The 72089-nt window shown below is 44.2% G+C and overlaps 1 protein-coding gene across 3 annotated transcripts; it reads right to left on the bottom strand.

The window, feature by feature from the left end:
• Positions 1–25448: 25448 nt before the first annotated feature.
• esrrb (estrogen-related receptor beta) lies at positions 25449–70416 on the bottom strand. Of its 3 annotated transcripts, XM_080480955.1 has the most exons (8): positions 67183–67543; positions 63883–63951; positions 54186–54595; positions 48488–48604; positions 41148–41258; positions 40537–40698; positions 31302–31571; positions 25449–26280 (listed from the first exon to the last, which is right to left on the bottom strand). In XM_080480955.1, the coding sequence occupies exons 1-8, from the start codon at positions 67230–67232 to the stop codon at positions 26036–26038; spliced, it is 1434 nt and encodes a 477-aa protein (XP_080337081.1). In that variant the 5' UTR covers positions 67233–67543; the 3' UTR covers positions 25449–26035. The 3 variants fall into 3 exon arrangements, with proteins under 3 accessions (XP_080337081.1, XP_080337083.1, XP_080337082.1); XM_080480957.1 differs by lacking the exons at positions 63883–63951; positions 67183–67543 and adding an exon at positions 70247–70416; XM_080480956.1 differs by lacking the exon at positions 63883–63951 and having other exon boundaries at positions 67183–67520.
• Positions 70417–72089: the final 1673 nt, after the last annotated feature.

Genomic DNA, 72089 nt, shown 5'->3' with positions numbered 1-72089 from the left:
GAGCGGCGCGGGGGCTGGAAGAGCAGGCCCTGGAGATGCAGCCCGGCAGGAGAAAGGCCTCCTCTCCGAGCTGCCCTACTGCCCCCATGCCCCTGCCCCTCCAGGCCTAACAGGGAGGGGGCTGACAGGGGCTCAGCACCACCTCCTCACTCGTCCTGTCCACAGAAGGCAAGCCAAGATAACTGCTGACACCTGCCAAGCTATCCAACCCCGGGGCCAGAGGCTCACCGATTCAAGCAAACTACTCAGGACAATGGACTTGAGACGCATGCAGACATGCGATCAATGTCATACTGCAGCGCTCAGTGAAAACCGAAGGTGGAGCTCTGCAGCCTTCTCTCAGAACTCTTTTTGAGCCGTGGATTCGTACACCAGCGGACGCCGCTCTGTGACTCTGTTGGCCCTGCCGCTCTCTTCTCATTACAGCTCTCATATGTTTTATTTATGCCGTTTGTAGAGTATCCAGCGCTGCCTGGGCACTGACATGGGCGGCACTGCCAAACCGAGGACAATAAGTGCAGGTGCCAGCTTGTGCTGCAGGACTTGGCAGTGGATTCGGCGCGATGGCCTCTGTCGGGGGAGCAGAGGAGCTGTTTCAGCTCCGCTTGCAGGTCTTTGGGGTGAGCCACAGACCTCAATCGCATTACCCCCTGGCTAGCAGGGCTCCCACTGAGGGGTCTCTGCCCTGCCTCCATTCCTCCTGGCTCTGTTTATTGATTGAAAGCTGACTTATAACTTAATATTTGATCTGCTTATTTCCCTCACTGAAGCTGCTTCTTGTCAGAGGGGTGACCGAGGGATCAATGGGAACCTTGTCTGAGCAGGGAAGGGTCCCGGCAGGGGTTGGCCCTGATTGACAGGAGCCCTGCATCCAGCTGGCAGCAGGACAGCTCACGGTCAATGAGAAAAGCCATGTCACTCTGACCATATTGGGTCTGCTCGCACTAAACAACATTACCGAGCACACCAGCGTGCGCTGCGGCGTCTAGTCACGGAGGGGTTAAGGTCCAGCGGCTGGGCTGAAAGCACACAAACACATATACCACCGAACCATACACAGAAATGCTAAGAACCACTGCTGACAAAGAGAGAGAGAGTAGGAAAGAAAGAGATATCAAGTGTAGTAATCAAAATGAAAAATGGGTCTCCGGCTACTTTAAACAAGAGCTAATTTATCACCAGAAAGTACGGATAAGTAGCCGAGTTGTTGCCGTTCAGTAAGTACCCGTTCTGCACCAAATTATTCCACCCCTGCCTGCGTGCAACCATAAATCATACACTTCCACACATCTTTTCCTATTAGCTGCCGTGCTAGGCATGGGCGCGTGCTCAGCTACCAAACACAGACTAATAGGCTACAACTTTTAATTTTGAGAATGCAACTACCCCCCCCATCCCCACCCCCACCCGCCGCCCCCCTTCGCTCTATCCTCCCCCAATCCTTCATTTTTAGTCGGCCGCTCCACCGACCCCCCACTAGTCCGTACAGCACAATATTATTATCACATGAAGGAACATTCCACAATCAGGTGTATCGTTGAGGAGCCGCAGTGCGACCCCCCCCCCCCCCCCCCCCCCCCCCCACCGACACACACCCATTGTGTGCTGGGAGGCTTCATGCCACATCGCCCAACACTCCAGATAGAGCTGAGTTGTAAAGTCACATGGGGAATCACATAGAGGAAGTAACAAATCACAAGTACTCACATTACTAGAATTAAGTATGAGTACTTTTCTGGGTTTCCTCCCAAAAACATGTATGTGGGGTTCATTGGTGACTTTAAATGATGGATGGATGGATGGATGGATGGATGGATGGACTTTTCTGAGCATTTTCCGTCAGCATGTAATTGCACTGATACTGAAGTACAATTACCATCATGTAATCTACTCCACTACTTTCAAAAGATTATTCCCACAATCAAACCTTTTTTATCAGCAAGATTATTATTTCATAAAATGAAAATTCCTGATTTACATCTACATAATTTCACATAGTACATTTTACATACTTTGCTGTTTAAAGAATTGTTTTGAAAGTCTATCTATCTATCTATCTATCCATCCATCCATCCATCCATCCATCCATCCATCCATCCATCCATCCATCCATCCATCCATCCATCCATCCATCCATCCATCTATCTATCTATCTAGAAATACATATTTACTACACACACACACACACACACACACACACACACACACACAAACACACACACACACACACACACACGTATAGAGCTATTTTTACTATTTATTTAAACAATCTTTTTTTGATTTTAATGCTAATAATACATGTGACAATCAGTGTCTCTTTTATTATTGGTTAGAAAGAAAGCTACTTAAAGATGAGATTTCTAATGATGATAATAGATACTTAATTTTAAATTAATCCTGAAATTAAACTGTTTCACACTAATAGTCTTAAAAGAAATATGGAAAAACGCCACGAAACACTCATGAAGTCATTCCCTTTGTTGCTTCTTGATAACAAACAGGCCTGATTTTAAGAAGCTTCCTAAACATTATAAGGAAAGAGGATTGTTACACCGGCCTCTGCAGTGATCTCCTAACACTGGGTCAAGGATTGGCAACGTCACAAGAAAGAAACGCACATATTACTGTAAATTACTTTACTTCTGTAATAAATATGATCACCGACTTATTGTGTATAGCAAGGGTGTCAAATATAAGGCCCATGGGCCAAAACTGGCACACAAGAGGCTCCAATTTGGCCCCTCAAACTCTCAATGAAATTGTAAAAATTTCAAAGAAATTATATAATATAACATATAACATAATACAACACTAAGACCCGAGCTGCGATATCGACATGAAAGCTCGCTACCCCGTTTGCGATCAAACTCAAAGAGAAGTAAATTTAACTTAATTGAATCTGTAGAACTGAGTCAAACACATTTTTTCAATATATGAGACACTGGGATGTTTTCGAAAACATGAATAAGTCAGCAAGTAACAAGTAAGTAATGTGGGCCAATCTTTTTAAATTCATCCACACAACAAAAAAAAAAACAATCTTGTTATTGTTATTTCAAAACACTAAATAGTATACCACAATAGCCATAAGCCATCAGTGTTCTCGAGCACCAAAGATGGATAGAATGAAGATATACAAAGAGGCATGAGATATCAATGTATTAGTGGAAGATAAACTACAAACAATCTTTTAAACATATAATGCCATTTATATCGAGGACAGATCCTGAGACAGGAAAAACCCATAGTCCACTTTACTTGGATTTTATTTTTCATGTAAAAAAATAAGAAAGTAGGTTAAAAAAAGAACAATGTAGCTTGATCAACATGAATACATTATGCAAAAAGTTGCCTCTTTTTTTCCAAGAAGATCTAGTTGAAATTTTTTGGGATCAGTGTGAGTGTGTATAAACACCCATAATGCAACAGCTCGAGTTTTTTTTTCAACATTTCATTGTATTTTGCACCAGCAGGTTTCATTAAAATTGGCTTTATGTTGAGATTGTAGTTATTTTCTATAGTTATTGTTCGGTCTTGTGAAAATATACACATTTTCATCATGTATGCTCAGTGCCGCCACAAAGAAAATCTTTAAAGTTTAAATTCAAAGGTTATTGTGGCACCATTTTACTGCTCCTCTCCACTTAAGATAAGGTTGGACTGTTTATGGCCACTGAACTAAAATCGGTTGTTTTCTTTTTTTTTTCCTTCTTCTTTTTTTTGCTTTGTAACATACAAGACAAAAGGCAGAAACAAACAACGATGCGATACCCAGACAGCAAACACTCGGAACAGCATTTACAAATCCTTACAGTACAGTAAACTGTGTGTGTGTGTGTGTGTGTGTGTGTGTGTGTGTGTGTGTGTGTGTGTGTGTGTGTGTGTGTGTGTGTGTGTGTGTGTGTGTGTGTGTGTGTGTGAGTGTGTGTGTGTGAGTGTGTGTGTGTGAGTGTGTGTGTGTGTGTGTGTGTGTGTGTGTGTGTGTGTGTGTGAGTGTGTGTGTGTGAGTGTGTGTGTGAAGGACAGAGACAGAAAGCACAAGGAGCAGCCTCCATATAGAGATCCTACTACTGTGGTATTGATTAGGCCCAGTCTGATCAGTCTGATCCAGACCAGAGTTCTCTTCTGGGAGTTTCTGGGAAAGACCGTTTCGTTTGAGGAAGAAGTCGAGAGCAAGAAGTAGTGAGGAAGACGCTCATTGATATCTGGTCTGGAGAATATATATCGCGGGCTACCCATTAGCCACGAGCTAATTATCTTTTAGCCACTACGTGCTAAAGCGGCGGGACTTCCGATTTCGGTCTGGACCAATCACGGAGCCATGTTTCTTCTTTACTTCCTCTCTGGTCAGTGTTTGTTTTTGGTGACCCCCAAACCAGCAGACATTTTCCAAGCAGGTCCTGGACTATCTGAATGTGAAAGGCCCCGAGCACCCCTGGTGTATAATCTTTTTTGTGGTCTGGAATAACATAAGTCCATCATGAATAAAAATCTTAACTTCAGTCAACCGGCTAGATTCCTCTGAGTCAATTATGTGAAAGATTTTTTTAATTAGTGTGTCCGTCTGTTACTGTTTCTTTAACTTACCACAAGGAGACAACGTAATATGTTGTCTTTGTGAAAATACACATTTCATCCAACCCCCCCCCCCCCCCCCCCCCCCCCCCCCCCCATCTCCTCAGTGAAATAACAAACACCAAAACAATAGGTAGTGAAATAAATTCATCACATGGACTTGCCAGTTAGACTAGGGAGTCCCATGGAGGACGGCGGCTCCGGGCCCAGTCAGATGCTAAGAGGACGTTACACGTGATGGATGGAGTCTTTGACTTCCAGCAGAAGTGGCATGATGGCCTGGCATCTCTCTGAAGTGCTCCGCTCGCATTGTGACCAAATCCTGTTATGTCCCTGTTTCATTGTGGTGACAGCATGAGGAATGCTTGGTTTTGTTCTCCCCACTGTTGCTATCCATCATCTGTGGAGAAAGAGAAAGAGAGCGCAGTGGCACTTTGCTTTCCTCCTCCATCCCTCCCCCATCCCTCGCTCTCTCACACACACACACACATGCACACCTTTCCCTGCACATTGCTTCCTCCTCCTCTCTGTTGAGACATCCTGTCTTAACCCCCCCCCCCCCCCCCTTCGTCCACACGTGTGTTGTTAAATTATCTCTGCTGTTTTTCACATACTGCGCACTCCATACCGGGGGAGCTCCTTCCCTTTATGGGGCATGCGAGAGGACAGGAGAGGAGGTATGCGCTGCAGCTCTATTCACAGACACTTAGCTCGTAAAGGCAGCCCACCCTTCTCCAATCAATCCACTACTTAAAGGCGGATGTAATTTGAGCTCGGTCAATGTGCTTGGTGTTGAAAGCTTCCTGCTTGGTTTTCTGAACCTGGACAAAAAAAAAAAAAAAAAAAAGAAAAGAAAAAGAAACACTGATGTCCAAGCATCTAATTAAAGCTTGAGTCTCAGTTGATCACGTTCAGGAGCGGTCAATGGTTGGTGGTGGGGGTGTAGGGAGGGGAGGGGGTGTAATAGTTTAATTACCCCTCTCCCCCTCCTCTCAACATGGTTAAAGCTAATATTTAATTAGAAAATAAACAGAAAACGGCGGCCTCGGTATCCAATCATGATCAATGAAGCAGAGCACAGACCTATATGGTAATAGGAGGGGAAACTCCCAGCTTATATTGCCACATAAAAAAAATCATAATTAGTCAAACGTAATTAGCAGAACATTACAGAATTATTACGGCGCACAGCAATGCCTTTCATGCTCGTGTGAGGCAAAAGCAAGGAGAAAACTAATCAATGAGCTAATCATTCCTCCGATGTGAATGGTATTCATACACTGAAAGCAGAGCTTTCAGTTGCTTTAAATCAACACCACATATCACGTCTGAGGTGGTGGAGTCGATCGTTCTGTGGATGGAGGAGGATTCTTTTAGAAAGAGGACACGTGTTTTTGGTTTTTCTGTGTAAAGCAGGAGGGTCAAACACATTGCCCAACATCATCTTGAGTGGGTTGGACCAAGAAAATAGTGCCACAATAATCTTTAGATTAAACTTTTTCTTTGTTGTGATGCAGAGAAAATTGGTCGCTTGGTATATCTTTATTTTGAAAGTTTTTACAGATAAAAGACAATAAAATAAAACCCAATAATGCTAGTACTAGCAATAATGAGAAAATAATATTATTAATAACATCTGATAACAACAACAATGATACTAACAATGTAACAAAAATAATAATCAATAATAATAATTATGTATATTTGTTGTCCAAAAAACGAGAAGGGAGAAGCAACTTATCCATCACTAAACCTATTCTGTCTTAATTACCTATCTAGATTAATAAAATATTCCATTTCTACGACTAAAACTACCCCTCCACCACCCTATCAGTCACCCTTACTGTGCTTTACATTCAATTTTTAGTTTTTTATCATTTGTGATATTTTTTGATTTTTATATAGCCTTTTAGAATACTTAATATTTGTGCTGTATAATGTCTATATTTTCCCTTAAAAACAACAAATTGCTACTGGAAATGACCACAATCTCAATATAAAGCCAGTTTTAATGATACAAAATACAGTCTTAAAAAAAACAACTCTCCTCCAGATGATGCATTATAGGTATTTGTTTATAAAGAGTTAGTTTGATACCAGCTCACTTTCCTCACTGATGTCTCAGCTCGGGTCTCTGTTGTGTCCAAAAATCTTAATAAAATAGTTTTCTTTGGTGGTTTGGCCGGATTGGAGCCTCTTAAAGGCCAGTTTTTGCCGGCTGGCCTTATGTCTGACGCGCTGGTGTAAAGCATTATATATAGTCCCCTGGCAAACAATGATAACTGGACGATCTGCCACAGAAAGGATGTGAAGTAGAGAGGACGTTTGATGCCTCCATAGACGTTTGCATGTTCTCCCTGTGCAGGGGTTTTCAACAACATGAATTTGAGGCTCCTTGGTGATCCTGAATTGAAAGTGTGGATGTTTGTGATTGTGTCTTTGTGTGTTTGCTCTGTGATGAACTGGTGACCTGTTCAGGGTGTTAGTCAGCTGAGACTTCACCTGAGATAAAGCCACATGAACGATGATTGCTATCATATTCTAGTTAATTTCTCGGATTTAACTATGTCTTCTTGGAAACAGCCCTCTAAAAGGATAACTAATAATGGATATTTATTGAGGAGTAACACCGCAGGCATAGTGCAGAGAAACACTCCAGGATCTGCATGTGTGTCAGTGTGTATGACGCAAGCTCCAGTGTTGAGATCTTATCTCATAAAGAGGCTTATAAATGTACAACTATCTCATGTCACATAAAGGAAGCCACTGATTTATTCCTATTGATCAGGTGCCGGAGGCCAAGACAGACTTGTAACGGAAATCAACACTCACTCACAGCCGAGGCAGTCTGACGGCACACAGCCATATGCGCACGAGCCGTCTGCTGGACTATAAGGATTAAAATGGAAATTATGCATGATTTATCACGCTTCACTTGAAAGAAACTGCATGAGAGAAAAAAAAAAAATGGCGGACAGGTGGACATACAGAAACACATGAATATTGCAGGTGGAGAGCTACACGAGCACTCCATCCCCGAGTTCGCCGAGCTTTTAGAAAAACAAGTGGAAGTAAACTGACACCCAAGTTTACTAAGTGTTTACGCGACATCACAGCTGACCAGTGCTAGACAATGACCCTCAACCTGTCTCTGTATGGTGCCCCAGAGGTGTCATAAAACCTGGGCAGGGAGCTTTGCTCAGGATGACAGAGTGCCAGGCGCTCTCCCACCAGGACCTAATTTCCCCCCGCAAAAATGGATAGCACGTCCATAGCGTAGCTTAGTTTAAAATGCAAAATGTGGACATTATCTGGCATGGAGATTCAGCGGCATCCATCACGCTATGCTAATGCAGCCCAGTGGTTAAGATATTCTAATGTAAGCCACCCTGGAGATGTAGAGGAATTAACACAAACAGAGCAGGGCGGCGGGAACACAGAGGGGTCAGGAGATAGGACAGGGGAGCTGCCACACACACACACACACACACACACACACACACACACACACACACACACACACACACACACACACACGCGCACACACACACATTGCAATGTCATCTTTGATGGATATAAATTGTCACATTGAAATATTCAAAAAGATGTAAGCCATGGACACTGGCTGGGATAAAAAAAAAAAAAAGAAGACCAACACTCACTTTGAATTCCTATTAGATGTACTGTACAAGAATCTGACATGATCAGTAACCAACAATATTTAAAAAAAAAAGAAGAAACTCAAACTCTTATAAAGCGATAGTGAAAATATTAATATAACAAAATACATAACGAGAACCTCAGCTACACATATTTGTCCACATGTTCCAAATACGAATGACCAAACATCAAACTCAACAAAGCATCTTTTTCTTTTATTTTCTTTTATAATTATGTATCATTGGTTCCACTGAACATCATCCCATCTTGTGTACACGTTTTCCAGACATACAGTACCTATCACACCCATACTTTATACCGGTGAGTGGAGGCCTTATCTTAAACCCATTTTAACTTGAATAGAAATTGAATTTAAATAATATGGAGTACTCCTGTCACTCCCCTCATTATGTTCATTCCTTTCTTGGAGAGTCCTTCTTTTATTTATTTTTTTTCTGTTGAAGGGTAACAACCATGTGAACCATGAAGTACAGTAAATAAACAAGCAAACAAATGAAAAAGACAAAAATGAAAAAAAGAGACTAAATTTAACAAACAAATAAACAAACAAAACAAACAAATAAACAAATAAATAAATAAATAAATAAATAAATAAATGAATGAATGAATGAATGAATGAATGAATGAATGAATGAATGAATGAATGAATGAATGAATGAATGAATGAATGAATAAATAAATACACATATGTAAACAAAAATATGTCCTTGTAGCCTATACCAAGGGGAGTGTTTATAGGCCATTGTTCTAAATGGGCCAAGTCTACTCTTATGTTGATATGAAATGAATACAAAGCAGAATTTATCAACTCTATTGGACTTTACTGCTCTGCGAGATTTAGCGACACACAGAACATATTTAATGAAACTCCACAAATATAAAAGGAGTATAAATGGTGTATATCTTTATAGCTACATAAAACATCCATTACTTTAAGGCTTTAAAGCATTTTATTTTTTTTATCAAAAATATCTAAATAGTGCTGTTAGGACACATTAAGACCCCTTTCACACAAAAATGCAATGGTGTGTACGCGCACCTTTAGCTAAGCCCCGCCCCTGAATGCAAACGAACCAATGGCATTCAATTATCAACGAGCCAGAAAAATTAACTCAGACATTCTCAGCAGAAAAGTGCATGCAGAAGCGTTCGAGCTGGTGAGTTTTGTTATTTTCTGGCTATTTAAGTAATTTGAGACACAAAAACCTTCCTTAAGCTAGCCAGCTAGCTTAGCTGATGAACGCTGATGTTAGCCGCTGAGTTCAACGTTGCTAGCCCTTCAGTAAGCCACCGAACGTATTTGCTCTGAATGTTGTCCTCAGAGTTTTTCAGTGAGAATCTCCGAATTGAGCATTTTCGTGCAGATGATAGATGCTATTGGTTCATTTGCGTTCTGGGGCAAAAACATCTTGAACACCAAATCCATATCTTTTACAACACGAGACAAACGTGAAATTTGAATAAAAGAACTGCAATTTCAACAGTATTCGGCCTCAGTTCCCAATGTGCTTTAAATCTTACAGATCACAGTGGCGTTTTATCAAACATTTATGTCGTTAAAGGCATAAAAAATTCAGCTGGAACTCAGATATATAGTCTGCTAGTTCATATTCTGATCACAATAACTTGTCAAATGCTAGAAATGATCTTTGATATCGACACATTTATCTGTGTAGTAATCCTGATCACCTGAACTGAGTCACCAGATAATACAGTCTAAAATGCGCCCCTGGTGGTCAAATCAACACATTGCAGTTAATGCTGTAATTTCTCACAGCTGGAAAATGTCAGGAACTTTCCCAGAAACACGACATATTCTCTACTTTGGACTCAATTCCCTTTTTGCCGCCACATCTAAACTGTTTTCACCTAGTTTTCCTCCCCGGTCAGAGGATTGTCGTGGTTCAAATTGCAACGGGAAGCTCGTTTTTCCCATCTTTCTGTTTGGGTCTGAGCAGAGTTCCTCTCCACAGCGTAGCTGCTCTCATGAACGGCCCCCGTCCCACTCCCCTGTTCTGCCTGCCAGAGCTGTAAGGGAAGGCATTATTATCATTATATTAATGTGACATTAATTGCTTTTACTTTTTCACTCCATTAAGTGTGCTCTATCTCTTTGGGAGCCTGGCCAGATGGTTTATCACTTCCCGTGCTGTTGGTAGCACCATTAATGGGCTAAGACACTGGGCTATAAAATAATTGCGCCGCAGTGTTGGAAATGTTCATCGTGCTAATTGAAAAGTAATTGCGGAGGTATAGTGCAACTGTCACGCCATAAAAGCCTGTCACAGGAGAGGAGGAGGGCTTTCTTGTAAAAGGCTATTGTTTGCAGTCGCACTGTACAGCGAGTGGCCAAAGCAGTGGGGGAACAGCCGCTGTGCTCAATGCTAACAGGGGCAATGATCCATTGAAAATTCTTTTATTCTCTATCACCTCACATATTAATGTAATAATGATATCACAGTTGCTTTTTTTCCTCACTCTGGAATGATTTACACCGCCGTAGTGTTTTGGTATGTGCGTAAACCATGTCTACATATTGTAAAATTAACACTCGGGGAAGGAGTATATGAGTCAGTTAAATGATAATTAAGAGTTACACTGTAGAAAGTTGACATATATTCAAACCAAATATAATATAAACGTTACAGTGAACGCCACATAATGGTGTTGTGGTTAGCTCGCTCACCTTCAAAGTGAGAAAATCACCGGTTTGATCAGGAGTGTCAGACATACAGCACCATTTCTGTTTGAGTGGACCGAACCAGTAAAATAGTGTCGCAGTGACGTTTAAGATAGACATTTATTGTCATTCAAAGACATAGGCTGTACCATAGGCACATACATGAAAGGGATTGTTTTGCAAAAGGCTCAACTTAGGCTTAAAAAGTGTAAAAAACAAACAAACCTGAAAACAAATGTATAAAAACACAGTAAAAGGTATAAAAACACAACATTCAAACAGTAAGAAAGCATCATAACACTGAATATGAATGTTGCACTGAGAATGATTGTACTGGCTTTATTTTGATTATTATTGCACTGGACATTCCATCATTTTCAGGCCTGACAGCACAACTTCTTTAAAAAAATTAAAAAAAGTTCAAAAACCTTCCAAAAATTCAACATGATGATAATTGTACATTTCTATTGCAAAATACAGTGAAATATCATTTTATTTAAAAAAAAAAATCCTATTACTATTGCATTTGTTCGCCTTCTTTCATTGCAATATCACCGAAGTCTCAGCTCGGGTCTCAGTGTCGTGTTCAGTCCGCTACTCTAAAAAAAAGAAAAACATCAATGATTTCTTTGGAATTTGTAGCATTTGCTGGTTGTTGTTTCAGTCCTTTCTGCTGAGCACACTAACACACAGCCATCCTGCCTGCGGGGAGAACCGCTGACCCCAGAGAGCCGAACGCGTACTCTGACTCCCGCCTGACCTGCAGCTCCTCATGTGTAGTCGCTCATGCAAGCGAGCGGGTATGATGTGAATGTTTATACACAACCGCTGCTCTGTATGTGCGGTCTGATCGCTCGTCACCTCTGATGAAACATTTGCATCCGCATCCCTGATTATTCAGTACACCGTATATCTTAGTGTGATATAAATCAGAATTACAATTTCAATAACCACAGCGCCATCCGTAATGAAATATGATTTACTTCTAATGAACTTTGGGTATTACAATGCAGCAGCAAGAGTATTAAATCGTTAAAGTGTTAATGTAACATTATAAAATGCCATTAAGCCGGCAATTAATCAGCTTGAAAAATAAAAGGGAAAGGTTTTAACGCTCTAAACCTATAGTTTTCTATTTTTTTCTTTCAACAAGTGCAAATAAATGAAATCCTGCCACCCTGCGGGATGTGGACACTGTGAACTTTACTTCGTAAATGGTTAGAAAATAATGCGAGTCGAGGCAAAGATTCCAAGATGTTCCTATAACGTACGTTTCCAGCAGTCAGAGAAGTGGGGGGATTCTGCGAGCAGAGGGGTCCACAGTTTTTGCGTCCGTCTCTTTATTGATGAAAGCTTGTTGTTTGAGGCGACGCTGCGGGTTAACGGAAGGCCCGGTGGGCGCTCGTTTAAGCCGTCATTACTAAAACAAAGCAGCTTCTCGCTGCTTATCAGCCCCTCATCGACTCCCTTTCCAGCCCCTGTCGCCCAGCCGATCCGGCGTATTGACACTCATCGACGGGGACTTGAGGAAGAACAGGATGGTGAACTTGTCGAGCACCGATCGGGGTCAGGGCAGGAGGGACAGGGGACGGGGATGTTTGTGTGTGAGACCCCTGCAAGCTCCCTCATGGATCCAGTCGTGTTGTATGTGCTCTCGATCAATGGCACTGGGTGAAAATTAGGCCAGAAAATGGGAGTGATTGATTCCAACAGTTACAATGCCACAGTCATTGATGAATTTAGAATTATTATTTTTTTTTTCACCCAGTTTTACACTTTTGTGCCTCTTTACTTGTGAGCGGGTGTATGTGTGTTGGCGACTCTGAGGAGCGAATACGTACTCTGTAGGTCAAGCAACCGCCATGAACTGTGAGCCACCTCAACCCCCTCACCCAATTTCCCCCTCCCTCTCTCCATCGTTCTCTCCTCCTTTCCCAAGGTCAATATCCTCAACAATTAGTCCGAGGAGGAGGAGGATTTGAAGCATGGTCTCACCCTCTACCGATGCCCCCTCAAGGGCTTTAGGGGGCAGCAACGGTATGTCAGACTAAAGTGAAAAGTGTACCCATTCCCTCTTTATGTCTCCATTTGCCACCCTCATTAGGACCATTCATGAGCTCTTAAGAGGCCCCCTGCACATCCACACATCACCCTGGTCAGGTCTGCCCTCTCCGCCATGCACCTTCTCCAATCAAATAACTATCTGTAAAAGTCTGTGTGTGTGTGTGTGTGTGTGTGTGTGTGTGTGTGTGTGTGTGTGTGTGTGTGTGTGTGTGTGTGTGTGTGTGTGTGTGTGTGTGTGTGTGTGTGTGTGTGTGTGTGTGTGTGAAGGGAGAAGAGACAGACAGAAAGCACAAGAAGCAGCCTCCAAGACTTTGGCATCCATATTGTCGTCCATATATTGATCCTACTAATGTGGTATTGATGAGGCCCAGTCGGCTGAACCACAGTCCAGTCAGGATGGCCGCTGGTCACTCTCACTCTCTTCTTCTACAGGATCTACAGGACACAAGAGAACCATCCATCCATCCATCCATCCATCCATCCATCCATCCATCCATCCATCCATCCATCCATCCATCCATCCATCCATCCATACATACATACATACATACATACATACATACATACATACATACATACATACATACATACATACATACATACATACATACACACTGAGATAACCACACATGAGCAAAGGAAGACCATGTAAACTCTCCTCTGATGCACTTTGCTACAGAATCAGACTCAGGCCTTCTTGTTGAGAACCGGTGCACCAGCAGGCCGTGACAGAGTAATGTCAGAGGGCAAAAATCCAAATGTATTGATAAAATGTCTTATAGTAGCTCTAAACCTCTGGCTCGTTCTTCTCTGAACTCTTCTTCATTATCTCTTAGAAAGGAGGGGAGAAAAGGAGAGACATTCACTGGCCTGTCAAGACACAAAGAAAGAGAGAACAAGGAGTCAACAGGGAGTGAGAAGAGTGTGAAAATACACCGAGGTGAAGCAAGTACAAATGTTGAGCTGAGAGAAACTAGTCCCCAGTGAGCTCATGTGCAGAGAATCATTGCATTCAGCTCGGGATGTTTGTTCTCACACTCACTTTTTTCTGACACGGAGAAACTTTTGAAAATGTGTTTCGGTGGTGAGCTGACGTCAGTTTGAATTCCAGATCTCTGACACCGTCTCTTCAGCTGTCACCTTCCTTCCTCCGGACCACACACACACACACAGATCTCCAGCCTCGGATTTTCTTGATGTCTCAGCGGCTTGAAAACAAAGAGCACGGGACTCCATTTTTGATTCAAGTGAGTGATTTGCATAGAAAAGTTCATAAGCATGGGACATAAGGATACGGTGATAAAAGTGAGCAATAAAAATTTTAACTATGACAGAATATTAAAAGTGGCAGTAAATTGAAGGCAGGCTGCAGAATGACCCTTCCAGAGCGACTTCCTTTGGTTGGGACTGCTAATCTCAGCGTGTGAGAGGGGCACTCACTGTACACAGAGAATAAAACATCTCCCACCGACCCCTGACAGATATGGTTGTCTCTCACACTTTCATCCCGCTGGATAGTTAAGATTTAAGATAATGACACAACGACTTTCACGTTGATGCCGACATTGAATCTTTTTAAGAGGCCTCCTGCTGCCGAGCCGGGACGGCCTGTCAGCCACTGGCAGTGAAAGAGTTGAATGTCGTGCGCATACTCGTTTCCCGATGTCAGGAAGAAATTGTTCGTAACATCGGGCCCCCTCACACTTGTCTCAACTCATTTATTTCAGCCAAGGTCTGCGGATATAAATAAAAGGAAATGTTACTGGAGCATTTAAACCCGGCGCTAGCCTTGAGACCAGTAATGTAACCACATATCATCAAAAGTGCTGAATCTCCCTTTGTCACCACACATGACATGCAATCCCTCCAAACATATTCATGTTTGCTGACATTCATACAAATAAATAATCACACGGCGCCCGGACAGCCCTTTAAAGCTGACCTCTACAGTAACGCCGAGTGTCCGTCAGATTTATCCTGCGGACACTAAAAAACACTGCTTTGAGATTATTTACCACACACGGGCGTTTTCTCTTACACACTTGGAGGTATCTCCTGTCTCCTGGGCTGGATTTGAAAGGATTTCTATCATGAATGCAGTTCAACAGGTGGTCCATAGATGGAGCTCTTCTCATTAGAATATACATTACATTACATTGCAAGGCTGTCCTCGGGTAACTGCGAGCTGTCCTTCATCCTCTCACAGCATCCCAGGAGCTGAGCGGCTCTACCTCTGCCTGCCCTCTGTGGAGGCAGAAAAACCCAGGAGCAACACAAACAGCATGTTGTTTTTCTTAAAAGGTTCATAGAACATTCACTTGTTGTAGTCTTAAACAGACACAGTGTCCATTCCAGTTCAACTTCTTTCCCTTACTTAACACACCGGACCCCCTGTGAGGGAGTGAGGGAGTGTCAAACCACAAACCAGCGGCTCCCACGAGCAGGATGACTTAATTGAGCTATCCTGGGAAATCTAATTACAATAATGCACAGAGGATTGTGTAATATTCCCTCTGCTTCTGCTCCAACACCTATCCCACACACACACACACACACACACACACACGCACGCACGCACGCACGCACGCTCGCACACACACACACACACACACACACACACACACACGCACAGATAAAATGAGAGGGAGGGTGACAGAAGACAGACACGGATGTGTTAGGAGGCTGTGGACGGACACAAACTGCAACAACCGTAAAACATTTCATGGGAGATGTTTTAATCACGATTCATGGGCCAGTAAACCTGTGAATAGCAGTCAGTCAGTCAGATGTGCTGGGCAGTGAGGACAAAACAATCACACACACACACAAACACACACACACACACACACACACACACACACACACACACACACACACACACACACACACACACACACACACACACACACACAGTGGCCAGACAAAGCCCTCCGTGCGTTTTTATTTTATTTTCACAGTTTCCCAAAGTTTAAACGGAGCAGTTCAGCTGAAGGTGGGCAGGTGACACGGGAGAACAATATTAGAACGACAGCACACTCAATATGCTCGTTTGATATCACGCCGTACATCTGGCCAATGATCATAGCCACATCAGTGTGGAGAGTTATTGAGCAAATCACAGCTATTCAAATGCGGCCATATGCAGTGTATGTCAGTGCTGCTGGGGCCAGGAGACAAGCTATACAGAACACCACACACACACACACACACACACACACACACACACACACACACACACACACACACACACACACACACACACACACACACACACACACACACACACACACACACACACACGTTAACTGGTGTGTGTTCCTGGATTTTAACATGTATTCCATGACCATATTCACACGCAGTGTCAATGACAGTGGAAAGTGTCCTGAATCCGCAGCACATCCAGACAGCGCGTGGCATCTTGCTGTCTTGCAGCAGTAATTTACCGATGCCTGTCGGGCCATTTGTGTTTGGGTATCTGACAATGAGAGGCACTGATCGCGGCACTAAACTAAAACGAATGGAAGAAAAATAAGTGAATACATCTGTGTGATTGAGCCGGGTTTGAGAGCTCTCTGGCGTGTCGTTTCAACGCAGAAACACCTCGAAGCCTCGGCGACCAGATGTGATTTGTGCACGGCTTCTTATAATGTCAATATCTGTGTATTTGTGAGCGAGTGCAAGGTCAAAGGGACACCGGGGGGGGGGGGGGGGGGGGGTTTGCTGCTGCTGCTGCTGTGCCCAAGGCCATACCCACGCAGACGGACACCATATTGAAATTAGCAAATGGACTGCATAGTGTCGCTTGCTGCCCCATTTGCCGCCCCCTCTTCTCAGGGTGATATACAGACGCACCCAGCGAGGGGACAATGCAGTGGAGTGGGGTGAGGGTACGAGTGGGAGGGGGGGGGGCACGACTAACCTCCCCACTGTCCTAAAACGAAATGGGTCGAGTCTTATTTATTTACAGCATGTTTTGCACTCATCCCATAACACTGTAAATTACCTGCATGGTCAAGGCTCCTTTCTCAGGCAAGGAGAGAGGAGGGAAGAGGACATAAAACATGTGATCTATATGATATTTAATTCAGGAATCACATATGATCTGTCAATTTCCATATATCATGCTTTATGAGTCATATTTTAAATACAAAATCACGTTTATGAATATAAATGTGTGAATTACGAGCAGTCATATGTGTTATATGGTGTACAATATATGTCTATAGGCCCCAGACAGAGTGTCTTACCGATATTTATGAGATTTCTTCAGGAGATCTCATAAGAGGATAAGAGATGGGTGATTTCCTCGCTGAGGTCTTACGTGGTTGATCATGTATCTATTTCTCCCTTCAACATGCTCTCTCATTACGGTGTTGACTGTTTGACTCCCTCTTAATCTCCGTCTGCAGAGACAAGAGAATTGTAACATTATTGTTGTGACGGGAAAAAAAAAAAAAAAGGATGTTTGAAACAGAATTTAGAGTTTCTATAAAACTGGATGAATTTTTTACCAGAAAAGATTGAGACCGACTTGAACTTAATTATACAGTATGGCAGCCAGTCGACCAGTGTGTGTGTGTGTGTGTGTGTGTGTGTGTAAAGAGAAAAGAATTCCATCAGAGGGAGCTCTCCGGGGACCAGACCTGGTCTTTGGCTCAAAAAAGGCAGGGGCTCCTCCATTATGGCAAACAAGTGCATTTGCTTTAAGGCCAGTGGAGATTTCTAACCTTTGCTTGACATGCCGAAAAGGTCAGGCCCATCCGAGGCTTCCCTCTGGAGTTGGGCCTGACCATTTCCTCCCTGCTCCTTGGACCCTGGGAAATCGTAAGGTAGCGTAAATCCCAGGAACCAGGAAGTATCCAGGTGATATACAGACGGTGGAAAAATATGTCGTTTTGTCTTCAGGAGAGGTGGAGAAAGTACTCACCTACAGTTACACTGGCCTCACTGACTGACTTAACGTGCTCGTCTTTCGATGTTTGATTTCCTCGTTATTCAATTCAGATAGAAAATCTATGTTAAAGCACATTTCGAAAGAAAAAAATCCAACCATCATCAACTAATTTCCTGACATTTGGAATCGTGACAGATTTTAAGTGTGAATTGGAGCACTGTGATTAAAGCAAAGAATGCAGGTAAATCTATAAGTACATTAAATATTAACTAAACAACTATTTGATGGCATTTACGGCTATCAAACTAAGACACTGTAGTTCATAACAGTATACTGTTGAAAAGATGTAACATTTAGAAATGAAGGCTTGGGGGTAAATAAATAAAAATGTACTGAACATGTTTTAAATCTGAAAGAAAACTCCCTCCAAAGTTACTTCAGCCAATGAATGCAAGACGAAACACTAATACATGCACAAATGAAAATAAGGACTTTATTGACTTTAATTCTTTAGTAGATTCTTATTATTGCACAACATAAATATAGAACGACAACAATCAAACACTAACTGAATACCTACAATAATTAAAAGTGGAACGAAATAGGATGTGACTATCTACAGGGATGAGCATCAACATTTCCCGAAAATTTTGAAGTCAGTAAAGAAGTAAATAAAAGCATTTATCATAAAAAAAATTTGAATCAAGCATCTTTTTATGAAACAACAATTTTGTGAGGTAACGTAGCTCTGCTAGTCGAGGTGCTCGATACAGCCTATAATGTAATGAAAACTTTGGCCATTTTAAATGTAATAAAACCAACAATCAAAGATTGTTGTAATTTAGCACTCTAAATACTAATGAGAGACGTTGATCACTTTTGGGGTACTTCCTTTTTGGACGAAACCAAAACTGCCACAGATCGTGTGTGATGCAGTAAAGTCAAACGTTGGAGTTGCATCCCAAAGTCCAAATCCTCATTATCTCATCACAGTTTCTCTTTCTTCCTGAAAACACTATTCTCTGTGGCCTAAACCCATTTTTGGAATCTAAACCACCTTTTTTAAACACTGCTCATGTACTTACACACAATCCACCCCTGTTTGCTCGGTGGCACTCCAGCAGAACAACTCAAACACAAGTCCAACGCAGCTGTCATCTTCTGCAGGCAACAACTGGGGTGAGTTTCCAGTGAACTGCATGACTTTCTCCCTCAGTGCATTAGAGAGACGGCGCTGCTTCATGTAGCTCACAGAGACACGTGTTTCATGTGCTTTGTCCAGTCAAGTTTTAATTGACCAGACGGGGGATCTCATCTGAAGTCAGAATTGTTCTGTTGTTTGTTTTTTTTTGTTGCTGTTCAGTTTTTGAGTCTTGAATCTTTGAAAGCAGCTTTGAGCGGTCACACCTGTACACCCAGAAGAAACATCTTAATAGAATTCAGAACACAGGCCCGGCGCCCGGTAATAACACTGTAATTGTGTTAAACGCCTGTGAAGTGAGCACACACAGCAGCCTGTGTGAGTTTTTCTCCGTTTGATGGACGTATCCATGCTTATCAATGTTCCTTATCTCCCTTCATTATTTCCAAACCAGTGGTTAAATTGGAAAAGCCCATAAGAACGTGTGAATACATGGCAGAGGCAATAAAACAGCGGGGAGGAGACACACACACACACGCACACACACACACACACACACACACACACACACACACACACACACACACACACACACACACACACACACACACACTGGGTGGAAGGAGATACATTTGGTAGATAGTTGGAAATATTTCTGCCCCCCCCCCGAACACACACACACAAACACACACACACACCCACACGCACACACACACACACACACACACACACACACACACACACACACACACACACACACACACACACACACACACACACACACACACACACACACACACACACACACACACACACACAGCATCATATCAGTGAGAAGCACAGATAAAGATACAGTTGGGTAAATAAATCTCAAATGAAGGAACAAAAGCCTTCACGTGCAGTTATTGGTGTGAGTGTGTACAGTTTATTACCCACCTGCACTCTCACCACGGCGAAGGGGAGCAGCGGTTCTAGCTAAACGTGGCGCCGCAGGGTCAGTGCAGTCTCATCCTAACTCTTCCTGTGTGGCGTCTCCTCCCGGCGTCCTGCGGGAGCGGCTCTCGGGGGGGGGGGGGGGGGGGGATTTTTTTTTGCGGGTTCGCTCGACTTCCACGGGGCTTATCAGCTGTAACAGCGAGACCCGGGCTGCGGTTTGGCCCAGAAACAGACGGACGTCGCTCGAGAAGCCTCCACATGATATTTCACTTCCTTTCTATGTTACAGATTTTTTTTTTTGTCTGGCACCTGCAGCAGACTGAGATCAGATCAGAACGGCTGTTTATACTGTACTTACACAGGGCGTCTCTGCTTTCACTGGACGCTTGCAACCAGAGCGATTCGACAAACTGGGACAAAGGTCTGCTGATGGCCATTAGGTTTTTTAGGACAGCTCGCTCGCTCGCTGGAGCGTGCATTAAGTGGTGGGGAGAGCAGCGGCTGTAACCTGATAAATGCACTTAAAACAGTGAAGATGGACAATGAGGGGGCGAAATCTCAGATGGCCTGCTCTGTGTGCCTGCTAGGCACTTTGACAGCCTATTGATCAGCCAGAGAGAGTCTTGGGCAGGGTCAGAGGTGTGGGGATGCATGGCTCAGATACTGCTAGTGGGACAGGTACAGCACAGCAGTAACCAGGATCTATTAGGAAATAGATCTACTCTCCAGCCACTTACATCATCCTTCCGTTGAAGATCAGACACGGTGTTGACTGCTGGCATTCACACTTCCCTCCGCGGAGACGGGAACGCTTTCGTCCCCCCAATATAATACACAACAACAATATAGCAAACCGCCTTGCTTTTTCCAAATTGACGTGATGTAACATTTCTGTCTGGGACATTGATAGGCCCACGGTTGTGAAATCGCCCAGCTCCTGTTATTGAATAGTAATAGGCTTGTCGGCTGGTGCCTCCAATTTCACAAATGGAGCAATAAATACACATAAGAGAATCAGTGGAACAATAAGAATGGCCGTAAAGGAGGGTTGTGCCTCAAAAACAAGGAGGAGAGTGGAGGAGAGGTGAAGGGGGGGGCAAAAGAAGATTTGACAAAGGAAGAAGAGATGAAATGAGAGTGTGTGTGATGGAGGAATCGAGAGAGAGAGAGAGAGAGAGAGAGAGAGAGAGAGAGAGAGAGAGAGGGAAAGAGAGAGAGAGGGAAAGATGGTGGCCCACTCTTCATTTCTGTGCCACAAGCTCTCCTGGGCATTTACGTGCTCCGTTTTCAACCTAAGTGTAATTTGAGCCCTGGGTTGATACAAAGTGTATGCAGCAGCTCTGTTCAAACCCAATCACTCACCCTGACGTGTAATCCTTTCCCTCACCATCATCAACGTTGCTTTGGGAATAATGAAACACACTTAAGCAATACACAGCCGTCATACAGCTGCGAGCGCGAGCGCATCTTGATGAGACGCCTCGTAACTCTAATGAAAGGTGTTTTGACCTGTCAATGGAGGTGAATGATTGCCCTGTTACTGTATCTGTGAGGAACGTATTGATGGTAATATCTGGTCCAGCTGGGTGATTTGCATGAGAAATGAGGAGCTCGTTGCTTTTCAAAAAAGATAAATAAAATAAAAAAAAAACAGCGCCCGTCATCAGTGCTCCACATTTTTCGTTTGGCCTTCCAGATCTCTGTCTTTTTCCATCCTTTCACCCTCTTGTTTCTCGTCTTGTGATGCCATTGTTTCCACATAGCGGATTATTACAATTAATTGGTTAGCAAGACATTATTTCAAAAAGGGAAATTGGCTCTTATAATTATATAGAGAGGGGAATACTTTAACTCCCTGGAATATCAACTTCCTGAAATAATGGAACTGCAACCCCCCCCCCAACCACCACCACCACCCCCATCCGCCTCCATCAGGGTTAGCGTGTCTGTCTGCCTGTTTCCTGTGACGGATCCATTTTCAACAGTTTGTGGAGCTGCAGCGGCTGCGGTTGATTGCGCGCTGGTTGGGTGGCCTGCGTGAATCTCCCGCTGGCTGCCACACACTTCTGCTCTTCTGGGAGCTCCCAGTGGCTTTTGCTTCTGTTCTGGGGTTGTTGTAAGTACCTGTGTGTGACTGGTCGTATCGGAACACTGAGCAGAGGGTCGATCATGAGCGGCTCCAATGGATAATAACTGGGGATCCGTCGACGCCACGTTTCGAGTGAAAACGCATCGTTTTTGTGTTTTCGCTCCAGAAAAATGTGGCGTTTACGTGGCAATGTGTTGAAAAAGATGTCTGTACAGGGAAATGGCGGAAATGCTAAAAATGTAGTGCTCCTGTTGGGCCAGTAGTAGGTGATGTTGTTTGGTTTTGTAATAAAAGCACACCCAACAATTCGCTGTCAACATTAACAATGGAGGTATACAGACACTCGGCCATGAGACCGCCATTGTTGTTATTGTCAATGTAATGAGCATGTGCAGAACTATTTACTAGTCGTGGTGTGCGTGCACAGTAGCAGCATTGTCATCGACACGGAGACGGAGACAGAACCCGAGTGTTTTCAGAAAGTTGCGTGTTCCCGTTTCCATGGAGACGGAGTCAAGAGTGTTTTTCAAATGGTTTTGTTTTCAGTTGCTCAGAGCACCATTGCGTAAACGGACACCCAAAATGCTACAGATATTTTGCATTTTCACTTGACAACATCATGTAAATGAGGCCTTAATGCACTGTGAGTAATATAAGCACTGCATATCCGTCATCCATAACAGTAGAACCGCTGACGGTGGACGGCACTTATCATGGCAACGACTGAGCAAGTCGTTACCATTATCTTGGTAACTGGGTCAGAATAAAACCACAACTGCAGCTGTTGTGGGGGGTTCCCAGTCTGCAGCTACCAATAATGGACCAAGGAAGGAGAAAGTGTGATTTAGTGACAAGGCTCATTGATGTTCTTGCAGAGGTCTAGCGGAGTCCAGTCCTGGTAGGATGAGGCTGTTTTGACATACGAGGCAGGTAGCCCTAATGTTATGGCTCATTGGTGTATGTGCATTAGCATGCTGGGTTTTCTGCTGCTGCCTTAATAAGTAGACTTACACAGGTGAAGTATGACTTGACAAACAAAAGAATCACAGAGTTCAGTGAGTATTTAATTCATTGATCCTTTACCTTTTTGAAAATCAAAACAGAAAGTTACACAGATATTGGTGACTCAACGATCAGAGATATCAATGTACACCATTGCCAAATGATATATTTCACACCATAAATACTCGTAGCACAGAAGCAGGAAATCAGTGACCTGCCCCCGTTTGCAATTTGTCATCGAGGGACCAATTCTGACACACTGATGTTCATATAAACACATACCCGCTTAGGAACCAGGATGAAGGGGCGGGGCTTGCACCCGCCGATGGCCAAGTCATGTGGTCAACGTGAAGCATGCTTTACCTTTACAAAGAATCATGACAGGAGAAAAACCGTAACTACAATTACAAATATTTTGGCAGGAGCACTGAGGGAGAGAAACAGTTCCTGATAAAAACATGGACGGCTCAGGTACGCCACCGACGTGAGGATGATATAGAGCAGAGAGTTGAATTAGAGAAGTATCGACAATATGATAATGAGGTAGTAGTCAGCAGGGCGCTGCATACTTTATTTTCAATGGTATTTCGGCAACCTACTGTATTGATGCTGATATATTTACACACATTAGAGATAGCCTGTAAGACACGCCGTTTTGGACTTAACACAGTGTCGTATTGCAAGGTGGGCGAAAAAGAAGAGAATCCAAAAAATGATTGTGATTCTTATGGCTGATCATCTCGGGATGCTACAAAAGTCTCATTGTAAAGACGTTCTGCAAAAAGTTTCCGCTTGTACTGCACTTTTATTGGAACGAGCACAAAAGTCTTTCATCAGCAGAACAAATCAAACATAGTTGTGATACACAGGATACATGATTCTGATTGGAGGGTTTTAGAATATGTCACTTATTAGCATACAAATTCTCCCAAATCCAAGTAAAAGCATGCTTTCAGCATGTTTCAGTCAGAATTGGTCCCTGTTGTATTGCACAACAGTAAAACAACTCGTTATAACTGCAGAGCTTGCTAAGTGGATAGCGGCTACGTTAGGTTGGGGATCGGTTGGATGAATGGGAGCTTTAGCGGACAGCCGTCCTCCGTGCTGCGGCCAGGCACGCTGCTTTGTGAGAAGGTATGCTGACCGCTGGATCAGTGCTGGCCATCGATATCACGAGCATGGCGGCAACTCTACCCTCCTGCAATGTCAGGGATTCCTTTGATCGCGGTATCACACTGTTGTGACAGTGCTGCAAATTTATCACATCACATAAAATCCTTCAGCGGTGGAAGCATTCCTCCCCAACACCTTCTCTCTCTCTCTCTCTCTCTCTCTCTCTGACTCTCTCGCATGGCGAGCAGCGTAACTGACCTGTAGCTAAACACAGGGAGAAGCGAGGGAGAGATCTTCCTCCCACCAGGGATCACGCCTTGTACTGACACGACGTTGAGTCGCTGATACCCCTCGGAGCATGCTGACACTTAGTTTCTTGCATAGCTATTCACATGTGCACGCCGGGGCATCCCGAGCTGCCCGCCTCCTGTCCGGTGGGACGAGTGTTACTCTGCACTGGCCGCTGTGTCAACATGAGGTCAAGAAGTGTTCCACGTGTCTACTGTACTCCTGGCGCGAGGCTGCGCAGACAACAAACCTCCCGCTGGGTTAAAAATAAACCCAGTGTGAAGTGCCACCACTTCGGCTCTGCACCTGCCATTTACCTCCGTTTGGGCGAAGCCCCATGAATGCAGGCGCAGCTATTAAAAGATGGGAGGTGTCTAAAATTGTGCGAGCAGATGCTGGGCACCTTGCTCGCTGTGTGTGGGACGGCGCTGCCACCGGCTTAAAGGCGCCCAAAATAGAGTGGTTGACATATGGGCCTGTGATTGTTTGAGCGTGGAATCTCCTGGACTTCTGCCACTCGGCATAAATCCTCTGATGCTGCCTCACCAAACCTGCTGATTATCTCTCACCAAGTCTGGATCAGGTCCTCTGCAATTTCCAAAAAGCTTAAATAAAACCTAACCTGAGGTTGACTGGGTCGTATGAACAGCGCCAACACAAATACAGCAGCGGCGTGAGGCGGCGCGTCTCGCTGGTGGGACGGAGATACTCGCAGGCCTTTTCAGCTACAGCAGCACGGAAAAGCATGTGAAGGATGGGAAGGTGAGCCCGGCTCTCCAGCAGCTCCGTTTATTGCTGAGTTACTACGGAATAGGAAGATGGACTATTGTACCTGCCTATGCTAGTTTGGTTAAACATGGGACGAGCGAGTCTTCCAGTCTGAGATCACACGGCTTACTGCTCTGGAGAGGTATATCCAAGGACATTTAAATTGATGAGTTCACATTTAGGTAACATTAGTTCTTTTTTCTTTTTTTTTTCTTTTCCCTCAGAAGAACAAGAGAAAGAATGGCCACCAAGTTCACCAGACTTTGAACTGTACACTCAGTCTTCCAAATAATAAATATTTACATGTCCTGGTCAAGTCCACGCAAAAAACACAACTGTGAGACGAGTCTGTTTATGGTTGTTGACACTTCCGCTGTCTTTTTTTTTTTTTTTTGAGGAACTTTAAGTTTTCTGAAAAAAGGGATTTTTCTTCTTCTTGTTTCAAGACCGGTGGCAACTACTTTTTCTGAAGATGCCGATCGGCAGAAGAATCCTTCTTCATATACAGCATGACCACTGACAATTAATAAAAACCAAAAAAATTATTACTGTACATAGTATTTCTTATATATTTTAAATTAATCTGCATCATTTTTATATTTATACTAATAACCAAATTTTGCATTTCTTCTTTTTTATTTCGTGTCCCGGGGCTCCAGGAGGAGGAGGAGGAGGAGGAGGAGGAGGAGGAGTGAGAGCGGTCCGTTCTCTGTCCTGCACTCTTGGCGGGCGTCTCCCTCTCCTGAGAACCCTCCGCCGGGGTTCATTATCGCAGCCCTCCCTTCGGCGTCGGCCCCCCTCCCATCACACCTTGGCCTCCAGCATCTCCAGGAAGAGTTTGTGCATGGGCACCTTCCCCTGCACCTTGATGCTGTAAAAGTGCTGCACGGCCTTGGTGGCCGTCTGCCTCAGCAGCGGCAGCGTCATGAGCAGTTTGCCGGCCCGCCGCGGGTCCTCCTGGTGCTGGCTGCTCTCGAAGTCCTGCAGGGCCTCGTGCAGAGCGTCCTGGAGCTTCTGGACCGCCTCCATGTCCTCTATGTGCATGGAGTCTGGAGGGAGGGAGCAGAGAGACCAGCATGAGCACCAAGGCATTCACTAAATTAGAAAGAGCTGAGAGAAAAGAAAAGGAGCAACAGCGAGCAAAAAGCAAGAATGAGGAGAGTTAGGTATGGAGTCGAAAGACTGAAAAAGACTAAATAACAAAAACAGTATAGAAGAAACCGAGAAATAAAAAGAACAGTTAGGAACGTAAGATATAAGACAAAAAACATTGAAGGACAGAAGAAAGAAGAGTTGATGAAAGGGAAACAGTAAGAAATAAAGACAAAAAGAAAGAAAACAGCAGCAACAAAAAGCAAAAAAGTAAAAAATAGAAAAAGATTTTTTTTTTTAAAAACAGACAAAAACATAAACGAGAAAGAAATCTGAAAAGAAAGAAACAACAAGAAATAAAAGAGAACAGAGTTAGAAGGAATGTAATATTGTTAAAGAGAACGAGAAAAATAGAAAGAGATGGAAAAAAACATTACGAAGGAAAGAAATAATGAAAGGAAAACGGCAAAAAAGAGAAAGGACAGAGTGAAGAGTGAGATGGAAAGGAACAGTGGAAAAGTAAGAAAAAGATAGAAAAACAGATAAAACATTATGTAGGAGAAAGAAAGAAAGAAAGAAAGAAAGAAAGAAAGAAAGAAAGAGTCGAGAGGTAAACGGAGAGGAGACAAAAGGTTCCTCTAAAACCAAATTAAATGCTATGATTGATCTTTACGGCTCCGTCTGTAGCAGTAAGGTAAGAAGCACATTATCAGTATAACTCACAGCCTGACAAGATAAAGAATAGATCATAAAAAGTAGAGAAAAAAAAAAAAAACACAACAACATCTGCTTTATTTTCTTTATATATTTATCCTGTGATGTGCTGGGCGGGGTTTTCATATGGCCCCTGACCAGCGGGACTGAAAATCAATGTTATCCTGCGCTAACAATGGCATGAATAGCACCCAATCTCTGCTGAGTGAGTACACATTAAACACCTCGCTGTTCCAGAGGACAGATTGTTTTCAAACCCCCCCCCCCCAAAAAAAAGGAAAAACACAGAGAATAAAAGGAGGTCCATTAGAGAATTGGACACCATAAAGAAGCTGGAAGTGAGGACAATGCTTCGGTTCAATTAATTTCCCTCCTTGTGACAGAGACCGTGGACGGGAAGACAAAACGCTAATTTCACAGCGAGCAGCGGGAACAGACGGTTCGCAGAAATATTAAGAAAAAGCTGCGAGTTTTAGTTTAACCAGGGAGGAGATCTGAAGGAGTCTCATCTCCATGTTTCTCACAATGATTGTAATTATTATACATTTGATGAAAGATTTTATTTACTGAGGCCTGTCAGGACACTGAAGGTCACTTCACCTCTAAAACACAGCAAACAGAGGAATCAGATCAAATACTGTGAATAAGTCATTTGAAAGGATTTGATTGATTATAGAGACTCCATAGTGCCGAGGCTGTTGGGAGGAGGAGGGCTGCTCATGGAGACTGGAGGTGTCATCGGTCAGGGAGCTCAACTCAAGCTACTGCATAACAAAATGACATAAATCACATCATAGAAACTCCAAAATCACAAACAGCATGTACTGCTGGAGAAAAGTTCCCCCCACTGTCTCAGGAATGTCACACAATAAAAGCTTTTGTTGTTGGGCTGCACATACAATAGGAGGTAGGGCGCTTGAGATCAGGGCAACGTGTAATGATGCCGTGGAGTATCGTGATTTGAGATATGACTTGAGAACGATAAAGACTTCAATAGACGGTGACGGGTTCTTCTGCTTTTGTTTTTCTACTGCAACCAATTTTATCCAGGTACAAGATTCTTAAAAAAAAAAAATTAATCATCTCCCACTAATAGTTTGGGGACTTTTTGGCCACTTCCTGTGATGACGAGCTTCTGACTTGAGGCTTGTTGGTACCAAGTATGAATGTGATCTGTTAGTCCAAAGTGAAAAGGAGCCATCTGATTGGCCAAATATGTCGGCATTCCTATTCTTATTCTTATGTAAGCATGTTTAACGTGACCACGTTCCTGATAGGGCGCATTATTAGAAGACATGCCAGTTCACCATCTGACATGTGGTACTTGTGGTTTCACACTGTGAACTACTTCATCATTGGATTAGTTTTTATTATGTTTACATTTCATTACATTCTAAAAGTTAGTTTAAATCAAGTAAAGCATATCTTGTGCGGGACCGTATGACGTGTGTTCCTACTGAATTTCGGAGCCTGCTCAGTATTTTCTGCCGGGAACAACAGGAACCGTGTTCCTTCCCGTCCAGTTTTAGAGCAGCAGTGTGCAGTTTCAGTCTGGCTCCCCTCCGGTGTTCCTCACTCCGATAACGTTTCGCTACACCGCCACCGGTTTTCACTGATCCTACTGTACATCATGTTACCACACTCCCCTCTCGTTCTCGCCTTTTCCTGCCTGCGTTTCCACCTCCTCCCTCTCTCTCCCTCTCTCGCTCCCTCTCTCCCTCTCAGGGACAGTCTGGGGTCGTGCATCCTCTCACTGGTTAACTGGCATCTGGCACTCCAGAGGCAGCATGTCATTGGCTGCCTGACTCGTCTCACCTTGGCGCTGCATATTTTACCACGCGGGACAATAAAAGGCAAAACAGATTTCAGGCTTCGCCCCAAATTCATTGACTGGAACAACTGTATTCCCAAGACCTTGAGACATTTCTCACCCTGACGGTTTTCAAATCCACAGTGGTAAAATGAAGTAGGTCGTTTTGTAAAGTGAACGTCGGTGGGAGGAGGAGGCGGAGGAGGGGGGGGATGTGAGAACAAAAGGCAAAAAAATTAAAAGAAAAAAGTCGGTAGAGGATGTGCTGTGACATAATTATCTCTAGTTCTTTTCACAGAGGCGTTCAAACACTAACAAGCGGCACTTTTAGACATCCAACCAACATTTGGTTCCATTTTTCACACATGAAGCCTGAATGGAACTGAACTGGGCTTTAATCTGTTCTTTTTTTTTTTTTTTTTTTTTTTGCAGCGAGGGGGAATAATGGGGAGAAAATAAAAAGAGAAATGGAGACATCTCAACAGATGGGAAGGAAAAGAGGGCAGGAGACAGGCAGCGTGCAGCCACTGGAGGAGGGGCAGAGCAAAAAAAAAAAAAACAACAACTTTGAAGAAACAATTTCCTCGCAATCCATCAGTGAGCCCACGTCGATCCGATTGATAAACTGCTAATTACAAAATCAATCGCTATGAATTTTCACAGCTGTCAGGCAGAGGGGCTCCCGGGAGAGTGATCTCCCTGAGACCTTGTTCTAACGTTCGGACACCCTCCTCCTCCTCCTCCTCCTCCTGATCCTCCTCTTCCTCCTAATCCTGCTCCTCCTCCTCTTTCTCCTCATCCCCCCAACCCCCTCCTCCTGCCTCCTCATCTTCATCCTCCTCCTCCTTATCCTGCTCCTCCTCCTCCTCATTTTTCTTTTTCTCCTACTCCTCCTGCTCCTCCTGCTCCTCCTCTTCCTCCTCTTCCTCCACATTTTCATCCTCCTCCTTCTCCTCCTCCTCTCCCCCCTTCCTCCTCCTCCCCCCTCACCCCCTCCCCGACTCATCCTCGTCTGCCTGCTCCTCCTCCAAATCCTGCTTCTCCTCTTCCACCACATGTTCATCCTCCTCCTTCTCCTCACTCCCCCTTTCTCCTCCTCCTCCTCCTCCTCCTCCTCCTCCTCCTCCTCCTCCTCACCTCACCGCCCCACCAAAGCTCTGTTGCCTGAAAGCAAAGTCCCCACATCAGCATTTTCATTTTTCAGGCCGGGACCAAACAAGCGAAAGCGGCCGGCTGACCCGGCGCACATTGATCAGAGCGGGACGGCTCCTGCCTCCTCAAAAGGCGCCTGTCAATAGTGGCGTGCCGCGTTCGCATCGGAACAAACGAGGCCTATCACTCCCTGATACTCATTCCATTCGACTTAACACATTTTATTGACAGCCCCTGTGCTCCTAATGAAATGCTAAATTTATCTCCCGTGGCTGGCGTGCCCTGCAGCGACTGTTATGGAGATGGAGGGAGAGCAGGGGGAGCGCCGGAGAAATACCACAACACGGAAGGTGTTCAATTAAAAAAGCTCCCTCCTCTATAACTCTTCCTCTCTCAAACACTGGCCTTATCCGCTCTCCATCTTTCCATCCAACGCTCCAAACTAAAGGTTACACTGGAAAAACTCCCGAAACACGAGGAAATGTCATTTCGGCGAGAGTGATAGATAAAACCCAGGTCCTGGATATTACACTGGCTGGTTTACATTTCTCAAACATCCCGGCAGGACACTGCCAAATGTCCAGAGAGAGAAACATGTCAGTTATGTTCTCTTAAATATTGTAATTTGACACTTTAAAACACATTAGTTTGTTTGTGTTCTTGCATTGGCTTTATGTTGACTGTAGATTTCCTTCTGGGAATACATTTATTTGATCTAATTTAACAAGGATTTTATTTAAATTAACAAGACTGAAAGGAAGGAAATAGGTCATTCTTAAACTATATATATATATACACACACACACACACACACACACACACACACACACACACACACACACACACACACACACACACACACACACACACACACACACACACACACACACACATATATAATTCAGTTAGAGGGACTTTTTGATGGTTTAGTTTAATCAGTCATGGTTTTAATAATAATTGTCTGTGATTGTTTTGAGTATTTGATTGTTTAAAATAATAAAAAAAACTAAGTGAAGGAACATTTGATATTTAAAAAGCAGCTGTTTAGAATGAAACAACAAATAGAACAAAAAATCCAATAAGACTACAATAAACTATAAATTACAAAAAATGAAAAAACTACTAAAGAGTTGTTTTTCTTTTAAAAACATACTGATCCTTACTTATACATAGAAAGACTCATATTTCAAGAGCATACAATCAGACAGCTACAAAGTTTTCATGTCAGTCTTCATGTGAGCTCAGCACAAAGTTGATTTAGAAAATAAAAGCAGCGCGTGTCGCGTCTTAAAGACGACCCACCTGAGTTGGCGAGAGCGATGGCTTTCAAGGTGACAAACTCCTCCTTCTCCACTTTGAGCTTCTTGTATTTGCGGACCAGCTGCAGGATGGAGACGTAAAGGTCGAGCAGGCCCGTCAGCCGTGAGTGCTCCTCGTCCATGATGTAGTCCTCGGCGTACACCAGCTCGTCCTCGTACGGCAGCGAGCGGAACACGATGCTGAGGATGAGGATCTCCATCCAGGCGCTCTGCAGTAAACTCATCTGGTCTCCCAGGGACAGGGTGGAGAAACCTGCAGGGACACACAAGGGCTTTGTGTGAAGATGGAAACGTGAAGATTCAGAAGGAGAGACACTCGTCTTCCTCCAAAACGTCAAAATAAAAGAAAGCATGTCAACCCAAGACGAGAAGCGTGTGATCTCGGAGTTGATCAGTAAAACAAACATGATTTGTGGAGCCTTGGCGGCCGGCAGAACATACTGAAGCACATGTGAGCGAGTGGTGTTTAATTTTAAATGCACGGTGGAAGGTCCTCTTTGAAGCTGGTGTCAGAGCCCTTGAGCAGGCTTTACTGTAAGTGAGGACAGTAAATCGGTGCAAAGGTCCGGGAGACACAAAGCCATGTGGTTACCCCCTTGTATCCTGTCACTCTTCTATCGGTGTGCGGGAGATTAGCACCCAGGCACATTCTCATTGGAGGGGTGGAGGACATGTCATGTAACAGGAGGAGGTGATGAGGGGACACACACACACACACACACACACACACACACACACACACACACACACACACACACACACACACACACACACACACACACACACACACACACACACACACAAACACACAAACACACACGGAAGTGACACACAAACATGCGTCAAGCAGGAAAACAAACAGACGTGTGCACACGCAGATCACGACATCTATATGCATGCACATAAATCCATACGCATAAAAGTGCACAACGCCGGGGTCGCATGGTTCAAGCCCAGCGTGCAGACCAGCTTAAACCTGAGGCCTTCCTCCTCCTCCTCCTCCTCCACCATGAAATTGGCATCAGACCACTGTCATCCCCACTCCAACACCTCTACATGTGCTCAGAATAGCATGTTAAATAAAACAAACCCACAGATCCTCCAAAGATGAGCTGTGAGAAATTCAAACAAATTAAAAAGGGTAAAGCTGAAAAAAAAAAAAACAGGGAGAGAGAGGCAGGCAGACAGATAGCCATCTCATCCTTTTTCTCTCCATACTCCCCTTTCGCTGTCAATAAACTGCATGTGCCCCCCCATCTCCCACTGTCCCTCCCCCTGCACCAGCGTTCCTGCAGGCGACTCATTCTGACAGCATATTAGGCTCTTCAGCTCCGCCCCTGATTAATATGATTGCTTTCACGAGTCCTGCTGTTGCCACACTCCCTGCCATTGTGTGATTAAGAGTCGATAGATTACAGTATTGACCAGGCCGCTCGCCACACCAACAACCCACGTTTCCTCTTAAATATAAATGATCTTACGAGGGCGCAGCCATGAGCCTGATGTTTATCTCCTGCTGCCAGGACGCCACACACACACACACACACACACACACACACACACACACACACACACACACACACACACACACACACACACACACACACACACACACACACACACACACACACACACACACACACACACACACACACACACACACACACACACACACACCAAGAATCCGACACATACTGAGGAAGCGTGCAGGAGTGTGGAAAAGAAACAGGACGAAGGTGGAGAGACAGGCCGGGGAGAAAAGACGAGCCAGGGAGAGTAGCACCCCAGTGTTCAATTTCCCTTATCGTGGTGATGACCACTGCAGGGGAAGAGCTGCAGGATACATTAATTAACAGATTGTGATCAGAATGTGAGGGCCTTCACATTTTGAAGGGGAATCAATAGTCAGTAGAATAGAGTGCGAGCTGAAAGGTGCCGCAGCGCGGCCGGACCGGTCAGAGGTCTGAAGAGCCCAAATTAGAGCCGACAAAGCAAACTGCCGAAAGCACTCAAAACACTTGACTATTATCAGCGGAGGCAATAAGCCATATTTTAAAGAGGCCTGTGCCATTACTCATACCCAGATGGCATCCTCAAATCTCCTGTTGTGTTATTTCCTTGTCTGCATACGTGGCCATTATGTTGGACAGAATGTGGACTGGCCGGAGAGGAATTGTCATGCAAGCGTGGACGTGGTCTTGATTGCTGCATCATGTTGGCATCACAATCACAGGCGAGGCTTTGTGTAGCCTTTTAATGCCAAGGAGGACTGAAGCGGAACTAAAACGCTGCTCCCAATATGACAGCTCGTGTGAAGGCCTTGTTCAGGGCTTGTTGAAGTGGCTTTAGAGTTGCTCTAATACAACAGACACCTCTCAGCCATATGCACACATGCAGCCCAGCAGCCTACAATTACCTTTGACGCTAAAAGTCCTTGAATTTAATCCAGTGTTGTGAGATGGAGAGGTAGTGTTTTTCCCCTGCTCCATCCCCTCTCTTCAGGGCCTAAATTATCGCTCCAAATGGGATCTCGTGTCGTTGCCTCGCCTTTTTCCACTCAATTTAATCGAGTAATGAAGTGACTTCCCGACTCCGCAGGTCACACGGCGCTCCGGCCGCCGCACTCTGAAGGTGGCCCGGTTAAGTGCCGTCGGAGTGGGTGATTTCCTCTAATGAAATATCAATATTTACATCTTCATTTCCAGCCCACTGCCTTGGCGGGGTTTGACCAAACATGACACAATATTGACCAAATCAGAGAGGCCTGTCTGTGTGCTTGAAGGGCCTCTTCCACTCCACTGCCGGGTGAACAGGCACATTTCTGCCTCAAAGTCTCTGCAGCAGCAATGCAGGAGAAAGAAGAAAAAAAATAACAGTGCAGCTTTTGAGTTTTTCTTTGTTCACTTTGATTTGAACATTCTGCTTGAAAAGTGATCACACGTTTATCCTTCACGTCTAAATTCATATCCAGCAAACCAGACACGGACATGCAGCTCAAAGCAAACAAAGGAATAAATACAGACTACCTAATGCACAAACTGTATCTGCACACCATCATTAACAGCTCAAGGGGTGAAAACATGACCACGAAAGAAGCCAAAACCATCATCTCTGCCTTTATCTCCCCAAAACCCCTTCGCTGTGGGCAGGAGGGGGCAGCCCAGACCCACAGACGGCTGCTTGAAGCCCCTCGCAGAGATTAATCAGAGCTCTGTTTCATCTGCCAGAGCACAGGACAGTCCAAAATGAAATGCTGGAGATTTCTGTTGAGCCGGAGTTCATATTCTATTAATTTATTATTGTTTCCCTCTCCCCGAGGGCCATTAGCGCGGGTAATAAAAAGAGATGTAATTACGAGGCACGGTGGCCCCCTCCAGCTGCAGCCCCCTCGTAACTCACCCTCAATCAGACAACAGAGCAGACAGAGGGAGGGAGATGGCAAGAGGGAGAGAGAGAGGGAGAGAAATGGGGGATAAAAGAGAGGAGAAGATATGGACCAGAGAGGAGGGAGATAAGGAAGAGAGAAAGAGAGAGAGAGAGAGAGAGAGAGAGAGAGAGAGAGAGAGAGAGAGAGAGAGAGAGCAAAAGGGGACCAAAGCATGAGGGGAAAGGAAGAGGGAGATAGAAAGAGGAAAGAGAGTAATTCTGGCTGGACAGGGGCTGATCTATCATGGCCAGCTATCAGAAGGACAAGCAGGCCCTGAAGACTTCTGCCCAGCGGCAATCTCACCTCAGCCAAGTCAAGTGCTCTCCGGGCTGCAGTTGGAGTAAAACTGCCCCTAACAGGACCCCAGAGGTTCACCACGTCTTTCTTTTTCCCTTTTTATATAACCTCAAACTGAGCTGAATGATCATGCTGCTATACGCTTCTGATATATCAAAGATGGTTTCGCTTTTTTTAAATTTAGATTTAAAGGGGAGAGGACAAAGGAAAATGTATGCACCTTTGATTTGTATAGACTCTTCTGATCTGGAGGCACACAATGCACAACCCTTGTGTGTGTGTGTGTGTGTGTGTGTGTGTGTGTGTGTGTGTGTGTGTGTGTGTGTGTGTGTGTGTGTGTGTGTAGCTGCCGACCGTGATTCTTCCTGAATTTACATGACAGCGTCAGGAGGATCTAATCAATAGCAGCTTGGTAATAAATTGCTGCGCTTGACATGAATAATTTGACCTGCAATCCAGCCACATGTACAACACAAACGGCTCAGCTTGCTGCAAGTCTTCCCCGGACACCTACTTGATGCCACGGAGGCCGTTTTTATACGGCGCAAAAATCGTGTCAATACAAATTAAATGTGAAAAAGCCACTGAAGGCTGGACATTAATCGCTCTGGCGCTCTCTTTCAGGATAGTCAGCTATCTGCCTTCTTTGGACACGATAACCAGCCCATTATCCCGTCGTAAGTAGCTCTGGAATAGGCGATTTGACCAGTAGCCAGCGTGAATGTTACTCGGTTGAAGAGCGTTAAATACTGTAATCCCCTTGTTTTAATCTGAACCCGGTGACCTCCTGACCCAAGTCTCTAGTCCTCAGAATCCCACCACTTTACATATCGCTGTTTAGCCCTGAAGACGGGGACGAATCAGGCTTTAATCATTCCCATAATTACACATAATTCATCCCTGCTGCCATTAGGAAACATTGCTTAATGAGGGATGGCGCTTTGCTGACTTTCACTTAAAGGCACATCAGCATAAAGGATTTCTCATTCTACATAAAACACAACCCGACTCCGCCGCACGTGCTTTCAGTTTGGATCCTCCTCGCTTTCGAAGAGATTCGCAGGTAATTGTAATGCTGGATGTACCTGCTCATGTGTCACAATAACTAAACAAGACCCTCCCCCCAACCTGCATGGCAGATGTCTCCATCCTGGCCCCCACACTCCCGCCTGCCTGTCTGCCTCTGATATACCCCCGTCTCAATCTCCCTGCAGCTTTCCCGCCTTCCTCCTGCTCTCCCGCCCGGGTTCAGGCCTCAGCATCCACCTGATTGCTCAATCTATCTTTATCTCCTGTGTTGAAGCCTACGTCAGAGGGTAAATTGAATATACTAAGAGCTGTCTGTTGGTGTCTATATTTAATAAAGTGCACTGATGAGGTGCTGATTTATTGCCGGGCAGTATTCACACTCTATTACAAGGAGATTACGCAGCTTGAGTGGGATCAGGCTGGCAACACAGTAAGTAGATTTCACAATTTAATGGCAAAGAGAAAACAGGAGCCCGGAGGGGGCTGGAGGGGGGTGGGGTGGAGTGAAGGGGGGGCGGTGATTATGGTGGTGGGCTGAGCTGACACAAACACGACAACATACAAGAGGCGTGATCTCTTTTCAACATCGCTGCCTCCATGCTAACAACCAACACGCCAGGCACTTGTCTGTCAAATCCAGAGCTGATGAGCGGGAATCCAATAAAGAGCAGATGATGAATATTCCCAAAACACCAGTGATGAATAGAAACATGCAAACAAGCTGGATTCATTAGGTTCTCATGGTCTGAATCTAATCCAGGAGAATGGCGCAATGTACGATGTCAAGCGTCAGGAAATGACTTATTAGATCAAACCAAAAATGAGATAAACACAAGCCCGAGATGCTCAAAGCCTCAAATACTTAAAATTATAGGAGTAACATGCCAGAGCAAAAATACGTTTTACTGCGAAGGCGCTCTGTCAATATTTGCCCGGGCCTTTAGCCTTGGGAGAATTCCCCTCTGAAAACACTCGAGAAGTTCAAGAGGAGCTGGCAAACACCAAACAAGCTGCGCCTCTTGTATAAATCACATGCACGGCACTTTTTACATGTGAGCGCATAACATTCCCACTGCTGGTGGTGAGGGATGTGGGAGGCACACGGGTCACACTCATCCCGCTCCCCCCACTCATGGAGAAGACGGAGGTGTCGAGGCGGTAAACAGAGTCCCTCCGTCAGCCTCTCGGACGGAGTAAAACGCAGCTTTGCATGATGGGAGGAGGTCAGAAGGGGGTGGACGCTGGACTGCTATGTGTGTCAAAGGTTGTTCGCACCTTAGGAGCAACATGCCATCTGTCAGTATCCCCCTAACACTGTTTCTAATGACCCTGCACGCCCCCGGCTACAGCCGCGTTCGAACTCTGCTCCACGGTGCTATTTGGAGCGGCGACTCGACTCTGATTATCAATTAATCAAAAGCAGACTGACAACCAGGAGAAAACTGCAGTCTGGCGAAGGCAGAACTATTAAGGGGGTTTTGGTATGTGATACGAGTCTGATTGGATTGATTGAATGTGTTTCTGTTTCAGCTGAAATAACCGAAGAAACTCAGTCACACCTGCAAAGCACTCAGTGTCTGTAAACTGACCTTTCACGGCCGAGATAACAGAGCCGACACTGGACCCCGTAAGGCAAAGATATCGTCTACACTAATGATACAGCTTTGTTATCCTCCAATTGTCCTCCCATTAAAACTCAATGGGGCCACTCTTCTCCACATTATGCTCCTTCTGAAACGTGCTTTCAAATGTTAACCGAGAATAGGAAGAAATTAAAAATCAATTGGGAGAAGGTAAGTGCCAATTTCCGTGACATTTAAATTGTTAGATTTGGACTTCGGCTATTGGCCCATCTGTCAATGGCCCTAATCAATGTGGTCTACTTCATAATGTACTGTTAATCTTTTTAATTCCTTTGCCCAAGGCCACAGAAATCTATCAGAATACAATCAGCACTTTCTCTCCCCTCGTTCTTTTCTTGTCCTGTAGCGGATAAAGGGGGAGAAATATCGTATAAGAGCTGAGCGTGGTAGGACGCCCTGCGGTACTGGTGGTGCATGAAGTGTTAGTGCACGGAGTCTCGCTCAACCAGTGAACCGTCCCTGATCAGGTTCAGCCATGTACAACTCAATTATGCAGCCATTTCATGGCCAGAGGACACCCACTGTCCTAATACAGACACCACCGCAGGGGCGGTGCTGCACAGACCGAGCAGCAGCTCCAGAGGGAGTTCATTCCTCCCTTAAATGGTCATTTAACGTGGAAAAAATAAGTGTGTGATCCTACAATAAAGGAAATAAAAAGAGAGCAAGCATGTCTGAATGTTTATACAAGAGCAGATCAGAATAATCTACTTAAAGTCTCTCATGTTGCAGGTACTGCAAAATGTTCAGTGCAGCAGAGGAATTCCAGGTAGCCGCTCAGTAGTGGAACAGATACTCGGGCTTACTGCTGCAGGTTTTGGGTTAAACGATCATTATCGACACATTTGGAATGACAAGCCCTCTGCTGCAATCTGCGGTGCAAATCCCATTAACATTATGAATCTATCCACTGTACAATACGTATTAGTATAATCTCATTAATGCGGCCAACACCATGACACACAAGATCTGAGTTAGAAAGTACACATAGTAAAATGATGACGCGCAGGAGGATGTGATTTGATAAGGAAGCGCCTGTGTATTAAATTATTTGATTGGGATTTATTAAGTAAAATCAATTCAAGATTTAAACAGTATACACAAGCACAGATATGCACTCTCTTCACAATATCTAAATAAATGTGAGTGTATGATGCTAAAGCCTGCAGTTAGCAGCCAGCCAGTGTGGGAATGTTGTCATTTTCGTGCACCTCTTTGGCGATGCTGTAATTTTTGGGTCACACCGATGAGAGTGTGTTATGGGGTCAGCTGTGATCCAGTCCTGACTAAGCTGCTTGGTTAAACTCTCAGTCTGCTGACCATGCATGGCCTGTGGGGAGTGATCCAAACAGTTTAGACGCGTAAGGGACCGGGGCTGAGGCCAGAGGCTGGGAGCATATCCATCACTAATCTCCTTACTATCAGATCTGTACCTGATTAATACCCTTCCTTCTGAGAAGGACTCTAATACCTTTTCAGTACAAAATGCACCGGCCCGAGGTCAGCGCCAGTCTGCATTACCTGACTGGAATAAAAGGAACCCGAAGCTAGTAATTACATTGAAAATGTGTAATTATTCTTCAAGGTGTGAACATAGTAGCTTGATTAGATATTGAGTGTGTGTTTCTGTGACGGTGTGTAAAACTCTGCTGGTCCGCCCTACAGCGGCGTCGCACACTTCCTGCATGCTGACAGCTGTGAACCTGTCCAAGTTATGCTGATGAGACGAGCGGGTTGTCGCGTCGCCGCTGAGGGACACGTTCATTTAGTCCGGTACCGCTCCACGCCAGCAGCATCGTAATGTCATAAAGTTACAGGGGTCAGGCGCGAGATCAAGGAGAATCTGCCTCGGTTGCAGAAAAAGAGCGGCTAAACAAGGTGTTCTCTGTCAAAATCAGAGGAAAACTCTCGGAGGGAGCAAAATCTCTGCTGACGTGTGGCGCCGTATCCTTAATTCAACAGCCTCTTATGGCCCAACACCTCGTCTATCAGGACGTCTGTGGGGCAAGGAAGAAACATTATGCCCATCAATAATTCAATGATTCAATGTGGGTGCTTGTGTGTTTGTGTGCGTGTGTGTGCGTTCATGTGTGCATATGTGTTTCTCTGTGTGATATGATGTCTTGTTTGACTGGGCAGGTCCCCAACTTTGCTCTAAATCTCCCTGGTGATTACAACATACATTGGCACTGGGAGTGTGTCCCCCTCTCCATTCAATGCAGGGATTTTAAATGCACTCTATTGATTTGCTTTGTGCACAGCTATGTCCATCTCGCACCCCCCGGTCCTCCACACACCCCGAGGCCGTATGAGCCGCTGTCATTAATTATCTACGTGTGCACGCATGCTCATTTTCACAGACCGCGAGTGAGACGGGGGACGGAGGAAAGATGAAAGAGGAAAATAAAATTGTGGTTAACCTTTACATACTCTCAGGGTCAGAATTGACCTGTTTCGACTTTTGACAGCAGTGAAAATAACCTAAATGTAATCCTTTAATCCTGAAATCCCATGACTCTCCCTAAAACCACCCAAAATACAAAAGAAAATTGTAGACGTATTTTATTATTTTATTCTCTTGTCGTCATGCTTTTTTTTTTGTAAAACAGTGCATGCTATTGTATGGCAACAGCTTCTTCATTATACTGAGTGGTGGAAAAGTAAAAACATTTTTAATTTTTATTTGTAATCTACAAAGCATTTATTATCAGATAGGATATTTATATACTGTAGTAATAAATAAATCTGTGACTTGGGTCATCTCAAGGATTAAAATGCTGTAGGCAAAAAAAGAAAAGAAGAGAGGAACTCGAAGCCGATACCTGGGATGTGTTTGGCCCAGCCGATGATGACCACCAGCTCTCGGTCAGCCAGGTCGCACAGTGTGGTCAGAGCCTTGATGTCGCTCTCCGGCATGGTGGGGTCGGGCATAGCGTAGATCTTCTCTGGCTCTGCCACCAACAGGTGAGACACTATCTTTGTGACTGAGAACAGAAGGGAGGGACACGGTGCCAAACAAAGGCAGAGGTCAGGGGTCAAATTACTGCAAAGCTCTGCGATTCACAGCATTGATAAACATGATAACTCGATAGATACCGGAGCGGGGCGGTCTCTTTTGCTTTTCTTTATTCAGTGCACTCATGTAAAAATGTGTTCCTAAACTGTGTTTGGGGAAAATGTGAGACACTTTTGTCCTCGAGCACTTTTTTCATATCGGTCATCTGCTCAGAAACTCATGGTAATTCAGCCCTGACCAGAACAATGCATGGCCCATATATTCCCATCAACCAAGTCTCCGCTGCCCGAACACGGAGGAGACAGGGGAGCGTGAGTCTGGCCTAGAATCGTGCCTCAGTTTTACCTGCTCGCTGGCCTGGCAGAGGCGGGGCGGCGGACGAGGGAGACAATGGGCAAGTGACGGAGCAGTACTCACGAGGCTTTTTGGTGGGAGGAGGGAGCGTCAAGCCCAGGTACGGGTTGTTTTCTGTGTCCAACCTCCGCTTGTACTTCTGTCTGCCCCCTCGCACACGGTCCAGACGAACCCCTGAGGAACAAACGATAGGAGGAGTGTCACATAAAAGTGAAAAACAATCAAATATGAGCCAGAGAAAAGCGACATGAAGAACTCTCCAAGATAAAGTGCAGATTTAGCCATGAACACAGGGAGTCTTAAAGTCCAGAGAGTTGAGGAGTTGATTATCCCCTCTTCAAATCTTTGTCACATTATAAAATATTAATACTAACAAATGTGCAGATCAACAGTCAATTATAAGCATCACTCTTGTTGCTGAGAATACAAATCTGTATGTGCAGTTGCTTCTGTTCCTACATTTCAAAGAATACATGATTAAAATTTATTTCTATTATACCTACAGCAAGTTCAGTGATTTTAATGGATTTATAGAAACACTCTCCAATTATTATAATTTCTTTAATCATGACTTCTTCTCAGATATTAAAGAGAAATAATCCTGCTGGGAAAAGCCGTCCCACTGACCTCAAGTTTAACCCCACCCACTAAGAAAATCACTTCTTTAATGTGCTGTCCGTTAGATTTTTATATAAAATTTAAGTACCATTAGCGTATGATCATGCTGAACCTTATTTTTTCCATCTAGTTTCTCTCTTTTACACTTTTAACAAATTACATTTCTCGAGTATGTTTTAATAAAATGGATATCTGTCCCAAAATTTTTTTTAAATTACCCACAAAAAAAGGACCCCCCCCCCCCAACAACCCCCCCACATTTTTCCTGCTTGGAGTGTATTTCCTTGAAGCTCCACCGCACAATCTGAAAACCTCTGCTTTAGATCACGTGTAACAGAAGAAGAGTGAGCCACCATCCTGGAATCTAACGTGTATATCAGCAACATAAAAACACTTGGGGTGTGTGTGTGTGTGTGTGTGTGTGTATGTGTGTGTGTGTGTGTGTGTGTGTGTGTGTATGTGTGTGTGTGTGTGTGTGTGTGTGTGTGTAGGTGTATGTGTATGTGTGTGTGTGTGTGTGTGTGTGTGTGTGTGTGTGTGTGTGTGTGTGTGGATGTGTCAGCGCTGCGGCTGCCTTCCCATATGTGGTCCATGCCTGGCTGGTCTACTGTGACACAGCTGAGCCCAGAGCAGGTCTAAACATATGAATATTTAACGCGGGGTCAATGATCTCACAGACTGGCCCTCTAATTATTTAGCTTTTGGGGTGAGGAAGACTGCATACTAATTAGCTGCCAGCCACTTGCCTCTTCGCTTGTGTGTATGTGTGTGTGTGAGAGTGAGAAAGCGCAGGTGTGCGCTCTTCGATATCCAGAAACAGCCGACAAGCGAAGACATAGTCGGACATAGAATGTACAAAGGCTCCACTGTCATACTGCAGATAGATAACTAGGTATTGCTTTCCCATAAAAGACCCTTATTTCACCCTCTTTCACTGGGAGAGGCGCTGAGGCCTTATCGCCCCCGGACACACCTAGGGGGCCAGGTCCCACACTGATACTGTAAATGTCAAGCCAGCCTCATCATAACATAAGTTATTTATTATCTCATTATTTGATAAGAATGTTTGTATTTGGATGTCTTTTCTCTTCTATTAATTCTCAACAATGTTAACATATTTCATCTACGCTTTTCTATTCATTTGATACCACCGGGCAGGTATTTGGTTATTTAATGTAATTGTATGCAAACATTTATATCACTGTCACTGCTGCCACATTGCCTAAATATACCTGATATCTTAATCCTGTCAAGAGGGAGAATCCCTTCAATTTACCTCGCATGCATAATGTAACCCCCCAAACAAATGTAATAGTAAAGGTTGGATGGAAAAAAAAAAAAAACGGCTCAATGAAATGCTTGTGGTGGAGGAGGAGTTAATTCGCCAGCCTTCCGCGTCCTCTGAGGGAACGCCACCCGCAGCCAGAGCACTTCCTTGATGATTTCATCACTTTATAACAGGCAGGACGGTGTCAAACCCGGGCATTGTGTGGCCACTGCAAATGAGCCTAATACAATTTGCCCATCAGCAAGTGCTCTCGGAGAGGATGAGTTTGGATGTGTCCCATGCACCGTGATTGGAGGTCGCTCTTTGAAAATCAGATGACGCAAGGTGAGAAGTGTCGCCTTCATTTAACAAAAAGGAATCCAACTGCGGATTTATGCTAACTATTTTCTTGATTTTCAACACTTTTGTTAAACCGAGCCTACCCCCCCACCCCCCCACCCCCACCACCACCACCTTCAATATAGGAGGGGGAGTAGTCCAGTATATTGTATTATCATGTTACTGTAGTGTAGAGACTTCTGCTACTAATATAAATTATTTGATTCCCAAGAAACACAAATCTGATTAGGATTGTCTTTCAATTTCCTGACACTGACAACCTACTAACCTAATTACCCCCAATTCCCAGCAGAGCCTTATCCTTCCCAGTAAGAACCATCTGATGTCAGCTACCTGTTCTTTACACGCATGAAAAATACAAGAAAGTGACTTGGGTGGTGTTGATTGGTCTTCAAAGATGCTGCTTTGAAACTTTTTTTCATATCAGCTCAAAAAAAATAAATAAAAAAAACATTGTGGAAAATTCCTCTCAATGTCACATGCGATGCCACCGCTTTCTGCAGTTTCTTGTGAGTCTCCCGGTGAGCGCGGCCGCTGCCAGGTGGCTACGCTCCTGCTCTCTATGTTCCGTCCTGCCAGTTGAGTCATGTGGCTGTGTCAGCCAGCGTAAAGCCCAGCGACGAAGGTAGATGGGTGCCTCTTTTAATTAGAACAGTCCTGGCCATAATTAACAGATGCTGACAGGAATTAAAGCTTGGCACTAACCTGCCTCATTTTACTGTCCAACAGGGCCAGACGCAGGTAGAGAGGAAGAAGGAGTGATTAAGAGCAGCTAGACAGATTCATTCAGTCATGCTGCCGGGCGCTGGGGCTACAGTAGGACTTTATGGGAGCCTCGGTGAGGTTCACGTGTCCCGTTGGTGCCACCCGACTCTTTAAGTGGTCTGACTCGGGCCGGTCTGTTGTGCTGCCTCCGGAGTAAACAGTAGGTGTGGTATAAATGTGCAAAGCGAGTTGAGTGCCCCCTCATCCAAAGTCATCTCACTGTTTTATGGCCTACTACACAGTGCAGCGAGGGTAGCAGCGGGTGAGCTCGGGTATCATCTCTTCAAAGAAGGGTGCTCGGGGAGGGGGCTTTTGGCCAAGGCGGCTGGCATTTGTGCACGGATTAGCGCAGGCCTCGAGGTGGGGGCTGGGGCCAGCTGACCTGGGGCTCTTCTTTCCCTCCAAAAACAATAATAATCCCCTTCCGAGCACACTCCTACAAAAGGGCCTGTCTTCACTCACTTTGTGTGGCCAACCATGGTAGGGGCCCTTATTTTGAGTCCCTCACCTGTTCTGGGTGTCTCTCCCTGGGGAAAGTGTCAGGATGTCTGGGATGGTTGGCAATGCCAAGGGGGGCTTAGGCGGACCCTATTTTAGCTGGGAAAATCAGAAGGCCACATGGCAAGGCATGGTGAACCTTGCCTTTCAAGGAAGCCGCCGCGCTAAACTGCCGTCAGCACTATTTCAAAGGACCCCTGTTGCCAGCTTTGCATGCTTGTAAGTGTGTTGCAGCATTTTTAATCACGAGTGCTGATGAGCGAGGGCAGCGGAAAAATTGTCACGCATAGGCCCACCCCACCCCCCTCCACCCCCGCCTCCTCCCCTCCTCATCTGCTGACCCCAGAGGCTGCCATACTGACACCCTCGTCACAGACTCCATTTACAGGTTAGCTAGCACATCCCCGCTGAACTGCTCCTACTGCTAATTGAAAAGACTAAATGACACTTAAACCAGACTCCAGACTCTGTATTACAGTCCACTCATGATATCTAGTATTTCAGGGGCTCCGTGTGCGAGTCCTGTTCGGTGAGTGGATGTGTGCTGGTGTGCATGCGACAGGCACTGAGGCTATTCTTTGAATGCCAGTCTTCCAAACAATGAGCGGTGGGTTGTATGTCAGCACAGACACACTCTTTGTTCAGCGATGTTTACGACTGTCACATGCTTTCTACTTTTACACACAGCCTTCATCCGAAACAAGAGCAATGGAGCAGAACTTACTGTCTTTAATCAATGGTAACCAACACAAGTAGGAGAACACGAGGCGTTTTCTCGTACACCTTGGAGAGCGCGAGCCAGTCAAAGAGAGAGAGAGTCAGTCAGTTCAGAGAGCAAGTGCCGCTGAATGATGTCAGTGTAATCTCTCAATACTATCTTGTCTTCTCTCTTGCTCTAAGCTCTGATCCGTTTCCATTGATCAGAGGAAAAACCTGTTGCCCCTGACATTTGATTCTTCTATTGATCACTTCCTCCTTTATACAGTCGAGGGAAAGTACAGCGACCCGACACGGGGTTTAGCCAGCTCTCCTGTAATCAGATTGCTGATCTTTAAAGGCCGTTTTCTTTATACCTCTGACCACACTTCAACACGTCTTCTGTGGTGAACCACCTGATGTCACTTAATAGAAACAAAAATATCAAGAAAACTCAACATATTGAACTTTGTTGGTTTAGGGGGGCTGCACTGTAAATATGGGACCTGTAAAGTTATAATTAGGTGATTTTTCCACTGAGACACAATGTGACCTTTCTGCAGTAATGAAAGTAAGCGGTAGCCGCAGTCACATGAGCAGCGGCCACCTCCACATCCTGCCTCTGAGCGCGGCGTTGAGCCGGCGGCTTCGTGGAGCTTACGGTGGACATGGGCCACGTGTTTCTCTATTTCCATTCAGTCCTGGTGACACTTCGACGCGTCGGACCACCTGACGGCCAGGGCGCAGGCAGAAACGTACTTCACATCTCACTCTGTGAATCGTTATAATTTAAATTGTGACAAAAATCTGTCATTTCAGAAGGATCTCCGATAACACGGGCACCAGGCTTTAATCAAACTGTGACAATAGGTACGGCGTGGTGATGACAGCCGCTATGTAAAAGAGGAGAGTCATTCTTATTCTGGCAATGTGCTGAACACACAGAAGAGTGCATTAGGAACCTCAGGCTTAGCCCAAGTCTGCATATTTGAGTTTTACACTCTTTTTACTCTGACCTGACACTGGTCATTCATTTATAGCCACAGCTACATATTTTTGTAGTCTCTTATTGTCCGAGATGATATATTGGCATAAATTTTTCATCAGATAGTAATGCGATTACTCTGTCTTTCTGGCACTGAGGCTTTATCTGGCTGCTTGCGGTCCGGGGGATTCTGTTACTGTGTGAGGATCCATACAGGCTGTGACTCTGGCTTCAGGTGGCCTCTGGATATATGTGTATCTATAAATCCCATCCTCCAATGGGAGAAAAATGGGAGAAATAAAGGTTGAATATATATAATTCACAGAGTTTGACAGAGGATTTAAAAGTGGAGTTTTTTTTTTTGAATTATTTGTCTTTATAGAAATGCATTTATCAGAGCTTCTTTCTTACACAGTATTTATTCCATTAAAGGACATGCAAAACACTGACATGATCACTAAGCGAGGTACTTTTTGTGGAGCAACCAACAAGTGTGAGTTGGACATACAGAGGAGGAGCGACGGAGGTCAGAAGGCATTAATGCAGTGGGGAGGGTGGATAGGTGCCTCTTCTCCAGGAGCAGCAGTGGCTCGGGGGTCCCGGGGGGCTCAGTCAGTGGTGAGAGGGAGGGGGGAGAAAAACCCGGCCAGACAAATCCATAGGAAGCATGTTTAATTGTCACTGAATTCCCTGCTGGCGTGACTTTAAAAAACCATCCACAGGAAGAGAGCCGAGATGTTCGGAAAACATTTAGTGGATCAATATGCCGGGGAGAGCTGAGACTGTGGCGAGCGTGTGCTCGGGGACCCGACCTGAGCCTCTCCAAGTGGAATACTGTTACATTTCTATTACTCAGACGGCGGGATCAACCTATTCAGCATATTTCTGTCCCCAGCTCAACTGCACATTATTTACTGCTGTGTAGGTAGGGGGAGGACAGGGGGGCTGGAAGTGTTGTGTTGACCCCAGCTGCTTGTGTGCATCTCCCACAAAACAATACTGTGAGATTCATAGTGACAATACCTGGGATTTAAGAGCTCAACTATCATGACAGCATGCATCTCGCCTCCCTGTGTTCCTAAACTGTTTTTTGTTTTTTTTAATACAGATGCTGCTCTGATTTCTGTGAGGCCTGCATATTTAGACTTGCACATACGATACAACAACAATATGATTTACAATAAATACAAACAACACTGTTCTTTCTTTTGCTCCTAATTTACACCAACTGGGGAGATTTCCTGTCGTTTCTTGTTTGTTTGTTTTCCATCATCTGTGCATCTTAAGTGAAAACCAGCATCAATTTAGAAGTGGAATTATTTGTTGAATTTATTGTTTTAGGTTATTTTTCCTTCACTTTTGTATTTCTGAATATTTAAGGCTGTCAATCATTTCAAATATTTGTATTAGTATATTTGTGGATTAAATAATCCCATTTTTATTTCCTATTCAGAGATCTGTCATTTTCAATTAACAGAACATGAATGCACACATATGTATGCTGACATCACAATACATTTGTCTATATTTCTGGGAAGCAGAAAACATGACAGAACTACAAAATAAATTTAGTTTTACATTTGGAGATTGTCCACACGGTGCAAAATATCCTCACAGCAGCTTAGCCAGAGACATTTTAACTTAAAGTCCTCAAACTCTGAACCAATGAGTGCAAACATGTCTCCAAACTTCACACGCAGCTCATCAGTTTACCGACTTTTCAAGAAAGCCACACTAAAACAAATAGCCCCTTGTAAACACATCTAAAAAAAGTTTTTATCTAATTCACTACTTTTGAAGTCCCTACAATATACGCTCACAAGTTGAATTATCATTCACACGTTTTCATCTTGTTGTTTTTACATGTTCAGAACATAAAAAAAATCCAAATTTAAATGTTTAAACTGGGAAAAATCCTACTTCATATCTACACTTGCTTAACATATATACAGTATGCAGTTAATAAGAATGTTATGTAATTGGTATCTTGAATATCGTCTACTTGCAATTGAATACAGGAACTGTAGCAGTAGTTTTACTTAAACAGCAGTTAAGACACACAAAGCTAAGTGTGTTTAAAAAAAATTGCAAATTACATCTTATCATTGCTCGTGTCTGTACATTTTTTTAAAGGTAAAAATCCACCAAAAAGTTGATAAATACAAAATGTTCTTTTACGTGTGAACCATGAGACGAAGAGAAAGACATTCTTACCTTCCTTGAGCATCCCCACTTTGAGGCATTTCATGAAGCGACAGGCCTGACATGACTTGCGTCTCCGTTTTGTGATCTCACATTCGTTTGTGGCTGGACAGCTGTATTCTATGTTTCCTGTGGAGGAATAAAAGCAGGGAGCAGTTAGCTCAGAAGAAGAAGAACACAGTGAAACACTCAATGGTATTCGTTAATCATGTGGGTTGAATGTGTCTCTATTTGCAGGTCTTTTTTTCTCAGGAGTGGGATTTTGCAGCGTTGGGTGTCCACTGTGGGGTGGAGGAGGGTGTCGCAGTCGGGGGTCGGGGTGAAGTCAAGTCACAATAGTCCTTGTGGACCGTTCAGTGGACGCCACTCTGGTCTCACACTAAATTGGCCTCATTAATTCTGCGTGTGTCCCCTCCGGGCCACGGGCACGAGCTATGCCCCCCCCCCCCCCCGGCCCCCCGCCCTGCGATCGGAGGGGCCGTGGCAGCCTCAATAGCAGGCTGGAGAGCCAGACACGCTGCCCCTGACCACTTTACATAATACTCCTGCAGACCTAAACCTGTTGTTACCACTGTTGCCATTGTTGACTATTTACATAGTGTACAGGCAAGAGGCCTTATGCATTATTCAGCTGCAGCGTCTGATTCCAGGACGGAGCAATGAAAAAGAGTTTCATTGCTGCACAATAAAAGAGCCGCTTCTGCTCTACTCTAGCATTAGCAACAGAAAGGGCAGATATGTGAGGCGATTCCTCCGCCGCTGCACGACGCCCCACATTTTACTGTATTCGGAGGTTTTCAATAAAGGGTTTCAGGGTAATGGTTGCTTCCAGCTTTTGAATTATCCTCCTCTTGAAAGGGCTTTTAGCTTTAAAGCGTTTGACTTTGATGTTTCTCCAAACTTTTCTTTATATGTTTTTCAATATCACACAGAAATAAATTGTTGAGTGATGTCAAAATGTAATCATCATCATTTCTGGAGGGATTTTTTTTATTTCTTTTTTGTCTCGGCCATGAAAATAAACCCCAAATATGTGATTGAATCGACTTTAACATTTCAGCCTCAGATTGAACTGATGAGGTGTTTTTTGTTTTTGCGTTTCCTAACTTACACAGAAACACATTAGCAATCCGGCCCGACATCCCGCCGCACGCCGCTGACCCTCGCTGCACATTTCTGTACAGGAAGCTGTGTAATATTCCACCGGCGTTCCTTCACTAGCCCTCCAACACCCTTTGACAACTTATGCAATTATGTTAACATTATTGGACAGATCAAGTGGAGGCTCCCAAGATGTTATAAATAATTAGAAATTCCTCCTTATATCTGGGTTAGAAATCATTATGCTAATTCCCCTCATCTCTTTGGGACTGGGGTAAATAAAGGTGTGAGGGAAGTGGCTGATGAGCTCTGATTGTCTTTCCTCTGTCTGTTTTCTCTGTTGTCATAGCAGAACCAGACCATAATAATCCCATCCATTTCCCATAAGCTGCAAAGGAGGCAATCAGCTCTCGCTGTGCTGCACGGGAACTTCATTTCTTCTGGGCCTTTTTTGTTTGTGTTTCCATTACACTCGCTGATTTTAATGTAAAAGCACCAAACGAGTGAGAGAATGTGGATCTATTGCCGCCATACGTGCTCGCTGCTGTCCCTGAGTGAGGACACTTTGTCCATCGGGGGTTATTTCCACCCCTCCCTCCTCCTCCCCGTCTCTCCCGGTGCCAAGGACACGTGCTCACACCACACCTGGTGGCTAACTTAGTTAGCCCTTTGATATCACACACTGCACAAACAAACAGCAGCATACGGACCCACCTGTCCCCCCCCGAGGCCCCCGAGCCTCGGATGTTCTGTCAGGGAGGGCTTCTCAAAGCTCGATGCAGAGAGACGCTGGATTAACTTATTTTTTGGGGATTTGGCTTATATTTAGAACAGGCGATGCCTCAGTATCAGTGTGTATAAGAGATCTGCTAAAGTCCCACACAAACACAACGTCCTGCCGGATCAAATATAGACATTGATGATATTCACAATTCATACAAATTATGAATAAAAAAAAGAAAATTGGCCTTGCTAAATATTTTTAAAGCACAAAATTTTTACCTGCTGTGACTCACTCACTGATAGCAAAGCTTTGAACAGACTAATATTAGACAGTTAATTCTGGGCTATTATAAACTGCTGAAGGAATAACAAAAAAAGACTTGATATAGTTAATTATCCATCAATCCTCAAAGATCAACTAGATGCAGAAATCTAGTTATAATTGAATTGCAGAGGTTAGATTTGAATAGTTCTGTTTATTATTGTATTATACAACAGAAGCATAATTTTTATTAATAATATTTAGAGGATTTTCAAGTTTGTACCAACGATGAGCAGTCTGTGTCCACTTTGCCTTAATATTTTAATCAACTAACAGCACTGAAATGTGTTATAAGGACATTTATTAAATTTACATGATCTAAAGAAAAAGAGTTAAATCTGTAGAACAAAAACAGCATTGATGGAAGTAACAAATTACAAATACAGACATGGCAATTTCTAAATTGTATTTTGGATTATTTGTGCTATTTTGCACACAATTTGCAATATGCAATCTCCCTCTGTAATCTGAGTACACCAAGTTGCTGATTTTGATATTCACTTTTGTAAACAATAAACGTATTCTTTTAATGGAGAAAATGTTTAGCTCGTTGGAGAAATGTACTTTAATTAAACAAATTTTAGACAGACAAATCAAATACCTAAAATTAAGATGCAACTTTACAGTACTTTTTCCCAACTGTATATTTACATAAGCAATGCAGTTGTATTTAAAGTTCTGGTACTTATCGATCTAGATAAGGGATAAATAAAGTATTTCTATTGTACTACTCTGTCTTGGAAGGGTTTTTGTATTCTATGTAATGCAGCTTTAAAGCATCCTGAGCCAGAGATTTTTTTTGTTTCATATTTGAAGAAAAGCTCATAAACGTCAAGCAGTGACGCGATGAAGGATGTTCAGAAACACTGACCGCTCCTGTAACAGTATGGCAAGTTTCATTTTCACGAATGAAGCCGACTGACCGAAGCCTCCATGACCCGGAGGCCACGCCGGGTTGATCCGTCTTAAGAGAGGTTATGGTTTGGTTACCAATAACATTACAGAGTGAAGGGAGAAGAAAAAGATTTCCCTCCTTCTTCTCATGATAAGTATCTGTCTCAATCTATTTTATGGCTTTTCAGGACCCATGCCAGGGCACAGGGGGGAAAGTCAGGTCTTGTAAGTAAATTACAGTAAAATGGCAGGTATTTCTCATCAAAATCTAAACTGACTTTTACAGGCTTACTGTCAAGGTCTATTACTTCATATGAAAGAGGGCCACCGAGTTCAGTCGGTTTTCAAGCAATTTTACACCTGAGTTCAAAATGTAAGGAAAACACAGTTCAAAGGGACATTTATGTTTTGGATCGGTGGGGCACGTGAGGTGTAGGGATGGGGGGACGATGAGGGCGCCATGAGAACGGGACTCGTTCTGGGATGGATGGAGATCCAGGTTGACGTTAATTTGGGTTCGGCCTTGACTAATGCAACTATCTCCACGTAAGAGTTCAAGGGGCTTTTCACTGGATGAATGGGTGACAGAAGATGGATTCGCCGTCCTCTTTTGTTGAAAAGGTAGAGGCATTAGCTGAAGGAGCACAAGCCGGAGGGGAAGTGAAGCCGATTCAAAGATAACAAACGCAGAATATGGGCATGAATTCATAAGCACGGAAATATATATGTTTCGCGAGACTTTAATACATCTGGAAACTAATTTGCCGTTTAGAGGGAGCCATTGTGCTGCAATAAAACGCACAAGGTGAACACAAGGTGATAAGGAAAATGTTCTGTACATGGTTAACATTAACTTAGCATGTTTGCCCTAAGTGTTATAGAACAATGTGATAAAGGACTGGAAAAGACAGCTTCTTTGTTTTCCTCTCATTAGAGAGGGCCGTCTCACACTCCACCCTTGACTGCCTCGTTATTCCTTTAATTAATCAGTTCTCATCAACGGCACCCTCTCATTCTTTCAAGGGCTCTACATCCCGCTATTTACCGCCTCCATTTTCCTCCAGCGACTCCTGCATGTGTTTCTTTTATCATTTCGGAAGGCTTTCACCTCCCCCAAAAAGTCCCCGCGTCCTCCTGCCTCCTCTGCCTGGGACCCCTGTCTGATTATTATGCCATTAAGCCTCCCCTCCTCTCCTCTGAAAGAGCAGCAGGGTCCCTCTCCAATCTAAAGAAGTCCTGGGTTTTTTTCCCCTCCTTTCCCTGAAATTACCCGGCGACGCGTGCCTGAGTTTCTAATTGGCATGCCCGTCCCTGGAGACGGCCCCCTCCCTTCTTCCTAATGAAAAGCCTCGGCCTTAATTACACTTTCCAAACGCTGATTGTTATTGACAAAACTCCTGTGGCTCGGACAAACGACGGCAGATTAGCTCCATTACAGGCAGCCCTCCAAGAAGAGAAAGAGAGGGATTTTAAATCGACAATGCAAAGTGAGGGGGGAAAAAGAGGAGCTTTCAGTTTTTTTTTTTTCCATGTATCTCGCGCTTAATTGTTTCAGCCGTTGCTCCACTTAAGACGTCTCTTTCTTTTCCCGATGCCTCTTTTCTGTTCCATTGTGTTGCCATCAGTGTACTTTTAGTGAGGGGACAAAAGCCCAGTTATGTTACTTGAGAGAAAATGTTCATCTTTTGTCAATAGACAGGATTGCTGATGGCAGCATGGGTAAACAGGAGGATTTGGCCTAATGCTTTTGTTTGCCCGCAAAAGGTACATAGACTGTCTAAAGCTGATAGGGCTATAAGGTCCAAAATCAACACCTAGCATCAAGACCGACAGCCCGCCGTCCATGTAAAGCCTGCAATCATTTGCTGATGGAAATCTACTCAAAGCAATGGATGAAAGATCAAATTTCTATTTTCTTCCACTATTAATTCATTACCCTTTGGCTCCTTCCACCTATTTTATCTACTTTTTCCAGTGCATGTATTCCACTACTAAGCCGACGGAGCTTAGTCCTGGGCAGCTGTGCCTGTTGTGCAGGGGTTTGGTTTTTTTTTCTTCCAGGCTCAACAATATCTTCGTTCTCCTGATTAATCTGGAGCAGAGCGCACAGTTTCACAGTGGGGGGCCTTTCATTGCCTCTCTAATGAGAAGCTGTGATACATCATGCCTTGCAGATACCCAATCGCACCCTAGTCTCTAGGCACGCGACACACACACACACACACACACACGCACACACACACACACACACACACACACACACACACACGCACACACACACACACACACACACACACACACACAAAATTGATCACATCATAATCTCACTAGTTTTGTTTTTTGATAAAATATCCTCCTGATATCTGATTCTAGTTTTATTTTCTTGCGTTTGCAAGTTTTAGTCCTGTCCTAACACAGATACATTTTTATTGTCTCAAATATAAATATTTCTTTGGGGAGGCTGCAGGTCTCAGGAGGAAGAGGAGGCATCTTCCACACTCCAGTGAGTTTTTTACATAGTGAGCTGCAGGGACTGAGTATGTTTCAGTGCTGTTGTGAGGCCAAAGGTGTCTTGTATGGAGGGTGTTTTTGTGTCTAGTGATGCAGCGACATGGGATGAAATAACTTGTACTGAGTATTTGTAGGGGGGAGGTGAAGGGAGAAAAATACCTTGTATTGTCCTTTTAAAAAAGGCTTTGCAGGCCTCACAAGAGGCTACGCCATAGTGATACCCCGAGGCTATATCTCCACAGACCAGGCACAGCCTCTTGGGGAGGGAGTTCAACATGTATTCGCACTTTATGGACGAGTCCTCCATGATGGTGCTGGAGCAGTCGTCGTAGCGTTTGCGGCAGGTGCCGGCCCCGAGCCCGCCGGGGGTGAACATGGGCGGAGAGTCCAGGCCGTTCGAGTGGCTGTTCATGGCGCTGACATAGCCGCCGCTGGCGTCCGAGTTGCCGCTGGGGCTGTGGTGGCTGACCGTGTCGATGACCGAGGAGGGACTGGACGGTTCCGTCTTGATGTAGGACCCACAGCTGGAGGGTAGGTGCCGGTCATCAGCGGCCATCCTATTCAGCAGCCTGGGGGAAGGGGGGAAGGGGAAGGGGAAGGGGAAGGGGAAGGGGGCGGGCAGAGAAGAGAGGATGAGGATCATTAACAGGGACTTTATAGGGAAGTAAATAATCTCATTAATTAAACAAGTGAAACACAGCTTGCAGAGATTTTTGGGGGATTATAATCAACGCTACACAATCTAGTATTCTCCCTATAGTATATATGATCACAGTGACAAACAGATCGTTTTAAATATACACATTTCAATAAATAAATGTGGCTGCAAAATCACTTGCAACATTTCTGCATCTCGACTGTAGCACTGTGTTTTTTTCTGCCTTTCCAGTTGTCTATTCTTTATACCGCCGTGTCCTAATATTCCCCATAAACCAGTGAACCAAGAGGAGGATACTAAGTGCTTCATTAGCGACACACTACGGCAGCTGTGAAAGCGCTTCAGTGTACACACACACACACACACACACACACACACACACACACACACACACACACACACACACACACACACACACACACACACACACACACACACACACACACACACACACACACACACACACACACACACACACACACAACAGAGAGAGAGAGACGGGGAAGTGAAAGGCAATGAGAGGCAGAGGGAGAGAAAGAGCACTCAAATAACTTAACACACAAGTGCACACATACACACCCACACACACACTAAAAACCAGGGGCATCTCTATAGTTTAGAGAGCACAGTGGACCTTGGCTTGTCTCCTTGAGTCAGCAGTCAACCAAAAGGAAACATGATGGCAAGATATTGACTTTTTCACTGTCTGCCTAATAACTGTATTTTGGAGTACATGCAATCTGATGCTGTAACGTGTGCAGGCTAAAGTGCAGCCTTTTGGCCGCGGCCGCAAAATGCACTCCGAAGCCTTCCCTGCCCGTATAAATCTATTTCAGTCGTGCTCTATAACCTTTAACTTGAAATTGCACTGAGGGAACAACGGGAGGAAATAAAAAAACAAAAGAAAGAGAAACTTTGCCGGGACAAGCTCAACTCATCTCTCCGCCGCAGACACACTGAGCTGAAGGGGCGAAGCGGTGGAGGAGATGAATAACTCAATGTGCCGGGGATGCCGTGTAGACACAGTAACCTCGGAGGGTCAAGGCGAGGTCACTCGCTAACATACACACACACCCCTTTGCATTAGGTACCATGGAAGGGGTGAAAGGTCGCCTGCACTTGCCTGCATTAACAAAATTGAGCCTTGCATGGCTTATGCAAATGTAGATCCAGGGGTTTCCAGTGAGTGGCAGCTCGACAGCCCAAGTTGTGCCTTAGCACATTAGGGCCATTAGCATATTGCCAACTAATGGTAATGTTTACATATTTGACATGTCAGTTTACCATCGGCCGAGGGACGCGGGGGTGTTTCTGACTGAGCTCCGTCTTTCTGATTGGACAGCAGCGGTCTGCCTCCAAAACCCTCAGACATTAAAATAAATAAAATAAATAAAAATACATCAGATGAGAGGTTTCCACTGCAATGTCCCCTATTGGTGGGGCAGACTGCTTCCTGCTCTCCGAGGCAGATTTAATTGTGAGGATGGGTGACGGAGGGGTTCAGGCCGAGGGGTCAGTGGGTCAACCTTATTTTCTCACCCCGGCTTCCTGGGCCCGTGGAGATGGGGGTCAGCATGTCAAATTAAATCTCATTCCCGGGTTTCCCCTCCCTGCTGTCATGTATATTCATCGGAGCTCCAGGTGCCTACCACTTCTGGAAATTCACAAAAAGGTTAACTGCTAAAATAAATAATAAAAAAATGCCCCCTGTTAAAACCGTTGACCTTGTGGAATAAGCCCTTTGCCTGAGCAAGCCTGGAATTCCTCTCTTGCAATATCAAGCCTTCACTTTATAAAAGTGATACACAGGTACCTCCGAACTCAAGAAGAGATGCTGTTTAATTATTTACTCTCAGCAACTTTCATTTCCAACACTGAATAGTAAAACCCTAAAGATGTTCGTTTGTAATTCCTGTGATAAGAATTCCTCTGCTCCTCAGCCGCCTTGTCGAATCAAAAAGTGCTTCTCTTTCGTGGCTCCCTTGAACAGGACTTGCCGCTCTTGATAATGAATGCAGATTGCATCCCCATAAATTAATGCGCGGCTCTGTGTTCATCTGCTTTATGTTCTCTGTTTCAGATGGATATGTGCACCTGTGCGATAGGGCACCTGCACTTGGCTTATTAAAGGCTATATATTAAAACGGAGGAGCACAAGATGGCTCCATTTAGCTTTTATTTCACAAATTCAGAGTAAGCTTAACCCCAGTTCAAAGGCCACCTTCAGGGTGACACTTAGCATAATTGCATAAGTGTCTTAACTGTTTCCCCTCCAGCTCAATGTGGTCATTTATAATAAATGTGCTGGCTGGATTCCCCTTAACTCATTCTGCTATGACACATTATACCACTGCTATGCTTATGTTTTTAACAAGCCTGCATATATTGATTAATGATACTGAGGGAATACTAACCACTTGAACCTGGTGTATTAATCAAACAGTCTAAAATATTTCTATAAATATTCGTAATCTCTGATGGGACAGGTCCAATTTAAATCTATAAATACAACCCAATGTGAAAATGAATTATGAACATTAAATAGTTTGACAGCAGCAATAGTCCTGATAAATAATTCAGTATGTGGGGCAGGTGCTAATTAGCCTGCGTGCTACACAGACAGGAAAGGCTTTGCTGGACTACCTGAGACTTGATGCTGTAAAATCTATAGTTCTGTCTTCCTTCCTTCCTTCCTCAAGGTAAGAGCTTTTTCAAATTCTGCTGCCTGGCTGCCCAAAGGAGCAGCGCTCGTCCAAGACACAGTATCTCCCTCTCTCTCTTTTTCTCCCTCTGTTCCTCCTCCTTTTGTTCCCTTTGTACCGATCAAAATTCATGCTGAGTAGTAGGTTATGGGCCCGCAAACGCACACTGCGCAGTTTGGTTTTAATCTGATTCCACCTGGCCCTCCTAACAGAATTTCAGATCCCTAATATCATTCCACTGGTGCTGCTGTGACCAGGATTAGCCGGCCTAATGATCTGGCAGCTCGTCTCACACTCGCCGCTCCTCCACTTCCGAGAGGAGAACCGCAGAGCGTCTCAACATTTCCTCTGCCTGCGAGCAAAATCCTGAGCGCAGGACGACACTGTCATGAGAATGCAGAACATTCGGGATCTAATCGAGCCAATTTGTACGAGCTCCTGCTGAGAGCTTCCTGCACACTTCACTTCCTGTTTGATGTTTAAATCACAATCCTACAGAGCAACTGGAAAAGTGAGTAAATTCCCAGCAATGTCCTTTTCGGTCTCAAGGCCGCGCGATACTAAAAACACCACTTTATAGCATTTGCTCGCCTCATCCCAGAGTGTCACATCCCTGCTACCTGATCAGACTGGGGAAGGGTTTGGTTGTGGGGGTTGACATGTGAAGGCAGGGTGACGGTGATATCAGATGCCCCAGTAGGGGCAGATCTGTCTCGAGAGCCCCAGGCGATGTGGCCTGATAAGCCACTGGCCCCAGAGTAAGCGCTGCTAGAACGAACTCAATTAGCTCCTGACAGACCTCCTCTCAGCCCGGCTCAGCCAGAACCCGGTGGCAGCTGCCACCCTGACCCCCCCCCTCCTCCAGGGGCCACCACCACCTCTTACTGCTCCACACTCACAGCTCGCAACCAGCGGAATGCAGCATCCAAATTCAGGCAGCCCATGGAAAGTCACAGAATTACATAAAGGAGTTTGTGTGGCACCCCGCTGTGTGTCAGAGAGAGAGGACCAGGGGCTCGGGGACGAGGTTTTGTGGCCCTTTGGGGGGAAAAAAAATGGGAATGGAGATTCCAAAACACACTTAGCTGGAATATGGAGTATGCTTTTCTCTCTAACTGGCTCCAGGTTAATGACCATCAGGGGAATAAGGGGCCACAAGACTCTTGGGGCAATATGCATGAGTGTGTGTGTGTGTGTGTGTGTGTGTGTGTGTGTGTGTGTGTGTGTGTGTGTGTGTGTGTGTGTGTGTGTGTGTGTGTGTGTGTGTGTGTGTGTGTGTGTGTGTGTTGGTGCTGTAGACAGAATAAGAAGGATGGAGATATTGGAGGGGGGGTGTGGGTCGGTTGACGGCTGTGGTTTGGTTGGAGGCTAGCCCGGCTCTCCGTGGGGACTCATTCTAATCTATGAGGGAGAGGCCCCTAATTTTGGAGTTTCTCATTCATTAGGCCTGCTCGGGCAGCGGGGGGGGGGGGGGGGGGGGGGTCTCTTTATGCCAGACACTCAGGAGAAGCTGACAGAGATTTATGATGTGCGGATCTATCGAGGAAAACAACGGGGAAGTCGAGGAGACGGACAAACAGGAAGGAGAGGAGAGACTGAGAGAGGAGTGTTTATCATACCAATGGGGAGCGAGGGCCCTGGATCAATAGTCGGTAGGCTAGGGGCGAGTGCAGGGTTACCACTTGGGGCGGGCTGCGCTGCTCTGTGGCCTGGGCAATTAAGTTTTTTTTCAGTCTCCAGCAGAGGATTATATTTAGCTGCTTCGCAGCGACGTTACTGTAGTCTTTATAAAGCCATGAGCTCACTCCACTACGACAACATGAGCCCCGCGCTCCAGCAGCACCACCAGACAGGCCCAGCCAAGACGCAGATCACATCTATTGATCCCCCCCCCCGCCTCCTCCCCCTGCTCCTTCCTGTTCCAGAGATGCTGCTGGCAGGAAAGCGAGGCCCTCTGGTGATACAGGCGCTGCTGTTTGTCTGACGTAAACCGTCTGGGCCGCACTGGGCAGATCCAGTTCTTCTGAGTTCAGGATGTTGAGGGAAGCAGCTGGCTAATGATAGAGCTCCTGTCAGTGGGGGGATGTGAGGGTGTCGTCGGGTGTTTAAAGTTCCAGCCCAGGAGAGCGAGGGGTTAACGGACCCGGTGGGAAAGCTCTCTGCAGAGTTGGACAGCTCATCACGCTCCGTGTGTGAAAAAGAAGTTCAGGAATAATTCCAGCCGGCCGCGCTGCACATTTGGGATCACATTTTTAATTCTGGGTTTTCATTAGAAAAGATTAGTTTTCATTACATCCATTATGTGGCACAGTCATGCTATAATTTAACAACACACATTTACAATGGCTCTTGATAACTACAAAAAGTAATTACGGTCCACTGGAACAAAGTGAAGGCTGTTTCCTGCCGAGCCTGTCGCAAGAAAACTGGTGTGACACCAGACACAAGCCGACGGTGTGTGATCTGTTACTGATACACTGGTGCCAATATCAAGATACATTCTCTTTCCATACTGAGAGACATCTGTGGATCACTGCAGACGCTTCCACTCCTCCGCTGTCCTCACTTCACCACTAAATATTAAAATACACTTTATCACTCAGTGTTTGTTCTGATGTCCACATACATGTTCAAATAAATCAGTAAACTTTATGATTGATGTTGCTTTACAAAAAAATACATAAATATAAGCGATTCAAATATTTGTATTTTTGAGATTTATTACATAAACTGAAATATATCAAGCATTTTATATTCAATTTAAATTCATCTTGTAAGATGTAGAAATTAGAAATACATGTTTTAAAATATTAAAATATTGAATAAAATCGAATATTTTTTTTTCTTTTAACTAGATGTAAAACACATCCCCATTCTAATTTTAAAAATACTTGCATCTTTTTTAGTTTATATATAAATACCTGAGAAAACAGTTAATTTTCCAATTATATTCTAATTTATTGAGCTGTACCTGTATTTTAATCCCTGGTTGAATATTTGTAATCAATAGTATATCGTCAGGGAAATATGACAGTTCATAATAGCTTTTTGATTTATATCCTGTCATCAGAAACTCAATTCAACTAAATCACATTTTTAACAATCAAAATATATTGTAAAATTGCACGTTTTAGGAATATTAATAATAATAATCATAATTTAGGTGTAAATCCAGATGACATCAATGATACCTATAAAAATGTAAGATTCAATCTTTCAATCTGATTGAAACTAAAACAAGCATGAGAAAACAAATAAAACATTTGAGAGTGAACTTCTCCAAAAGGTGAAGGAGATTTGTAGTTGTGCTTTTTTTTCCACATTGAGTGTTTTCACATGTGTCACAAACAGAAAGAAATATTATCATAAAGGGTTAAGGCTATTTAGGAGAGTCCAGTGTAAATCACAGGTTTAGACACAGTCAGTGTGCGTACAGGGGGAAGGAGGCATAGAGCCATGCATGAAATTACTTCATTAATCTTCCTCTGATAGGCCGTCCTTGTTTAGGAGGAAACTCTACCTGCCTAAAACAAAGAGCCAATCCAGCCACCACCATAAATTATCCCCCTCATCATGAGAAGGGCCAAATATAAACAGACAAACACACATGCGAGCACACACGCATGCACAGGACACGGGGCGAGATGAGCAAGCCAAAATTAGCAGGTTTAAACACAATCAGACGAGTCAATGTTTGCACAGGCTCAGTAATCCTGGCGCACAGGTGAGATTAAAACAATGTGCAGGAGGCAACATCTCCACCCAGCTGCAGGAGAATCTGACCGGATTCCTCCAGATTTCAATCTGGTTTTGAAGCGCGCAGTTCAAACGGCTCCAGAGTGAAGTGATGTTCCTCCGAAACGCCATTGTTATGACTGTCACACACCGCAGCAGTCGACATAGTCATAGCAATAGCCTCTAGCTTTTTAGAGGCTCATCTCCACCAGCTGCCACACATTCTCCATAAATAGTGCCGGTAATAAAAAGGCGGGTGGGCCTAACTGATTTATACGCTGGTGTCCACCACCACGCCATTCAGGAATAATTAAACTTTGGGGATATTTCCTGAATTAATGCATCTCCTGCGGGTGGGTGGGTGAAGGGGGGCAATGTAAACGTGCAGAGCAGCGTTCACCACGTCTGACGTCTCAGGACATGGGGGGGGTGGTGGCGGTGTGGGGGTGTAGTGACGGGTTCAACAACCAACCTCTCAACGTGACCATTTGATTGCAGTCAGGGCGGCGGGGCCGGCCTCATAAAGAGACACTTTAATGTGAACATGTTTTGTGACCAGCAGGCAAATATACACATAAGCACACGCTCGTATAATTTGACGGCAGGTAGGAAAACTGGGAACACAAGCAGAGAAGCAAACACTCGTTTACACTCGTAAATTCTCAGTGATCAGATCAGATTATTGTGAGGTTGCAGAAAATAAGTTGGCCCCTAATAAATAACGCCAAGAGAAAGAGAGATTTAGAACACCACGAGATGATCTAATATCTTTCTGATTCAGAATCACTGAAAAGTTGCAGTACGTTAAAAATATTTCTTTCAATTCTATTCCAATAACTAAAATCAGTTAGTAGAAATAGTAAGTACATGTAGGTTAATGGCTTTTCCTGACTTATGAGATGTAACGGTTGTTAATTAGAAAGAAAATCAAGTGTTTTTGCAAAAAGCTATTTAAATCTAGAAAGGCAATTTTGGTCTAATCTACAGATTCATCTCGATAAATCTCAATATTATTGTTAAATCAGCTGCTTCATTTAGTGTTTCTAAACTTATCACAAATAACCTAAAAACTTTAAAGCATTTTCTGCAATTTCATTGTAATAATTTTGGCATCTGGAGAAAACAGGAAAAAAGGGTTAGTAATAATTTGATGGTACTGGATTTTTGTTTTTCATGAATAAATGTAAAATTATAACTAAAAGGAATGTGAGATGTTTCAGATTATATGTCGGAGAATATAGAAATTATGGACGTTTCACTGATAAAGATTTTCTTAAAGGGATTCTGGATGTGTTATTTAATCCGAGAAAAACACAAAAGTAGAGAGATGTTACACACACACACACACACACACACACACACACACACACACACACACACACACACACACACACACACACACACACACACACACACACACACAGATTCAGAGCTCTGCTTTCAGCTACATGCAATGTTTCAACATATGAGCCTGTAACGTTTGACCACAGCTTTCTGAATCATGCTGGCAAAAAAAAAATTAAAAAAAAAAAGAATGAAAAGGAAAAAGAGAGAGAAGAGAAGTAGTAGTCGCTCTAAAATCTGTAAATGGTGGCGAGGCGACGCACCGACAACTTGGTGTAGCTGTCAGTGAGAATCAGAACTGCTTCTGTGACGGACGGTTTCAATATTGATTTCATAAATAAACAAAGCTAACCATCGATCCTAATGTTATTTTGCATTTCAATTACTGCTCCGAAACATAACCTTCAAACATCTGACCGCTCAATATCAATAGCCTTCACTGATAAACACCCGTAGAGTTACCCACCTTCCATCACGCTCACCGTGAATTACTGAATCTAGGACCTGAAGCTGGAAGAACGACTCCAAGAAACTTCTCAAAACAAACCAAACTCCACTTTTCTGCTGCAAAACTCAACAGCCAAAGTTAACAGCTCTTTTCTTTACGCTCGACTTGTGCGTTGGACCGTATGGAAGTGTATGGAAGTGTATGGCTGCGCGCGTGCGTGCGTGCATGTGTGCGTGAATGAAGAGGAGCCCTTCAGCGCTGGAGCAACAGGAAGAAGTGCTGACGCACCGTGTCAGTGATAGCACTCTGCTGCCACAAGGGCATGAGAGCCCACATAGGCTAGCATTATCCTTCTAGACTAATGGACCTGGTTATTTTTAAACAGATTCTCACACTGCGGTGGAGGTGTCCAAGGTTACCGTGGACGAGGAATCACGAGGAACGCAAGCAGTGACGGTGGGTGATTTCTGTGTGGGTGCATGTTGGGAAATGGGACAAAGGAGACATGACAGGTAAAAACAAGGGGCCAAACTGAGACGTGCACTGAGGAGGTAGCAGGTTATGGCTCTTAATGACATGTCATATGCATTAAGACACTGTGTAGCGAGCTTCATGCTGATTTTAAATGGAGAAATAAATCAAGAAAAGAAAAGAAAAGAAAAACAGCCTGTCTTGGCTCTGGATGCTTTTGTCATTATTGTTTTTAGCAGTTAACTGTCTGGCTGCTTGGTGCGGCAGCCCCTAAAAAGCCAGCATAAGCACTAACCAGTATGAACCCGAATACCTCTGGAGCTACAGGAGAGTGAACATCCACAGACTGCCAATACACTCTGCATCCACATTTGGCCTGGAGAGGGACAACATGCTCCCCCCCCCCCCCCCACCACCACCACCACCACCCCCCTCCCCCCGCTCAGCCGGAGCTGAGCTGAGTGACATATTTACAGTGAAAGTAATGATACTAGATACCAGAAATGAGAGGGCTCCAGCGTGGCCAGTGGACTCAGGAATCTCTCTAATGAATTGGATAACAAAGCCCTGTTGGTACAAGGAAGAAGTATTTAGAATGGGGACACAGATTGAACTGAAGCACATTGAATAGTCTTTAAGAAAGGCCCTATGAAAGCTCTGGGAGATGAGGAGGGCGGGAGAGGGACGGGCGGGTTAGCGGCCGCTGCCCGCTGCGGCCACAGAGGCCACCGGCTCCTGGCTCGTAGCGGGGCGGCCATTCTCGGCCAGGAGCCTCTTCTGGTAATGTATTCTGAAACCAAATTACCGTAAGCTGATCCCATCTGGATAGTGTCTGTGCACGGCTGCTTTGGTTACCCACCACTGCCTCTAGCCTGTGATAGCATCTCCATGAAGACAGCAAAAATCTGATTAACCCAATAACAATGAAACACTTGGTCAAAGAGCAAAGAGCTTTTAACTTAAGATACACTAATGCAATTCCCTCGCCTTGTTTTCTGAAACCTAATAAGAATCAAGTGGACGGACTGCTCGAGATGGCTGTTTGCAGGCTCTAATGCAGCAAGCTGGGAATGAAGTCAAATAAATTGAAATCTAATTCATCACTGTGTGCTAACTTCTTTGTGCTTCTCTAAAAATACATTAAAAAGCTCTTATTTCATGAAGGGAAATTGGATAGCCTTAGTTAGTTTATTGCAGCGGCTCAGGCCGGGCTTAGGGAGAGCATGGGGTGTTGATGGAACAGTTAAAGAAGAAGAAGAAGTCACATCTCAATCCAGAGCCGCTCAGATCTATGTGTGTGTGTGTGTGTGTGTTTTCTAGCAGGCTCAGTGGAGCTCACGCTGGCAACCGCCAGCCGGAGCCAACTAATACAAGATCAACACAATCCTGACACACACACACACACACACACACACACACACACACACACACACACACACACTCACACACACACAAACACACACACAAACACACGACGAGCGAGAAACTCCCTCAACAGGCTTCAACAAGTGAGGAAAAGTTAAGAAGAGTAACGAGATGCACACACTCAGGCACAAACTGCATTATCTGAATATTCCCTGAATCTAATATCCCAGATCATGGAGACGTTCATGGAAATGTTAACCACGGTAACTCCACTACTCTGTTGTGGTGATTACACGAGTCCCACTAATCCTCTCACCCACCTCCAACCCGGAGTAAAGAGCTGCAAATACCTGCAATTATCAGAAAACCCAAACTGCGAGTGCAATCTGAAGCCACACGTCCCAAAAACACTCCCCTGATGCAACAAGACACACGATCACGTCACTAATCTCTTCTGCTTTACGAGCTGAAAAGAAGGATTGTTCAGGATTTATCAACTTTACATTATTCACATGTTAAACTCCTGTTTTACACTCATTAAGGTAAATTTTCTGCTAACAGCAAAAATAATACATTTATTTCAACACAGTCAAACGATCTCCTCCTCTGTATAAAGTCTTATTAAATATGAATTACTATTTTCTGTTAATACCTACACATTTCAAATCAGTGTACAATAGTGCAAGAGACTCAATGATATTTGCAAATATTTAAAAAAATATTAGACAAACTACAAAAGGATTACACACATTTATCATCCTGTTCTTTTTCACTATTATGAATGAAAGTCGTGAAAAAATGGAAAATCATATGTGAGAGTGAAGCCCCTGATTTAAACACACACCCTGAAAGGAAACTGACACACTGATCAAACACTTTCTTAAACAAACGATAAACAATTTGAAGAATAAATCTATTTTAAGCTGTAAATATAATTTCATATTTATTGGACATAGAGGGGGGGATTAAAAATCCTTAAATAAGTTACACTGAAGTGTGTGAAGATCTGCTGAACAACAGGTGTAAAAAGCAGTGTGCTTTTCAGATTAGAGAAGAAAAATTATAAATATATTTAATCTACCTTGATGTGTAACAGAAATATTTGGTTCTGTTTGAGATTTAGGATTAAATGCATCAGCAGAAAATGTGTGATTCTCTTTTAAAGGAAAATGATGAAGATGATTTGGATTTATTTTGGAGGAGGTTTGCGATTTCAGGTGATTAACGCCAAAACTTTAAACATTTGTGAAAGAAAATAGATAAATACTGACGTGTGACCGTATCGCTAATTAAATGAATATATTTACACAGACTGGTAATTCTTTAAATTGCCCCTGTTACTTTATAATCCAGCAAATTACAAAATGTGAAGGTTTATTCACTGTAGAAATAAGATCCAATACAAAAACACACAATTTGGCATAAATGATAACTACATACTTTACAATTTTCAACTGTTTTCTATTTGAAAAGAGAAATAAAGTAAAGACAATTATTCTTTTAAAAAGCTTGAAATGTCTACAAATCTCAGTTTACTCTAGTTGTAGAAGAATATAAACTGAAAAATGTCAAATGTATTAAAAAAAAAAATGAATGAAACCAAAATGGCTTTTTGCACAAGTGTGAGATTTGAGTCTGTTTATATGTATTAATCTGCAATTTGCTGCTTAATTATAAAAAAAAAATCAACAATAACAAAAGAAAATGTGAACAAAGAACGCCAACACAATAAAGGAATAATTCAAACAAGTTGTGATAATTAGTTTGGTGGTAAAGCCTGTATTATGTGTGGATTAAGAAGTTGCAGTGCAGGTTGCTGTCCCAGCAGTCTGTGTGTGTTTGTGCTCGCCTGGCGAGCCGCTCGCTGCCTGGAACCCACCCTCAGGCTCCCTGAGGTTACAGGGTCCTTTCATCCGTCTTTCCCCGGCTACAAATATATATTACGGCATGTAATTTATCCTCTCCAGTTCCACGGATTCACATTAATCTCATCTCCTTAAAATATTATTCTCATTCTCCCCGGGCGGCCGGATCAGGGAACAAAGCCATCAGCAAACAAGCTGCTAACACAACTAGACAGGTACCCCAAATTCTTCAGGGAGACGATACAACACTTTGCAGACGGGGCAAGTTTAATCCATCGGTCATGCTGCGAATTGTATTAAATAAAGACGTTGTTCACACAATAAATCTACACATAAAGAGCGGCAGCTGTCCAGTTGCTCTATTGGGTCAACTTAAAAAAATAAATAAATAGAAACAACAAAGATGTTTAGAGGTGTGAGTTGTGGTTAGATGAAGAAGAAAAAAACATAACAAGGAAAAAGTTAAGTGTCTCAGCGGTGGACAGGAGCAGGGAGGTTACAGGAGAAATGAAAACAGATGGGTTAGGAGGAAAAGTGAAGCAGAGGCAGAGAAACAAGGTGCACCTACTGGTTATGATAGCTGAGAGGGTCTGGAAGACAAAGTTCTGAAATGTCCATCAGTCCAGTTTTAGCATTCCAGGAATGAGAGGAAGAGGAAAGAGGAAACAATTGAGACCCGCTTCTTCCCCCAAATGATGGCACGGCACCTCAGAGACAACGCCGCCGAGAACCCCCTCCAGCACCGCGCCCCCCCAGCCTGCACAGGTATGTCGCACTCTGATGGATGGAGTGGGCGCGTGTGTGCGTGAGCATGTGTGTTGTCTATGTGTGTGTGTGAGTGTGTTTATGTATATATGAGTGGGAGAGAGAGAGAGAGAGAGTCTGAGTGTATGAATGTGTGTGTGTGAGAGAGAGAAAAGAGAGGGAGTGAGTGAAGGGGGGAGGGACAGATAGACAGAGGTAAAGGGGGAGAGAGAGAGAGAGAGAGAGAGAGAGAGAGAGAGAGAGAGAGAGAGAGAGAGAGAGAGAGGCAGGCACAGGCAGCAGCGGGATGAGCGCTAAGATGGAGAGAGCATGAGAGTGCGAGCGAGAGGAATGACTCTTTCCATGGCCGGGATGGGGCTCTTTAAGACTCAAGGGCTTGATGAATATGGAACAGCTGCTGTTGGCTGGCTCTGAGGGGCAGGACTTAAAGCGACAGAGGGGCCGGCAGAGCACCGGGGAGGAGGGAACCAAACGCTCGCTCGCCTCCTCGCACACGCCGCCGTGCACAACACACATGGCTCACATGCACGTAGACAAAACAAACCTATCGCATGAACAACAACAGACATGGCCGGACAGTGGACGCACGAAGTTTGTTCCTCCAGAGAGGTCAAGAGCTTCAGGGGATGAAAAGTCAATGAACTGATTTAAAATGTGAGCAAACAATCTGATGAAATTACCCCCACGTGATTAAAGAAGTTCAATGTTTAGAGAGCTGCTCTGCGCAATGACATCAACCGCAAAGTAAAATCACAGCAATCATGACAAAACTTCCCTCCGTCGGTAATGAACTCATCAACATTTACAGAAGAGTCAGATCTGAGTCCAACATGCGCTCTTCACTTTCAAACAGCAACAGATTTCAAACCACCGAGGACGGCGAATGTATTCACTCAGCCGTGTCGTTAGCTCCATCTGCGAGTGGTGCATGTGAGGGACCATTGTGAACCTTTCGCCACCTGTGAGAGATGATCTCAAGCCATAACTCATATTCTGGAAGCCCATCAGCTTCTAAAGCGGCGGAAAATCCAGCCCTGTCTTCTGTAACCCCGGCTTTAGAGCCGCCTGTGTTTCACTGTTGATCAAGCCCGGTAAGAATGCAGAGAATGCAGATAGCATTTCACAGTCAGTGAGGGTCTCCATGTTACTGTATCCCCACATTATAAGAACGGAGCTTACCATGGCATCTTGACACTTTGGCCGAGTCAAGCAAGAAGAAACAGCGGCTTGCCCACTCCTCAGAAACTCACAAGGTGCCTGAGCGGCGGTCTTCTGCCTCTTCACCGAGAGCAAGACTGAGTGAGGAGGAGTCCAGGTCTACCACTACATTCACGCAACAGAAAAAAAAAAAAAAAAAGGTGTGTGTGTGTGTGTGTGCGTGTGCGTGTGTCGCTCTGCTGCTCTTCACTTTTCTCAGAACAGGAACAGCCAAACCCCCCCGGAGAGGAATCCAGTTCCATTCATCGGCTCACGTTTCTCTAATCAATGCAAAAACATCACGCAATCCCTATTGATCATCACAGGCCTATTGATGTGCAGCAGCAGAGCCTCCACAGTGACACAGATAACACAGCATCTGCTCTCTTTTTGGGACTAAACAAATGACTAAATAAATGAAAATCCAATTAAGATTAATGATAAATCAAACACCTGCCAGTTTGATTCACCAGAGGAATAAAATCCCCATCAAAAAGAGCTCTGTGACTAAATAACTGATAAAAAATAAATAAATAAATAAGCCATGCTTATTCAGCCTGCTTATTCAAGTTATAGCTCTTCTATTTGATTTGAACCAACTTCTAAATGTTTCAAACCAGAAAAGGAACTTTACACACACTTCACCTCCTGTCGAAGCAGAAGAGTTCATCTCTCAGGACTGACCAGCTGACTCCAACTCGCTCCGCTCAAATTAGCGAAAAGCCTTCATGAATGTTTTTCTCACGGCCTCCAAACACTTCAGTCAGACACCGTGAGCCATGAAATCCCCGCTGCTGTTATCACTGTGTCTTATCAGCTCTGTTATGAAAAAAGAAATCATGATGTGTGACAGATGATTTGACAGGAAGTGATCTGATACAAATAAATAATAGAGGTGTAGTAGGAAAACACTCCATCACTCCGAACATGATAAAGCTGGGGCTGCTTGCCACACAAACTGTATTTTTCTTGTCTTTTTTTTTTTCCTCCTTCATTTCAAGCATTCATATGTTTGCATTTATTCAGGGTGTTTGTTTACATGTAGTGTGAGGGAGCAGGACGCAGAAAACAGTCAACTGTCAATAGCCTGGGTAAAGATGAGGTTCACTTTAGAAACTGTGTACAAAAAGTCCCTTTATTTTACACATTTACAAACTCCCAACTGTCAGCCTCATTAAAGAAATAATGATATGTATTTGTATTTCAGAGTAAAAGTTAACTACTGAAGCTGGGAAGTAAAATAAAACTACTACTCTTCATACTCAAAATGTGCTGAAGTAGATACAAAAAAAAAAAAAAAGATCAATTGAGCCCTTAAACAACTAAAAAAAATACTTATATCAAATATTTATGGATATTTGATGTCTGTATTCCACAAAATGTAATTCTCCACAGTAAAAAGAAAAAGCTGGGCCTGGCACTGGACTTACCCAATCCACGAATAAACAAACAATTTAATCGATCAAATAATTCAGTTACACTTCCCAGGGGGACAAAAAGGCAGAGTCCTGCACGTCCGCGTGCACGACACGCTTCAATTACACTTAACTCGCGCGCACACGCTTCTAATTAGCACAGGTGCGTCACGAAAAGGGAAACGGAAAAGAAAAAATAAGAGTGCGTAAGAAAAGAGGAGAAGTGTGTCCGTGGTTGTTGGATGTGTGTTGTACCTGACTCGGGCAGGTCATGTCACCTCCGCGGCTGAGCAGCAGCACTGAGCGGCTGTCTGCGGCTGAGTGTCTCCGGGCTGCAGAGCTGCTGCTGCTGCTGCTGCTGCGGCTGCTGCTGCTGGCGGCGCGTCTCTGTGCGTCCTCGTGCGTCTGAGCGCGCCGTTTAACTGCACCGCGCGCCGCAGCCGCACCGTGCAACTCCTCCTCCGGCGCGCGCCCCGTGGCTAAACCAAACACCTCCACCCGGCAGGACCCTGGGAGCGGGGTCAAATAGACTCAAGCAGGAAATATTAACTAGTTTTGATTTTTCTTCTTTTTTTTTCTTCTTCTTGTGATATCTCAATGAATTGAGCGCACGTGAGCCTGCTCCGGACAGATGGTGAGAGGAGTCTGTCACTGGGGCAGTTCGGGGTTTTGTTATTGCCCGTGTGCCTGTGTGAAGTCCAGGAAGTGTCAGAGGCTCTAGTTTTGTTTTTGTTTTTTGTTGTTGTTGTTTTGTTTTTTGTTTTTTTTGTGAGGGTGCAGTGTAGAAGCGACATCCTCACCTGAGAGCGCGCCAGGTGAACGCAGACTGCACGAGGCTGGTTTCCACTGCTGATGAATAAGTCAGAGGACAATAGCAGCGTGGCGTCTGTGGCAGAGATCACGTAACCCTGCCCAGCTGACCTTTCAGCAGAGCCAAACATTTTTATTTAAAACAACAAAGCATGCTGGAGTACTCGTGTTGGGGAGAAATCCACCATAGCTCAGCTGTAAAGTGCATTAAGCTCGTGGGTCTTATTTTCCCAGCATGCCTCATTTCCTCTTTATTTTCATGCAATTGACAAACTGTATAAAGTGAGCATTTATGTAATTTTAAAAATAGATTTAATGGAAATAACACGACCAATAACCATCTAATACTAATAACAAGCTATTTATTACTAACTTGCCTACTTAATTTCACTTTCAAAACAAATGTAACAACACCATGATATTAATTTACAGTTTAACTCTCAATGTTCAAAGGTTTGCAGCTTTGCTTAACTTTTAAAATGCAATTTATTTATTGGAGTTTTGCTGATGAAGAAGCGTTAATCACTTTGAAATGTAGGAAATGTAGAGAGACTTTGAATATTACAGAAGACCGGATGCACTGACTAGATAGGGGTTGACACCCCCCCCCCCCCCCCCCCCCCCACCACACACACACACACGCACACACACACACACACACACACACACACACACACACACACACACACACACACACACACACACACACACACACACACACACACACACATAAACACCTGTGACAAAACACACCCTGCTAATATTGTTGAAGATGAATTTGTTGCACGTCCTTTGACGGGCCTCCAGCCATATTTTCGACTTTCACTGTCAGCGTGAACAATAAATAAGAATGAATTGTAATCAAGGGTGGAGAATTTAAAGTATTGTTGGCAGGTGGGTTCTGGGCCAATATACCGGTATAAAAATATTAGGAACAGTATTTGTGAGGATCCACAAACGACACATTAGAAGAGCAAATCATGTTTTTTTTCCCAGAGAGGCTCCAGAGCCGCCTGCCCTCCTTCTCCACCTGTGATTTCTGTCTACATATGGAATAATGTGAATCTTGCACCTCATCCGAAGTTGATTACATGCAGCGCACGCTGCATGAAGATCGGGGCAGATATTTATTTCAGTATCTTTCTTCCCCTGTCTTGCGTCGTGCGCTCGGTCCACATTCTCCATCATTGAGTGACTGCCTCAGCTGGACTAGAGCAAACAAGCAGCTGACAGCACCACCACCTCCACTAGAGGGAGGGCTATCTCACAACAAGCAGCTGCATCAGAG

Source organism: Lipophrys pholis, assembly GCF_963383615.2.
Source record: "Lipophrys pholis genome assembly, chromosome: 14".
NCBI lineage: Eukaryota > Metazoa > Chordata > Actinopteri > Blenniiformes > Blenniidae > Lipophrys > Lipophrys pholis.
This window is presented reverse-complemented; position numbering and strand designations above follow the sequence as displayed.

Coding starts and splice junctions, on each gene's coding strand:
- esrrb (XM_080480955.1), bottom strand. CDS start 67,232: ATGGACATTTCAGAACTTTGTCTTCCAGACCCTCTCAGCTATCATAAC. Junction 54,596..63,882: donor CTGGAGCCCTCTCATTTCTG/GTATCTAGTATC, acceptor CCCTTCCCCCAG/GCTGCTGAATAGGATGGCCG. Junction 41,259..48,487: donor AGTGGGGATGCTCAAGGAAG/GTAAGAATGTCT, acceptor TTTGTTCCTCAG/GGGTTCGTCTGGACCGTGTG.